Below are 72,089 nucleotides of genomic sequence, written 5' to 3'. Positions count from 1 at the left end.
GGGATCCGGAAAGTTTAAACCTTGTTTGTGGTATTCCAAGTAGGATCCAGGATCCGGAAAGTCTAAACCTTGTCTGTGGTATTCTGTGTAGGATCTGGGAAGGGATGACTGTGACGAGCTTCAAACCTGTGAATGTGGGGCACAAGTGACAGTGTGCAAAAGGACAATGGTCCTATTCCGACGCTAGCGGGAACCGACAGATGATTAGTCGTGCGGTGACAGCGCATATGGATTTGTTTTCATCCGAGAGGATCATACAGCTTGCCATGGAAGGAAGTAACGCATGGTTGGAAGAAAGCAGTAGGAAAGCAAAAGTTCAGAAGCAACAAAGCATCTCCAGACCCTTATCTGAAATTCCCACCAATGAATTACATAAGTATCTTTATTTTATTTTCTATTTTATTTATATTTTAATTATCAAAACCAAATAAACATTTGAATCCGCCTGACTGAGATTTACAAGGATGACCATAGCTTACTTCAATCCGACAATCTCCGTGGGAACAACCACCCAATGTACTTGCTGGTTAGTTGTGCGGAGTTGTGAAAAAGAATTGAGATTACGATCGTGCGTACCAAGCTGTTGGCGCAGTTGAGATCACAATTTCGTGCACCAAGTTTTTGGTGCCGTTGCCGGGGATTGTTCAAGTTTGGACAACTGACGGTTCATCTTGTTGCTCAGATTAGGTAATTTTATTTTATTTTTAAAGCTTTTTTTATTTTCGAAAAAAATTTTCAAAAAAAAATTACTCTATGTTCTTCAGAATTTTTAAGAATGAATTCTAGAGTTTCAGATGATGCTTTTTCATGCACACCAAGTGTTTGATAAAATGCTTGGCTTCGTTTTCACTTAGTTTTTCTACACTCTGGGCTTGGAATTGTTGACTTTGGTAATTCTTGAGTTATTGATGTCCATTCTTTCTTGATACATTAGAGTAGTTAGTTGATTTGGTCTTCCTTGACTCTATGTGACCCCTAGTGTTGACATAGGACTTAGGGATTGGAATCAACTATGCCTATTTGACTTATCTTCGATGTAAGGTTGACTAAGTAGGATTAACTCTTCATAATCATCATATGTTTGTGGTCAATGACTAGGATAGGTAGCCTTAGCCTTCAATTACTTGCCAAGAGGTTTCTTGCATTTTAAGTTTCATTTACTTGCATTTAATTGCTTTGACTTTATTATGTTGACTTTTATTTGCTTTGATGTTTAATTTCTTGCATGTTTAATTTTCACACTCTTGGTTGAGAAATTTGATGTTTGGGTGGAATTGAGTTGTGGATGTCCATTCCGCATTGTGTGAGAATGGTTAATTAATCTGGTTTCTATTGACGCTAGTCTTTCACTAAGTAATTAGTGAATTGACTAGGACTTATGGATTGAGATCAATTACACCTTTTGATTAATTCTCAAGGAGGATTGACTAGTTTGTATTGCTTCCACACAATTGCCATGTTTGTAGTCCACAACTAGGATAGGAAGCCTAGATTATCCAATTCTTACCAAGAGTTGCCATTTACATTCCTTGGATGTTCATTTACTTTCTTGCTATTTACATTTCTTGCTCTCTTGCTTTCATTCCCAATTCCCCATGCTCTCCTTCATAGCCAATAAATACTCTCAGTTTATATTTGTTGTGATTTGAATTTAACATTTGATTTGGGAATTAATTGTCGGTTTAGACTATACTTTCAACGATGGAATTTTATATTTTGAAACATTTTCTTTAATAACTTGGAATGCTTGTTTGCAGTCATCAGTCCAACGGAAAGCTTTTTTCTTTTTTAAAGTTTGGAAAAAATATAAAGATTTAGAAGCTGGGCAGGGTAAAAATCTAGAGAGTGTAGTAAGTCTCCCTGTTAATCATTGGACTTCTTTGATGGTTTGTGGGCTTGTCATGTCTAAAACAGCTCGGCATTTTTCTGGATTCGCCTTGATACCTCGGCTTGTGAGCATGAAGCCGAGGAATTCGCCGCTCTGGACGCTAAATACGCACTTCTCGGGATTTAACCGCATGTTGTATTTTCTTAGTTGACCGAAGATTTCTGCGAGGTCGTCAAGGTGATTGTTGCCGATCTTTGTCTTAGCAACTGATGTAACAACCCTGCTTTTCGAGTACATGAGATCTTTTCTAAAAGTACAGATTTCTCCAGAAGATCAGTAAAGGGAACAACTCTGCTATATCATCAAGTATCTCAATCCTCATTATCATTATGTCATCCTTAATCTAGAACCTCCTTTGAGGCAAGCTCGATAATGCAATCGCGAAGAACCTAGTTTTTGAACCGTATCGGTTGGCAGTTTTGATTCTGATTTTCGTAAATAGTCTCTGTTTGACGAACCAGACTCGATTCATGAGAGGAGAGAGATAATAGTATAATATTATCATTATATTAGTATTAGAAAATGCTTGAATGACATTATAGGGTTACCTGGTCTGTTTTTGTTAAAAACAGAAAATCGGTTTAACCGGGTTTACGGTTTACTGGTGCAGCTTAGCACCAGCACTCTCTGATGAATTTAGCAATTCTAAGGCCTCATTATAAATGTTCTATTCTCATAATAAATATGTTACTAGTGTCATTTATGCTAGTAGCTCAGAAAATAATTTTTAGAGATGTTTTTACGAGTGTTCCAGTACACCTAGTTTTAGTAGTTGTACACCAGAGATATTTTAATATTATTTTAATCCACCTCCAAGCCAACCAATCACAACTCACCTTACACCCCCAAGACCTCCAAGGCTGTCTCATTTCATCATTTTGGCCGAAAATAACAAGAGAGAAAAGAGAGAAACTTTCATGAACACTTAATCTTCAAAGCTTGATTTCTTCTGAACTAAAACTCAAATCAAAACTCTGATTTCACCAAAATGATCCTCTCTTCTTCCTCTACATAACCATGTAACTTATCAAGGATGGAAATAAGGTGAGATGACTGTCTCCCTCCCATTTCAATTCGGTTTTCAAGGAAAACCATGCAAAACATGTGTTTTCTTGATGTTCTTCCTTAGAAATCATGCTTAACTTGACTTGAGGGCCAAGAAACGTGAATTTCCAGCAAGTCTAAGGTGAGATATCTCTTCCTAACATACTGAGTGAGATTTGGTCAGTTGAGAGTTTTTGGATTTAAAGTTGTTCTTGATGTGATTTAGGAGGAAAAAGTGCTTAAGGACCACCTGAAAGTTTAACCGAATTAGGAGCTGCAAAACCAGGTAGGGTGTCACGAAATTAATCTTGATTATTTGTGTTTGAGTTGTGTGAATGTTGTATAAATTGTCTGTGCTAAAAATTGGTTGCATATATGATTGATTCTTGGTGAAAATTTGGTGAAATTTTAATGAAATTTGATGAAATTCAAGCTTTAAAGTTCATGTTCTTGGGCAGCTGGAAAAACGAAACCCTAAGCTTAAATTGAGGTTCAATTTGTGTTGAAATCATGTAGAAAAGATGGGGTTTTAGTGGCTGCTAATTTATTATGAACTATAGTAAAAATCGGTTGCTGAAAAGACTGAAAAACGGGTAAAAACAGAGAAAGAATCTGAAGAATTTATGAAGAACACGAAGAACACTTTGAGTGTGGTGAAGAACAATGAAGAACACCTTTTAGATCTTAGAAAGGGCAAGGAAGTAATTATTTTGGTGTTTGAGGGGTTATTTGGTAATTTCTGAAAGTTAGGGTGGTAAAAGTAGAAATATTAAAAGTTACGGGTGGTAAAAAGTGAATTTTAAAGGTTAAAAGTAAAATTAAGTTAATTTTCGAAAATTTAATGATAAAATAATAAAAAATAATAAAATATTAAATAATAATATTTAATTAAAAATAATATTTTAATAAAAATAATAAAATAATACGGAAAAGGCAATTTTCTGTAAAAGCTTTAGAAAGACAACTTTAAGCGTAGAATCCCATAATTACCTCCATAAAACACTTAGGGAGTGGTAAAAATATATTAGTGAGGCAAAGATAAATAAAAGATAAAAATTTGAAGAAAAGATAAAAATCAAAAGAAAAGTCTGTAAAGTTTTAATAACAGAAAAATAGACAGAAATTAGTGAACGAACTAGGGCAACATAGTTAGTCCTTGAGTTGCGACTAGGGTTAGGTATTATATGAAAAGTTAAACTGTTTCAGTATAGACTTAATGAACCTATACTTGGGACAGGCGAACTATTCATACCAAAATTTACATAAACTTTAAATACATACGTTAAGCAGAGAAATCAGAGCAGAGTAGAGAAACACAGAAAACAGAGTAACCAGAGTAAAGTAAAGAGATAAAGAGAAAAAGATTAATACAGATACAGATGAAAAGAGTAATCAGAGAAGAGAAAAGAGATACAGAGAACAGAGTAATTAAAACAGAGTAAAGAGATACAGAGAAAAGAGAAACCAGAACAGAGTAAAGAGATATAAAGAGAAGAGTAATATAATATAAAGAGCTATATTTATATATATATATTAGTTGCTTAATGCAACCCAGAGCTATATATATATATATATATATATATATATATATATATATATATATATATATATATATATATATTAGTTGCTTGATGCAACCCAGAGCTATATTTATATATATATTAGTTGCTTCATGCAACCCAGAGCTTCTGTAGGGAAACTAAGTTACTTACAGCTATTTTCCGCTTCCCCAGAGCAGAGCAGAGTATATATATATTTTCCTGCAGTAAGCAGAGGCTGTCTCAAATGAGCGGCTATTATTATATGCGCATTTATTTAGGAACGGAAAATCGTATTCGGGAAATCGGGATTACTCGTGACCGGATAAACGTCGGGATTGCGGGCAGCCAACCGACACATGAGCTCATGGCCTGCGCTAGGGCTAGACATGCATCATTCTTGTCTGCGCATCATTCTCTGTTGCATTCCTTTCTGTGTGTGATCTACTTCTTTATGTTTGTCTACTCGTATGTTATTTCTGTGTTTTATTTTCTTGTATTCTTTTGTTTGTGTTCTGCTTTTTGTTGTCTCTACTTTCTCTTTCTATCTTTATCTTCTATTTACTGCTTCGCTATACTATGTTACTCGTCTACTAATCGACCCCAAATAAATGAACGTAACTAATAACCCCGACCCTACTAAGAACTCCCCAGTTCTTACCCCTTCTCTCTCCCTTCCCCCTTCAGATGGAAGTAAGAGTACCTTACCATAGTTCGCTAATGACCGTTCGCAAGAAGAGGATTCTGCTCTAGGTAGTCTTCTGAGTCTAGGGTGAATATCGTTCTCAGATTATATGTATATACTGTGAGACCAGCCAACGTCTGCACCCTGTTCGTATGCGCACTTTAACCTAAATCCTATGTACGAGATTCCTATTGTGTGGCTACTTCATGAGGTACCAGAGAGACGTCCTGTGGAAAAGTCTGATCGTGCAGAGGAGTAGCAGATGATGTTCTATCTTTTGATGACGTTCCACCTGACTTGAGTTGTGAAGACTTAGAACGTACTTTCCCTCGCTTTAGTAGTTTAAAGGGACTAGGTGAGTATAGAGTCTAGGCTAGCCTAGGTGTCAGCTTAGGGACCTTTTGAACAGGTGAGGACCTGGGATGTTGTGTATATATATATGTACATAGATATTATTTAGCTATATCTAGGGGTGTTCTAACTAACAGTCTATATGCTAATAAAGGCTGAATCACCGAATGTTGTCAACTACTTGTGACGTATTTTTGTGTGGTTATTTATAACTGCTTTATCTGTTATTACTTGTGAATTGATTATAAATGATTCTGTCTATTAATCCAAACGTTTTCAAAAAAAAATATACACCACGCAAATTAACTACGCGTTTAACAACGAATCAGGCTCATATGATAAATAATAGATAATAATTAGGAAGACAAATTGGTAGCGCTCAATTTCCGGTATGATCTAGACATATTGAAAATTGGGTCGTTACAACTGATAGAGGAGAATTTATGCCAATTCGAAAAACTAGATAAAGTAATTTCATTGTGAGTATAGTCCAAACCGGCAATGGATCCTCTCAATCAAAATTCAATTCAAGATATTGTCACAATTCAAAGCAAATATGTAAACCGAGAGTATTTAAACTCCCGGATCGTTCTCCCTTGGAACTAATGCCAATGAGTGCACACAATTTTGGTTGTGAGAATCAAAAGGGTTTTCAATGATAAGGAAGCAAACAAATAAAGAGATAAAAGAACAAGGCAAAATTGCAACTAATAAAGTAATGAAAGAACAAAAGAACTATGCATGTAATATAAACAAGTAAAACTATAAAATGATTGAAAAATGGTTCAAAACATAAATGAAACCTTGACTTGGGATGAGTTATGGGATCCTTTCCTTGCCATAACCACAACTATGATAATTATCATGAGTTAATCTCGCCTAGTTAACCCCAAACATCGAGGAGTAAGTCAAGCAAGCATAATTGACCTTAATCCATAAGTTCTAACCAACTTACCAAACTAGTTGATAAAAGGCTAGCTTTAATGGAAATAAGAATCAACTAACTTCCCAAGAATTATCACTAAATGTTGGACATTATGGCTCTAGTAATTCATAGACTCATTTTTCCCAAGCCAATGGGTGGAAATTTACCCTATAGCTAGGGTTGACATTTCATCAAACACTTAGTATGCATATTCACAAAACATGGCAAAATTGGTAATAAATTAAGGAAAGCTATGAACCATAAATGCTCAAAGTCAATAAAGGCAACTCAAACAAACATATAAAAGCCATCAAATATCAAATTAAACAACTAGAAATCCAAAATTGCAAAGCAAAGTAAATATTGACAAAGAAAATTAAAGTGTAAGGAAATGTAGAACAAGTAATGTAATAAAAGAGGAATTAAAGAAATACTTACAATGAAATAGCAAAATTCAAGAGCAAAACTTGAAGTATAAAATGCTACAAACCCTAATTAAACCTAACAGAGAATTTCCTAATCTACACTACTCCTATTCCTACTGTGTGTTTTTCCTACTCTAAGATGGCTCCCCTTTGTTATGTGTTGTTGCTCCTTCATATAGCCCTTCATTTCAGCCTCCAAGCCTTCAGAAATGGGCCAAAAGAGCCCCAAAATCGCAAGTCATGTGCATTTTTAATGAAGGCACGTACTGGTACCTATGCAGACGCACAGACGTGTGCGTCTGCACACCTCGCTGAATTTCCACTTGTGCGTACGCACAGAGGGTTGTGCGCACGCACACTTCGCGATGCTCTGGATCCGCTCTGCTTGGGTTCTTGTGCGTACGCACAGGTGGTTGTGCGCACGCACGCATGCTGATTTCCTTCTTATGCGTACGCACGCATCCTTGTGCGCACGCACGCATGGCTAAGCTCTTCTCCTTTGTTTTCTTCATGCTTTCTCCCTTTTTGCATGCTTTCTTCCACTTCTACCAACCCATTCTTGCCTCTAGGATCTGAAATCACTCAACAAGCATATCACGACATCGAATTGAATAAATGTGAGATTAAATTGCTTAATTTAAGCACAAAAATGCATGTTTTCATATTTAGGCTCAATTTAGGGATCAAACACAAAAGTATGCTATTTTGGTGATGAATAAGTATGAGTTTATGTGATGAAATCCATCCAATTATAGCCAAATATATCATCAAATATGGATTCATCAATTCTTCCATACTTAAACAATAGCATGTCCTCATGCTAAACACATAAGGAGAATGATCAAAAGGGAAATAACTTATTGAATGCAACTACCTATGTGCATGCAAGTATGAATATACTATATCTATCTATCTATCTATAATGTCCTATTGATTTGGTGAAAGCAACAATCAAATACCAAGCAAGTATATAGACATATAGGGCTAGGCAAAGAAATAACTCAATGCAATAAAAAATCTAAAGAATTGATTTACTCATAAAAAATGAAGCAACTTGCAAGAATACATGATAAGAGTATGGAAACATAGAGTTGAGTGATCGAACCCTCACTAGGTGTGTATACACTCTAAGCACTCAGTGTTTAAGGTTTAATCACTCAAGTCTCCTCTAATCATGCTTTCAAGGGATTGCTTTTCATCTAACAATCAACAAGTATTTGATGCATGTATGCAAGTATCATGAGGTCTTTAGAAGGTTGTAATGGGGTTGGGGTAAGGTATGATAAATATGGCTAAGTGGACTAAAAGATTGAATCTTTGATTAGCTTAAGTATCTAACTCAACCTATATCAATCAAATCACAACAATGCATCATTGCCACCCATTACTTCTTTTCACACACACATTCATGCCTTAGTTCTATTTAAAACACATATGCATTTCTCATTCATATTTTTTTTCTTGGGATAACTTTTGTCCCATCTTATTACTATATTTTTCTTTCATTTCATTTTTTTTTATTTTTTTTCTTTTTCTATGACAAATGCATATGGTTAAAGCAAATTGATACATGAATGTGCACCCATTTTTTCTAAATTTTCAATAATTAACCCAAAACAAAATGTTTCTCTACCAATGCTTCCCAAAATTTCCTCCATACTTAAATGACACACACTCCTCAACCTAAGCTAATCAAAGAAGCAATTCAAGGTTATTCATGGTTTTTCCGCTTAAGGTTGTGATGTGCTAACAATTAGAACAAAGGGGATTAAAATGCTCAAAAGGGATTAACAAAGGTAGATGCAAGGGTAGGTCCATATGGGTGAGTGAGTTTAATTCAAAAATGGCCTCAATCATGCTAAATGCATTCAAAATATCAAACATCGGAAATAAAGAATCAAGCAAAACCAAGATCACAATCATAGAAGAGATGTAGCACACAACGAACAAAAATTGTGGTTATAATGTGCAACCACTCATTAAAGTTCAAAGACTCGCATGGTATTTTGTTCTTTCCTCTTCTATGCTCCATAAAATATCATTCAAGCAAGTTTTAAAAATAATTTTCTAAATCAATTCTATAGAATACCCTAAAAATAAAAATCTTGAAAATCTTTGTTGTTTTTCACCAAAATTATTTCCTATATGTATGTATGATGTGATGGATGCAATTTCAAAAACTTCCCTAGTTCTATTCCTAATTTTCAACATCCAAAATTTAACATGAACAATTAGGACAAGATTGAACTAGGTGCTATACTATTCACATCATCTAATCACAACTTCTATCTATAAAATATATACTAAGAAAAAGATGCAAAAATGCAACATGCAATAACTAGAAATAAACTATGCATAAGCTAAGATATATATACTAGAAGAAAATGCAATGAAACAATCAAAAGCACTCTAAATATCTACAAAAAATATAATAAAAAGAAACAAAAATAAAGTGCAAAGTGTTCAGAAAAGTAAGTTTACGCCCCAAAATGACGAATCCTCCCCCACACTTAAGCGTTGCACGGTCCTCCGTGCATGAACAAAATCTGGTGGTGAGGAGCTATGAAGCTCCACCTTCAGCTGGTGGGCTCAGGGGTTCCAGTTGCTGAGTAAAAAAATAAACACAATTGAGGAAAAGTGAGATATGTGTGGTATGACAATGTGTGTGTTCTAAGTGTGCACGGTTTAGAACAACGCACATTGGCCGGGTAAATGGGGATCACACAATCAAAAGAATTAGCATATGTCCCTCAATTAGGTAACCTAGGTTGCAAGTGGAGAATGAGCAAAACTTAAGACACAAGCAACCTTAGGTAACTATGAAAGTGAATTCAGTGATTAAGATATTGGCTATTGTAATTGTGCAAGTTAAAGCACAAGATTACTATAAAATAGCACAATAAACAACAACCAATTCAATAATGAACAAAAACTCTCTACTCATCATGAAGCATAATGAAAAAGTCACATGGAAGGGTATTGTTACAAAAAGTGATAAGCGTGATAAGAATCCAGCTAAGTCACTCAAACAAATGCAAAGCATTAACAAGGAGCAAGTACTGGTCACGTGATGAATTTAATATGGAAATCATGGTGACAAGTAAGTTTCAACTCAATTCACTTAACTCAGTGCACTTATATAATTTGTCCTAGTGGTACAATCAAAACACAAGTTATCAAACCCACTAGATACTAGTAATCCAAGGCAAAGTATAAATGCATTGGTTTAAACTTCAAGTGACAAGAAACCTATTTAACATAAAGTGACACTTGCAATTTATTCAATACCAACTAGAGTAAAACTAATGTAATTACTAAAACAAAGAAACGATGCAATAAGAATGAAGTAAAACAAGTAGAGAAACATGCAAAAAGCAAGAAAAGGAAGGGATGGAAGGGGTGGGAGTGCTTTAGGGCTTAATTGGAAGAGAAATAAAAACTTTGCCCAAAATAGCATTTATGCGTACGCACAGACATGTGTGCGTACACACACTAGGTGAAAAGGGGAGGGGTGCGGCCGCACAAGTCATGCGAACGCTCTAGACAGAAGGGGGTGTAATAAGTGTGCGCACGCATATCCTGTGCGTGCGCACAGAAGATTTTTTTAAGGAGGGATCATGTGTGCGTGCGCACACAAGTCCGTGCACTCGCACAGAGGGAAAGATAGGGGGTTGTGTTCACGTGCATAAGCCATGCCAACGCTCCCACCAGAGGGGCTGCCAGCTTGCGTGCGGACGCGCAGGCCTGTGCGGCCGCACAGAGTGTGCGAAACAGGGGTCGTGTGCATACGCACGAGTGGGTGCACATGCACAGGGTGCAAAAGACAGGGGAATGCGTGCACACAAAGCATGCGAGTGCTGCCAGCAGAGGCTTTGCAAGGGGGTGTGTGTATGCACAGCTGGGTGTATACGCACAGGACGCTAGATGTAGAGGTTTTGTACGCACGCACAGATGTCCTATTTTTTTCAAAAAAAATTCTTCAATTTATGGGGCACTCTACCTTAGCTCAACACATATTTCAACCCCAAACATTCAAAACATCACAAGATCATGATCCATATGCAAATTAACATATCTAAACTAGAAATTAAACTAATCCTAAGCTAACTAAGACAAGCAATTATGCAATAACTAAGACTATAAACAAAGAGAAGGGTAAGAAAGATGTTACCATGGTGGGGTGTCTCCCATCTAGCAGTTTGGTTTATAGTCCTAAGTTGGACTTTTTATGGAGATTCTTGCTAGGGTGGCTTGTGTTTCCACTCCTCCTTGAACCTCCAACCAAGCTTGCACTTAGAGGCTCCTCTGGGATCCCATATTCTAGTCTCCCGTTCTCCATGTTTCTGATCTTCATGCTTCAAGCCGGATGGAAAAGCTCTCAAACGACCTTTGTAGCAACCCAACATTCTCCAGAAATCACCCAATTGTGCTCTATATACCACTTGAACTCTGATTCTTGGATTAACCTTCTTGATGATCCTTGGAGTCCTTTGGCTACCAACACTCCTTTTTCCACCATGCACCAACCCAAGAAGGACCATGAGTTGGTAGTCCGTCTCCAAGATAGCATATTGATGCGGGCTAATGAAGCTCATAGATGAAATTGCCACCTACTCAATATGTTCTTGGTTGACAACTCTTTCCTTACCAACCTCTTCCTCCTCTTCCCCATCACTCACATCATAACAAGGAGGTTGTGAGAAGTCTACCTCCATGTCTTTCTCAAACTCAAGGGGAAGAGGTTCATTAGGATCCTTAAGGGGATTGATCAAAGAGGACAAAAAACCATGAATGATGGAATCCTCATCTTGATCAATCTCCTTCAATTCTCCCCTTCTCTCTTCCAGTTCACATACTCCACCTTCTCCCTCTTGTTGCATGTCATGACCTAACTCTTCTTATTTCCCTTGGGGCTCCACCTTCCCCTCTTCTCTACGCCCTTCAATTGTTTCCTTACATCCTCTAAGAGAAATATCTTGATCGGATGAGCGTAGAAGAACCAAGCAGTTCACTGCTTCGGCTATGGTAGCCATGAATTGCCCTTGAGTCTTTTGGAATCCTTCTTGCACTTGGAGAAAGGCTTGAAGGTCTTGATGGTCTTGGGCCAAGGGTGGAAAAGCTTTACATTGGGATAAGAGGGAAGGTTTATTGGTTGGGAAGAAGGTTGGATATATGGGAGGTGATTCATGTTGGTGAGTATCATGAGGTGGCATGTGAGAAGGTATATGGTGGTGGTGGTGTGGTGTTTGAAAATGTCGTGATTGAGAGTTATGTTGAGGGTATGGGTCATAGGCATAAGGTGGTGGAGGTGCATAACCATAGTGAAATCCACCATATCCTTGGTTTAGATATGCATATTGGGGATGGTTTGGTTCATTGTAATATGGAGAAGGTTGCTCCTCCCAAAATTGGTGCTCCAATCCCATAATGCAATCCAAAATTGAGGTTATCAAGCCCTACAAAATAAGCACAACCAAACTACAAACCAAGAGGGTGATGACTCATAGAGGAAATAGAAAATAAAAACTAAAGACATCAAGTAACAAAAGAAACAAAATCCTAATAACCAACAAAAGCAAACAAGCAACCAAAAAGTATCTATTCACACTATGGACATATTTACAACAACCAAAATATAGCACTCATGACGCTAGCTCCCCGGCAACGGCGGCAATTTGATAGAGGAGAATTTATGCCAATTCGGAAAACTAGACAAAGTAATTCCGTTGTGAGTATAGTCCAAACCGGCAATGGATCCTCTCAATCAAAATTCAATCCAAGATATTGTCACAATTCAAAGCAAATATGTAAACCGAGAGTATTTAAACTCCCGGGTCGTTCTCCCTTGGAACTAATGCCAATGAGTGCACACAATTTTGGTTGTGAGAATCAAAAGGATTTTCAATGATAAGGAAGCAAACAAATAAAGAGATAAAAGAACAAGGCAAAATTGCAACTAATAAAGTAATGAAAGAACAAAAGAACTATGCATGTAATATAAACAAGTAAAACTATAAAATGATTGAAAAATGGTTCAAAACATAAATGAAACCTTGACTTGGGATGAGTTATGGGATCCCTTCCTTGCCATAACCACAACTATGATAATTATCATGAGTTAATCTCGCCTAGTTAACCCCAAACATCGAGGAGTAAGTCAAGCAAGCATAATTGACCTTAATCCATAAGTTCTAACCAACTTACCAAACCAGTTGATAAAAGGCTAGCTTTAATGGAAACAAGAATCAACTAACTTCCCAAGAATTATCACTAAATATTGGACATTATGGCTCTAGTAATCCATAGACTCATTTTTCCCAAGCCAATGGGTGGAAATTTACCCCATAGCTAGGGTTGACATTTCATCAAACACTTAGTGTGCATATTCACAAAATAAGGCAAAATTTGTAATTAAGGAAAGCTATGAACCATAAATGCTCAAAGTCAATAAAGGCAACTCAAACAAACATATAAAAGCCATCAAACATCAAATTAAACAACTAGAAATCCAAAATTGCAAAGCAAAGTAAATATTGACAAAGAAAATTAAAGTGTAAGGAAATGTAGAACAAGTAATGTAATAAAAGAGGAATTAAAGAAATACTTACAATGAAATAGCAAAATCCAAGAACAAAACTTGAAGTATAAAATGCTACAAACCTTAATTAAACCTTAGGGAGAAATTCCTAATCTACACTACTCCTACTCCTACTATGTGTTTTTCCTACTCTAAGATGGCTCCCCTTTGTTATGTGTTGTTGCTCCTTCATATAGCCCCTTATTTCAGCCTCCAAGCCTTCAGAAATGGGCCAAAAGAGCCCCAAAATCGCGAGTCACGTGCATTTTTAATGAAGGCACGCACTGGTACTTGTGCGGACACACAGACGTGTGCGTCCGCACACCTCGCTGAATTTTCACTTGTGCGTACGCACAGAGGGTTGTGCACACGCACGCATGCTGATTCCTTTCTTGTGTATACGCACGCATCCTTGTGCGCACACACGCATGGCTAAGCTCTCCTCCTTTGTTTTCTTTATGCTTTCTCCCTTTTTGTATGCTTTCTTCCACTTCCACCAACCCATTCTTGCCTCTAGGACCTAAAATCACTCAACAACCATATCACGGCATCGAATGGAATAAAAGTGGGATTAAATTGCTCAATTTAAGCATAAAAATACATGTTTTTACATTTAGGCTCAATTTAGGGATCAAACACAAAAGTATGCTATTTTGGTGAATAAGTGTGAGTTTATGTGATGAAATCCATCCAATTATAGCCAAAATATATCATCAAATATGGATTCATCAGTGACCATATCGTCAAGGTAGACCTCAATGTTCCTGCCGATCTGTTTGAAGAAAACTTTGTCCATTAGACGTTGATATGTTGCACCTGCATTCTTAAGGCCAAATGGCATGACTTTATAACAATAGTTTCTATATTCAGTAATAAAGGCTGTCTTATTTTTATCTGATGGATGCATTTGGATCTGGTTATAGCCAGAATATGCACCTATAAAGCTGAGTTTTTCATAACCAGAGGCATTATCGACTAAGCAATCAATAGAAGGCAAAGGATAGGAATCTTTGGGGCATGCTTTGTTGAGATCGGTGAAATCAACACACATGCGCCATTTACCATTATGTTTTTTACCATGACGACATTTGCCAGCCATGTTGTGAATCTGATTTCTTAGATGAAGCCCGCATTGATCATCTTCTTGGTTTCTTCCAGGGAAGCTTGTTTTCGGTCATGGCCGAGGATTCTCTTTTTCTGTGATACTGGTCGGACAGATTGATCTAATGCCAACTTGTGGGATATGATGGATGGATCGATGCCTGGCATATCAGTTGGGGTCCAAGCAAACAGGTTGGCATTTTACTGTAAGAATGCTCGAAATGACGATTTCTCTTCTAAAGATAATGTTGAGCCGACGTATGTGAACTTGTCCGTGCTTTCTATGAAATAGATTTTATGCAGGTCTTCTGTTGGGGTTGGTCTTTCAGGGTCAAGGTCGGCCAGAGCTGGTAGGTCGTCCAGGCTGTCGATGTTATGAACATGGGCTTTTGTGTTTGAGTTAGGTGTTTTGAGACTGTTGTTGTAGCATTCCCTGGCTTCTCGGGCATCACTGTGAATGGTTACAATTGTGTTATCCTACAAAGGGAACTTAACACAGAGATAAATTGTATATACTATAGCACCGAACCTATTTAAGAAAGGTCAGCCAAGTATTAAATTGTAAGGACTAAAACAGTCAACCACTAAGTATTGAATATCTGAAGTTTTTGACGAGGGAAACTCACCAAGTGTGGTTTGTAACCACACAAAGCACATAACTGGGACTCTCTCACCTGAAAAACCTACCAGGTCACCAGTGGAAGGTTGGAGGACGTTATTGCTCAGTTTTATTTTCTGGAATGTGGAGTAAAAGAGAACGTCGGCACTACTCCCTGGGTCCAGCAACACCTTTTTTACTAGGAGATCTCCGAGTTGTAGGGAGATTACGACCGGGTCATCTAGATTTGCTACACTATTGTTATGATCGGTTGTTTGGAATTTTATATGCGGAGAGTGTGGTAGTGTCTGCTGTTGAGTTTGATAGGTGATAAACCACTATTTTATGGTTTATCTTGTGCTGATTTGAATGGTTTTTATCAAGTCTTTGCACACTTATTCATACAAATTGCATGATTTTACAATTCCTTCCTAATTTTGTTCTATAATTGAAAACTTACTTCCTAAACCTTTAAATTATGTATTTTAATTCCCCTTTTATACCATTCGATACTGTGATCTGTGTGTTCAGTGTTTTTAGGCTTTATAGGGCAGGAATGGCTTAGAGAATAGAGAGGAAGCTTAAAAAATGGAAGGAACACAAGAAATAAAGGAGACAACCAGCGAGCATCAACGCACACGCATGGCTCACGCGTGCGCGTGATTTGGAGATTTGCACATCGATGCGTGCGTGTACCTGACGCGTACGCGTGAATTGGAGTTTGCACAGCGATGCGTGCGCGTACCTGACGCGTACGCGTGACACGCGAGGATGACCAGCGACGCATACGCATGACTGACGCGTACGGGTGACATGCGCTACCTGCAGAAATCGCAAAAAATGCTGGGGGCGATTTTGGGCCGAGTTCGGACCCAGTTTCGGCCCAGAAATACAGACTAGAGCCAGGGGACAAGCAGAGACTCAACAGACATTCTCATTAGCATAGTTTTTAGATTTTAGATTGGAATCTTAGAGAAAAATTACTACTTCCTCTAGGTTTCCTTCACACTCATAGATTTCTAGTTTTTATGCTTTTGATGCTTTTGTTTTGGATATTGAGAAGAGTCACTACCTCCGTTGAAGTTGCTATTCTAGTTTGTTTTCTTATTCCTTTACTCTTTTGATTTCCTATTAACCCTATTCAGATAAGTATGTTTATGATTTTGGGATTTATTAATGCAAAGAACTATTTTTAGCTTTAATTAATTTTCAGTTATTATTTAATTTATCATGTTTTCTCTTTATTCTCTTTATATGCCTATGAACGTTGTATTCATGTCAATGGAGTAGACTCCCAACTTGACTTGGGAGTTGATTAAAAGGAAACCCTTGAGTTGGAATACTCAAGTGTTAGTTTTGATTGGAAGTTGTTGACTAGCTCTCTAGTCTCTGACTCTAATCATTTCTTAGGAGAGGATTAGGACTTGGGTTTCAGAGTTGGTTAGTTAGTTGCTTGACTTTCCTTTATTCAGTAAAGGATAACTAAGTAGAACAATAACCTTTTACTATTACACTTGGGAAAATCCAACATGGATAGAACTTCCGATAAATCTTCTTCCGATCAAGGCTTTTATTTTAATCAAATAAATTCTCTTGCTAATTTTCGTTACTTTAATTTACAATCATTTATTTTTCTGTTCTCCAACTCTTAAAATTTCTCGAAAAACTTCTTATCAATAAAATAGCACTCTTTTGTCAACTCGTTGGGAGACAACCTGGGATTTCTACTCCCAGTATTTTTATTCTAAAATTGTAACAACCCTTTCTAAATTGATAAGCGGAATTTTCGTCGGTTAAGAACTGTACTCGCAACGTTGCTTCTATATTAAATTCTTAATCGGCAATTTTTCGCCACGTCAATTTTTGGCGCCGTTACCGGGGAGTTGTAATAGCGTTCTAAATTATCAGTTGGTGTAAATATTTTTAATTTTACATATTTGCACATTTTTATTTTATTTTATTACCATGAGCTGTATGTTTCTTTCATTGAATGACGCGTTCACTGCCTGACTCGAGCTTAGCCACGTTTGATCCTGAAATTGAAAGAACTATTTCACGTATTAGGCGAGCTCGGCGTCGGTTAGCCTCTAAGGGTGGTGAAGTGGTTACTACCAATTCACCAGTCTTATCTGAGAGCGAATCTGAAGCGGCATTTGAGGAAGAAACAAGCTCCTCTACTACTGATTTTGTTGATTTACGTGTAGGTAATATGGCGCAGCCCAGACGGATTACTCTCTAGGAAGCAGGCACTCCAGACTTTACACTGCAACCGTATCAAGCACGTCGCCCAAATCTGGCTGCAGAATTTGAACTGAAGACTGCACTAATCAACCTAATACCTAAGTTTCATGGCTTACCTGCTCAGGAGCCTATCAAGTACCTTAGATACTTTCAGACTGTTAGGCGTCATGGTGCAGATGAGACCACTATTTTGCTGTCTGCCTTCCCGTTTTCTCTTGAGAAAAAGGCAAGAAAGTAGTTCTACACTCAACCTGAAGAGGTTGTCACTAATTGGGATCTGCTCAGAAGGGAGTTCCTGAAAAAATACTTCCCAGCTGAAGTTACAGATAGATTGAGGAAAGAGATTTTCTGCATTATCCAAGGTGAGTCAGATACCCTTTATGAATATTGGGAGCGCTTCAGGAATCTTCTAGATTCATGCCCCCCACCACAAGATTGATCAGATAGTGTTGATCAGCACAAGGCATGAAGCCTCAGGATAAGACTACACTAGATGCTGCAAGTAATGGTTCTCTGAAGAAATACAAGACGTCGGCAGAAGCTTGGCAACTAATCACTGATCTAGCAAAGTCTACTCAGAATGTCAGGTATAGGAACAACCATCCCAAGACCGTTGCGGAGGTTTCCTCTAGCAGTGAGACTGCTGTACTCACTCAGACTCTGGGAGAGATGACCAACATACAGAAATAGCTACAGCTGAATCAACAACAACCTCAGCCTCCCCCACAACAACATAGTCAATAGCTGGTTCCTCAAAGAGTATGCGAAAATGTGCTGATTATACTCATTACACTGATGAGTGTCCGCAGCTCCAACAAGAAGACAACACCTTGGCAGCTACTCATAACTTCTATGACTGCCCGAATCAAGGATACTATCAACAAGGCGGCAATTATAACCAAGGTGAAAACTATAACCAAAGTTGGCAAGACAACTCCAACCAGGGGTGGAGGGATAACTCCAACCAAGGATGGAGGGACAACTATAACAGAGGAGGCAGAGACAACCAAAGAAATCAGAGGTGGAATAATAATAACAATCAGCAAAACCGGTATCAGTAGAATCCTCCCTATCAACACCAGAAGCAAAACTAGCCTTATAGAGCACCTCACCAAAGGCATTCCCAAGCACCTCAGAACAACCAACAGCAGGCCCCTCAAATCACTTACCCCCCCTTCTTCTTCGAATGATGAGATGCTTCGCACTATGATGCAAGGACACCAAGACATTCAGAATTCAATTAACTCTTCCATAAATGGTCTTAACTCCACCATACAAGCTCTCATCTCCCGGATGGATTCACTAATTACCTCCAACAATCAACCTTCAAGCTCCAGTGCAATTCCTTCTCAACCTTTACCCAACCCCAAAGGTGGAATCAATGCCATCACTTTGAGGTTCGGAACCACACTACAAGAGAGGAATCATGAGGAGCCAAGCTCAAGGGAGAAAATTCAAGTTGAAGATATTATTGAGGTGGAGGATGCTGAAGAAGAGGATGAAGTACAAGACATGGTTGAAGAAGAAGCAGCTCAACCAGAGAAGAGCACGCCAAAGGAAGCTGAAGCTGCAAGAGACGCCGTCCCTATCCCCTTTCCACATCTTGCTAGGAAGTCCAGAAAGCAGATGAAGCTCGACCCAAAGATGGTGGAGATCTTTAAAAAGGTTGAGGTAACCATTCTCCTTTTTTATGCCATTCACCAGGTACCTAAATATGCAAAATTTTTAAAGGATTTATGCATGCATAAGGATAGAATATAGGATTTAGAAACCATTCCCTTAGGTAGCTCAATATAATGTGGGGATCCGGGTCTGTGCATGGTTAGTTGTGCCATTGAGGGTGTAACATTTTCTGACTGTATGTGTGACTTAGGAGCGTGTGTTAGCATAATTCCATTGTCTGTATATGATGCTTTGAGGCTCCCTCCCTTAAAAAGGTCGGCAGCTCGTTTTGTTTTGGCAGATAAAAGCATAATCACAGTGGTTGAAATTGTTGAAGACATGCTGGTGAGCATTAAGGGGCTCACATTTTCTATTGACTTCTATATTTTGGAGATGCCCCCTAATGACTCAGGAAGACCATCATCCATCCTGCTTGGAAGGCCATTCCTGAAGACTTCAAAGTTTAAACTAGATGCCTTCTCAGGAACTTACTCCTTTGAGATAGATGGCATAGCAGTGAGCTTTAACTTGGATGAAGCCATGAAGCATCCTCCGGAAGATCATTCCATCTTCCAGTGCGACATCATAGATGAAACTGTAGCTGCAGTTCACCAGGAGGAAGTAGAAGAGCAGCACATAGAGCATGGTCCAAGTGTGGGGAAACCCTCTGAACACAATGAGAATACTTTGCCATCATCACTAGCTCCAGATGATCAAGTGCCTAGCCATGAGCAGAATATGGAATTAAAGCCCCTTCCACCCCACCTCAAGTATGCTTACCTTGAGGATAATCAGAAGCTTCCAGTTATCATTGCAAGGGAACTCACTTCCCAACAGGAGGAGCAGCTGCTTAGTATGCTGAGAAGACACAAGAAAGCAATTTGGTGGAGCTTAGCGGATATAGTAGGCATCAGCCCTCAAGTTTATGAGCATAGGATATTTTTAGAAGAGGGAGCAAGGCCTGTCCGTCAACCTCAAAGAAGACTGAACCCCACCATCTTAGAAGTTGTCAAGAAGGAAGTGACCAGACTGCTTGAAGCTGACATCATCTACCCCATCTCAGATAGTGAATGGGTTAGCCCAATACAAGTGGTGCCCAAGAAGTCTGGAGTCACAACAGTGAAGAATAAGCATGGAGAGCTCATAGCAACTAGAGTGCCAAATTCATAGAGAGTTTGCATTGATTACATGCGCCTCAACCAGGCCACTCGCAAGGATCACTACCCCCTGCCATTTATCGATCAGATGCTTGATCGCTTGTCAGGTAAATCACACTACTGCTTTTTAGATGGTTACACAGGATATTTTCAAATTCATATAGCTCTTGAGGATCAGGAGAAAAATACTTTTACATGTCCCTTTGGAACGTATGCATATAAGAGGATGCCTTTTGGCTTATGTAATGCACCGGCTACTTTCCAAAGATGCATGATGAGTATTTTTCTCATATCTTATTGAGAGCTGTTGGTGTACGAAAATTACTTCACACTATGTAATTCCGCACAACTAACCAGCAAGTGCACTGGGTCGTCCAAGTAATACCTTACGTGAGTAAGGGTTGAATCCCACAGAGATTGTTGGCTTGAAGCAATCTATGGTTATCTTGTAACTCTTAGTCAGGAAAACAATTCACTTATCAAATTGAATTACGAAAAATAAGAGAGTATGAAATAAATACTTATTATGCAGTAATGGAGAATATGTTGGGGTTTTGGAGATGCTTTGTCTTCTGAATTTCAGCTTTTCTCTTGTATTCCTCTTCCCTCATGCATGCAAAAGTGCAAAATTCCTTCCATGGCAAGCTCTATGTAAGGTGTCACCGTTGTCAATGGCTACTTCCCATCTCCTCAGTGAAAATGGTCCAAATGCTCTGTCACAGCACGGCTAATCATCTAGAGGTTCTCGATCATACTGAAATAGGATTTACTATCCTTTTGCGTCTGTCACTACGCCCAGCACTCACGAGTTTGAATCCCGTCACAGTCATCCAATCCCAGAATCCTACTCGGAATACCACAGACAAGGTTTAGACTTTCCGGATTCTCCTGAATGACGCCATCAATTCTAGCTTATACCACGAAGATTCTAACTATGGAATCTAAGAGATACTCATTAAATCTAATATAGAACGGAAGTGGTTGTCATGCACACGTTCATGGGTTGAGGAAGATGATGAGTGTCACGGATCATCACCTTCTCCATAATTAAGCGCGAATGAATATCTTAGATAGGAACACACATGTTTGAATGGAAAATAGAAGTACTTGCATTAATTCATCGAGACGCTGCAGAGCTCCTCACCCCAACAATGGGGTTTAGAGACTCATGCTGCCAAAAGGTACAAATTTCAGATCTAAAATGTCATGAGATACAAAATAAATCTCTAAAAGTTGTTTAAATACTAAACTAGTAACCTAGGTTTACAGAAAATGAGTAAACTATGATAGATAGTACAGAAATCCACTTCTGGGGCCCACTTGGTGTGTGCTGGGGCTGAAACTAAAGCTTCTCACGTGCCTGGGCTGTTTTGGTGTTCAACGCCAGGTTGTAACCTATTTCTGGCGTTGAACTCCAACTTGTAACCTGTTTCTGGTGCTGGACGCCAGACTACAACATGAAACTGGCGTTGAACGCCAGTTTACATCGTCTATCCTTGAGCAAAGTATGAATTATTATATATTTCCGGAAAGCCCTGGATGTCTACTTTCCAACGCAATTGGAAGCGCGCCAATTGGACTTCTGTAGCTCCATAAAATCCATTCCGAGTGCAGAGAGGTCAGAATCCAACAGCATCAGCAATCCTTTTTCAGCCCGAATCAGATTTTTGCTCAGCTCCCTCAATTTCAGCCAGAAAATACCTGAAATTACAGAAAAGCACACAAACTCATAGTAAAGTCCAGAAATATGAATTTTTCCTAGAAACTAATGAAAATATACTAAAAACTTAACTAAAACATCCTAAAAACTACATGAAATTAACCCCAAAAAGCGTATAAAATATCCGCTCATCAGCTGTATGAAAGTTTTCGTGGATGACTTTAGTGTGTATGGTGATTCTTTTAACCTTTGCTTGGATAGTTTAGCTAGAGTATTAGACAGGTGTCTTAGTTCAAACCTTGTATTAAATTTTGAAAAATGTCATTTTATGGTAAAACAAAGTATTGTTCTAAGACATGTTGTTTCAATACTGGTATTTCTGTAGATCCAGCAAAGGTAGATGTCATTGCTAGTTTACCTTATCCCTCCTCCGTGAGGGAAGTCTGTTCGTTCCTTGGTCAAGCAGGTTTCTACCGGATATTTATTAAAAACTTCAGTAAGGTAGCATTACCTTTATCCAGACTGCTGCAGAAAAATGTCGAGTTCGAGCTGAGTGAGGACTGTATGGAAGCGTTTGATAAGCTGAAGATCGTCTTGACTCAAGCTCCGATTGTGAGAGGACCAGACTGGAGCCAGCCTTTTGAGATTATGTGTGATGCCTCCAACCATGCAGTAGGAGCGGCGCTGGCTCACCGTGAAGGTAAGGATCCTTTCGTAATTGCTTATGCCTCTAAGACCTTAGACGCTGCTCAGTCTAATTATACTACCACTGAAAAAGAGCTTCTGGCTATTGTTTTTGCTCTGGATAAATTCTGAGCCTACTTACTTGGTACTAAGGTGGTAGTATACTCAGACCATGCAGCTCTAAAATATTTATTAGCTAAAAAAGAGTCCAAACCAAGGTTAATACGTTGGATATTGCTGCTGCAAGAATTTGATTTAGAAATCAAAGATAGGAGTGGTTCCCAGAATTTAGTGGCGGACCACTTAAGTTGCCTAGAGCACATTAAGACTAACTCCACTCCTATCAATGATGCTTTTCCATTTGATATCTTACATGCAATATCTGAAGTAGTTCCTTGGTATGCGCCTATAACTAATTATCTAGTTATTCATACATTCCCTCCCAATTTTACTAAGCATCAAAAGGACAAGCTGAAAAGTGAGTCCAAATATTATATATGGGATGGCCCATATTTATGGATGTATGGTGCTGACCAGATAATTAGAAGGTGTGTGCCTCAATCAGAATTCTAGTCAATTTTAGAGGCCTGCCACTCTTCTGAGAGTGGTGGCCATTTTGGTCCTCAAAGAACAGCTAGGAAAATTTTAGACTGTGGATTCTGGTGGCCCACTCTTTTTAAGGATGCTAATGCCTTTTGTAAATCATATTCTCCATGCCAAAGGTTTGAAAATATATCCAAGAGGGATGAGATGCCCCAACAGCTTATGCTATTCTGTGAAATATTTGATGTTTGGGGCATTGACTTCATGGGTCCATTCCCAAACTCTAGTGGTTTCCTATATATACTGTTAGCTGTAGATTATATTTCTAAATGGGTCAAAGCTATTCATACCCGTAGTGATGATGCTAACACTGTTATCTCTTTTGTTAGAAAGCATATTATCTGTCACTTTGGATCACCACGAGCAATCATGAGTGATCAAGGCACCCATTTTTGTAACAGGAGATTGACAGGCCTATTAAAGAAACATGGCATTATCCTCAAGGTAGCCACAGCTTACCATCGCCAGACCAATGGACAAGCAGAGGTGTCTAACAGAGAGATAAAGCGTATACTGGAGAAGATAGTCAAGCCTCATAGGAATGACCGGAGCACCAGGCTTGTAGACGCGCTTTGGGCTTATCGGACAGCGTACAAAACACCCATAGGAATGAGTCCCTTCCGCCTAGTATACGAAAAGGCTTGTCACCTCCCAGTGGAGGTGGAACACAAGGCTTTCTGGGCTGTGAGGGAATGCAACATGGGATTTGAGAAGGCCGGTGCTGAAAGGAAGCTGCAACTGACAGAACTCGAGAACCTTCGACTCGAGGCTTATGACAACTCCAGGCTATACAAAGAGAGGGTGAAGGTTGTGCATGACAAGCACATCAAAAGAAGACATTTCAGACCTGGGGAGCTAGTTCTCCTTTACAACTAAAGGTTGAGACTCATGCCAGGCAAGCTGCGATCAAGATGGGAAGGCCCCTATAGAGTAGAGAAGATAGAGCCATACGGAGTCTTCCACGTGAGTCATCCCTCAAGTTCCAAATTCATCAAGGTCAATGGACATCGCTTAAAGCTGTATCATGGTGAGAAGATGAAGAACAACAAGGAGTTGGAGATCTTCCTCTTGGAAGATCCACCAACAACAGAAGCAGACTGAGCTTATGGACCGTCCAACTTAAGGACGCAAAAGCAAAGTGCTGGGTGGGAGACAACTCACCATGGTATGATCGTCCCTCTTCATTCTTAGTTTTATTTCATTTTGTTTTTCACAGTACTCTTTATAATTTCTGCATATTCATCTGCATGCTGTATTTTGCATTCTGGATATATAAAAAATTAAAAAAATAAAAAAAAGTGGCACACGATGCGCAAGCGTCGCTGACGCATACGCGTCATATGTGTGTGCGTGCGATAGAGGAATTGAACAGAAAGTTGGGCAGGAGTGGTGCTGGACACATGCCTGGCACACAAGCAAGTCCACGGGTACGCGTCACTCACGCACACGCATCGCTTGAGATTTCAGCCCACCACGCATACGCGTCCCTAACACAAGCAAGTGTGGTTTGTAACCACACAGAGCCCATAACTGGGACTCTATCGCCTAAAAAACCTACTAGGTCACCAGTGGAAGGTTGGAGGATCTTATTGCTCAGTTTTATTTTCTGGAATGTGGAGTAAAAGAGAACGTCGGCACTACTCCCTGGGTCCAGCAACACCTTTTTTACTAGGAGATCTCCGAGTTGTAGGGAGATTACGACCGGGTCATCTAGATTTGCTACACTCTTATTATGATCGACTGTCTGGAATGTTATATGCGGAGAGTGTGGTAGTGTCTGCTGTTGAGTTTGATAGGTGATAAACCACTATTTTATGGTTTATCTTGTGCTAATTTGAATGGTTTTTATCAAGTCTTTGCACACTTATTCATACAAATTGCATGATTTTACAATTCCTTCCTAGTTTTGTTCTATAATTGAAAACTTGCTTCCTAAACCTTTAAATTATGTATTTTAATTCTCCTTTTATACCATTCGATGCTGTGATCTGTGTGTTCAGTGTTTTTAGGCTTTATAGGGCGGGAATGGCTTAGAGAATGGAGAGGAAGCTTAAAAAAATGGAAGGAACACAAGAAATAAAGGAGACAACCAGCGAGCATCGACGCACACGCATGGCTCACGCGTGCGCGTGATTTGGAGATTTGCACATCAATGCGTGCGTGTACCTGACGCGTACGCGTGAATTGGAGTTTGCACAGCGATGCGTGCGCGTACCTGATGCGTACGCATGACACGTGAGGATGACCAGCGACGCGTATGCATGACTGACGCATACGGGTGACATGCGCTACCTGCAGAAATCGCAGAAAATGCTGGGGGCGATTTTGGGCCGAGTTCCGACCCAGTTTTGGCCCAGAAATACAGACTAGAGCAGAGGGACAAGCAGAGACTCAATAGAGCTTCTCATTAGCATAGTTTTTAGATTTTAGATTGGAATCTTAGAGAAAAATTACTACTTCCTCTAGGTTTCCTTCACACTCATAGATTTCTAGTTTTTATTCTTTTGATGCTTTTGCTTTGGATATTGAGAAGAGACACTACCTCCGTTGAAGTTTCTATTCTAGTTTGTTTTCTTATTCCTTTACTCTTTTGATTACCTATTAACCCTATTCAGATAAGTATGTTTATGATTTTGGGATTTATTAATGCAAAGAACTATTTTTACCTTTATATGCTTGTGAACGTTGTATTCATGTCAATAGAGTAGACTCCCAACTTGACTTGGGAGTTGATTAAAAGGAAACCCTTGAGTTGGAATACTCAAGTGTTAATTTTGATTAGAAGTTGTTGACTAGCTCTCTAGTCTCTGACTCTAATCCTTCCTTAGAAGAGGATTAGGACTTAAGATTCAGAGTTGGTTAGTTAGTTGCTTGACTTTCCTTTATTCAGTAAAGGATAACTAAGTAGAACAATAACCTTTATTCAAATAAATTCTCTTGCTAATTTTCATTGCTTTAATTTACAATCATTTATTTTTATGTTCTCCAACTCTTAAAATTTCTCGGAAAACTTCTTATCAATAAAATAGCACTCTTTTGTCAACTCGTTGGGAGACGACTTGGAATTTCTACTCCCAGTATTTTTATTCTAAAATTGTGACAATCCTTTCTAAATTGATAAGCGGAATTTTCGTCGATTAAGAACTGTACTTGCAACGTTACTTCTATATTAAATTCTTAATTGGAAATTTTTCGCCACGTCAATAGGCGTTGATGTAAAGCATAGCTCGGTAAGATCACTTTCTTGCTGAGCTTGTGGCTCCTCCACCTGCAAAACCTCCGGAAATACAGTTAATTATACATATTGGTTGTTCGGGATGTTTGTTGTTCGGTCGGTCTTTATCTCGGTCATGCTGTATGGCCGAGCTTTGGTCGCCAGAAGGGGGTGCTCGCCACTGTATGTGGCCGCCAATGTATTTGTCCACATGACCTTGCCGAACTAATCGCTCTAGAAGGTCTTTTAGTGGAAAGAGCAGTAGTTTGATCGGTCCGCGCCTTTTGAATCTGGGTAACTGCCAGCTTTTCTTGGTGGTTTGATTAATTTGGAATTCAAGATCTCCTTGATGATGTTGTCACGCTTGGTGTTGAATTTAGTGTAGGACTCATATCGTGGAGTTGGTTTGAAATTCTTTTGTTGTCTCACGCTTTGTCGTCATCTCTGTAGTGAGGCTTTTCAGTTTTCCGAGCTTGTCGGAGTTCCTCGATGTCGATCTGACCTTTAGCCTTTTCACGGAACTCGGCCATAGTCTTAGGTTTGGCTACAGCAATAGTTTTCTGGAATTCTCCTGGTCGGAGTCCGCTTTTTATTGCGTGCAATTCTACCTCGGGGTGGAGGTCAAGTATACTCATGGCTATCTTTGTGAAGCGTGTCATGTAGTCCCTAAGGCTTTCGTGCTGGCCTTGCTTGATTGTATTTAGGTAATCGGAGTCATGTAGGTAAATGGCTAATCCAGCAAAGTGCTCCTCAAAGGGCTTTGATAGGTCTCGAAAGCGAGAAATAGAACCTGTAGGCAAAGAACAAAACCAATCAAGTGCAGGACCGTAAAAGTAAGATGGAAAGCAATGACATAAAACTTTATCAAATGCACTATTTACTGGTGCACAAAATTACAATCACACTTTTGCAACTCCGCACAACTAACCAGCAAGTGCACTGGGTCGTCCAAGTAATACCTTACGTGTGTAAGGGTCGATCCCACGGAGATTGTCGACTTGAAGCAAGATATGGTTATCTTGTAACTCTTAGTCAGGATATCAATAATTCTCAGATTTAATTGTAAAAAGTAAAAGAACATGAAATAAATACTTGTTATGCAGTAATGAAGAACAGGTTGAGGCTTTGGAGGCTTTGTCTTCTGAATCTCTGCTTTCCTACTATCTTCTTCTTCATGCACACAAGGCTCCTTCCATGGCAAGCTTTATGTTGGGCATCACCGTTGTCAATGGCTACTTCCCTTCCTCTCAGTGAAAACGTTCCAAATGCGCTGTCACCGCACGGCTAATCATCTGTCGGTTCTCGATCATGCTGGAATAGGATCCATTGATCCTTTTCCGTCTGTCACACGCCCAACAATCGCGAGTTTGAAGCTCGTCACAGCCATCCCTTCCCAGATCCTACTCAGAATACCACAGACAAGGTTTAGACGTTCCGGATCTCAGGAATGGCCGCCAATAATTCTAGCTTATACCACGAAGACTCTGATCTGAATCATGAGGCTAAGAGATATGCATTCAATCTAAGGTAGAACGGAGGTGGTTGTCAGGCACGTGTTTATAGGTGAGAATGATGATGAGTGTCACAGATCATCACATTCATCAGGTTGAGGTGCGAATGAATATCTTAGAATAGAAGCAAGCGTGATAGAATGGAAAACAGTAGTAATTGCATTAATTCATGAAGAACAGCAGAGCTCCTCACCCCCAACAATGGGGTTTAGAGACTCATGCCATAGAGAATACAACAAGAAACGTGTAAAGTGTCATGAGGTACAAGATGAATCACTAAAAGTAGTTTTTATAGTGAACTGGTGACCCTAGGGTTACAGAAAATGAGTAAGCTAAGGTGTTTAGTGTAAAAATCCACTTCCGGAGCCCACTTGGTGTGTGCTTGGGCTGAGCATTGAAGCTTTCATGTGTAGAGACTTTTCTTGGAGTTAAACGCCAGCTTTTGTGCCAGTTTGGGCGTTTAACTCCAGTTTTTATGCCAGTTCCGGCGTTAAACGCCAGAATTCTTAAGCTGACTTGGAACACCTGTTTGGGCAACCAAATCTCGGGCAAAGTATGAACTATTATATTGCTGGAAAGCCCAAGATGTCTACTTTCCAACGCAATTAAGAGCGTGCCAATTGGGCTTCTGTAGCTCCAGAAAATCCACTTTGAGTGCAGGGAGATCAGAATCCAACAGCATCTGCAGTCCTTTTTCAGCCTCTAAATCAGATTTTTGCTCAGGTCCCTCAATTTAAGCCAGAAAATACCTGAAATCATAGAAAAACACACAAACTCATAGTAAGGTCCATAAAAGTGAATTTTAAATAAAAACTAATTAAAATATACTAAAAACATACTAAAAATAATGCCAAAAAGCGTATAAATTATCCGCTCATCACAACACCAAACTTAAATTGTTGCTTGTCCCCAAGCAACTGAAAATCAAATAGGATAAAAAGAAGAGAATATACAATGAATTCCAAAAACATCCATGAAGATCAGTATTAATTAGATGAGCGGGGCTTTTAGCTTTTTGCTTCTGAACAGTTTTGGCATCTCACTTTATTCCTTGAAGTTCAGAATGATTGGCATCTATAGGAGCTCAGAATCCAGATAGTGTTATTGATTCTCCTAGTTAAGTATGTTGATTCTTGAACACAGCTACTTTATGAGTCTTGGATGTAGTCCTAAGCACTTTGTTTTCCAGTATTACCACCGGATACATAAATGTCACAGACACATAACTGGGTGAACCTTTTCAGATTGTGACTCAACTTTGCTAGAGTCCCCAATTAGAGGTGTCCAGGGTTCTTAAGCACACTCTTCTTTTTGCTTGGACCTCGACTTTAACCGCTCAGGCTCAAGTTTTCACTTGACACCTTCACGCCACAAGCACATGGTTAGGGACAGCTTGGTTTAGCCGCTTAGGCCAGGATTTTATTCCTGTGGGCCATCCTATCCACTGATGCTCAAAGCCTTGGATCCTTTTTATCACCCTTGCCTTTTGGTTTAAAGGGGTATTGGCTTTTTCTGCTTGCTTTTCTTTTTCTTTCTTTTTCTTTTCTCTTTTTTTTTTCGCCTCTTCTTTTTTTTTCTGCAAGCTTTTCACTGCTTTTTCTTGCTTCAAGAATCAATTTTATGATTTTTCAAATCATCAGATAACATTTCTCCTTTTTCCATCATTCTTTCAAGAGCCAACAATTTTAACATTCATAAACAATCAAATTCAAAAATATGCACTATTCAAGCATTCATTCAGAAAAACAAAAGTATTGCCACCACATCAAAATAATTAATCTGTTTTAAAATTTGAAATTCATGCACTTCTTTTTTTTCAATTAAAAACATTTTTTATTTAAGAGAGGTGATGGATTCATTTTCATAGCTTTAAGGCATAGACATTTAGATACTAATAATCATGTAATAAGACACAAACATAAATAAATATAAAGCATAAAAATTCGAAAAACAGAAAATAAAGAACAAGGAAATTAAAGAACGGGTCCACCTTAGTGATGGCGGCTAGTTCTTCCTTTTGAAGATCTTATGGAGTGCTTGAGCTCCTCAATGTCTCTTCCTTGCCTTTGTTGCTCCTCTCTCATAACTCTTTGGTCTTCTTCTAATTTCATGGAGGAGGATGGAATGCTCTTGGTGCTCCACCCTTAGTTGTCCTATATTGGAACTTAATTCTCCTAGGGAGGTGTTGATTCGCTCCCAATAATTTTGTGGAGGAAAATGCATCCCTTGAGGCATCTCAGGGATTTCATGATGAGGAATTTTCTCATGCTCTTGTTGAGGTCCATGAGTGGGCTCTCTTCTTTGCTCCATTCTTTTCTTAGTGATGGGCTTGTTCTCTTCAATGAGGAGTCTTGGCCACAACTTCATAGAAGTGGTCTTGATGGACCTTTGAGATGAATCTCTCCATCTTCCATGACTCGAAGGTGGAAGCAATTGCCTTTCCTTTCCTCTTTCTAGAGGTTTCTCCGGTCTTAGGTGCCATAAATGGTTATGGAAAAACAAAAAAAAAGCTGAGCTTTTCCACACCAAACTTAAAAGGTTTGCTCGTCCTCGAGCAAAAGAATAAAGAAAAGAGGAAAAGAAGAAGAGATTGAGGAGATGGAGGTGTGTGAATTGTACGGCCAAGGGGGGTTTTAGGTGGTTATGATGTGAAAAAGTAAGGAGTGATGGTAGTTTGTATGATAGTTTTGGAGAAGTAATGGAGGTGATTGGTAGAGGTTATTTTGGGAAGAGTATTATGAAAAGGTGTGAAGAAGTGAGAGAGAGTGAGTTGAGGTTGGTGGAGGTCCTGTGGGGTCCACAGATCTTGAGGTGTCAAGGATTTCTCATCCCTGCACCAATTAGGCGTGCAAAACGCCCTCTACTGCCAATCCTGGCGTTAAATGCCAGGTTGCTGCTCATTTCTGGCATTTAACGCCAGCTTCTTGCCCTTTTCTGGCGTTAAACGCCAGTCTGGTGCCCATTTCTGGCGTTAAACGCCCAGAATTGTGCCAAACTGGGCGTTTAATGCCCATTCTGCTGCCTTTACTGGCGTTTAAATGCCAGTAGGCTTCTCCTCCAGGGTGTGCTATTTTTCATTCTATTTTTCATTTTGTTTTTGCTTTTTCAATTATTTTTGTGACTTCACATGATCATCAACCTACAGAAAACATAAAATAACAATGGAAAATAGAAATTAACATAGGTAAGTAAAATTGGGTTGCCTCCCAACAAGCGCTTCTTTAATGTCAGTAGCTTGATAGTGGGCTCTCATGGAGCCTCACAGATACTCAGAGCATGATGATGGCCTCTTAACACCAAACTTAGAGTTTGGTTGTGGCCTCCCAACACCAAACTTAGAGTTTGAATGTGGGGGTTTCATTTTACTCTGTATTGAGAGAAGCCTTTCATGCTTCTTCCTTTTCCTGTCTGCAAACCATGGTGCTTCCTGAATGGCAAAGAGTTGCTCATCCAGAAAGGTTTCAGAGATCTCAGTAGGAGGGTGGGACGCCCCTGCTACTGGTTCTATCCGGGACAGGTGATCAGCTACCTGGTTCTCTTTCCCTTTTCTGTCTCTTATTTCTATATCAAACTCTTGCAAAAGTAACACCCATCTTATGAGTCTGGGCTTTGAATCTTGCTTTGTGAGTAGGTATTTAAGAGCAGCATGGTCAGTATACACAATCACTTTTGAACCTACTAAATAGGATCTAAACTTGTCAATCGCATAAACCACTGCAAGTAACTCCTTTTCTGTGGTTGTGTAATTCTTCTGTGCGTCATTTAGAACACGGCTAGTATAGTAAATGACGTGCAGAAGCTTGTTATACCTCTGTCCCAATACTGCACCAATGGCATGGTCACTGGCATCACACATTAGTTCGAATGGTAATGTCCAGTCAGGTGCAGAGATGACTGGTGCTGTGACCAGCTTGGCTTTCAGGGTTTCAAACGCCTGCAGACACTCTGTGTCAAACACAAATGGCGTGTCAGCAGCTAGCAGGTTGCTTAGAGGTTTTGCAATTTTTGAAAAATCCTTTATGAACCTCCTATAGAATCTTGCATGTCCCAGAAAGCTTCTGATTGCCTTTACATTGGCAGGTGGTGGCAATTTTTCAATTACTTCCACTTTAGCTTGATCCACCTCTATTCCCTTGTTTGAAATTTTATGCCCAAGGACAATTCCTTCAGTCACCATGAAGTGACATTTTTTCCAATTTAAAACTAGGTTGGTCTCTTGGCATCTTTTCAAAACAAGTGCTAAATGGTCAAGACAGGAGCTGAATGAGTCTCCAAATACTGAAAAGTCATCCATGAAGACCTCCAGAAATTTTTCCACCATATCAAAGAAAATAAAGAGCATGCATCTCTGAAAGGTCACAGGTGCATTGCACAGACCAAAAGGCATCCTTCTGTAGGCAAATACTCCAGAAGGACATGTGAATGCTGTTTTCTCTTGGTCTTGAGGATCCACTGCAATTTGGTTGTAACCTGAATAGCCGTCCAAAAAGCAGTAATATTCATGACCTGCTAGTCTCTCTAGCATCTGGTCTATGAATGGTAAAGGAAAGTGATCCTTTCAGGTGGCTGTATTGAGCCTTCTGTAGTCAATACACATACGCCACCCTGTAACTGTTCTTGTAGGAACCAGTTCATTCTTTTCATTATGAACCACTGTCATGCCTCCCTTCTTGGGGACAACATGGACAGGGCTCACCCAGGGGCTATCAGAAATAGGATAAATAATCCCAGCCTCTAGTAACTTAGTGACCTCTTTCTGCACCACTTCCTTCATGGCTGGATTTAGCCACCTCTGTGGTTGAACTACTGGCTTAGCATCATCCTCCAATATGATCTTGTGCATGCATCTTGCTGGGCTAATGCCCTTAAGATCACTTATGGACCACCCAAGAGCTGTCTTGTGTGTCCTCAGCACCTGAATTAGTGCTTTGTCTTCCTGAAGATTTAAAGCAGAGCTTATGATCACCGGAAAAGTGCCACCTTCTCCCAGAAATGCATATTTCAGGGATGGTGGTAGTGGCTTGAGCTCGGGTTTAGGAGGCTTATCCTCTTCCTGAGGAATTTTCAGAGGTTCTTTTATTTCCTCTGGTTCCTCCAGATTAGGCTGAACATCTTTAAAGATGTCCTCTAGCTCTGATTCAAGACTTTCAGTCATATTGACCTCTTCCACCAGGGAGTCAATAATATCAATGCTCATGTAGTCATTTGACGTGTCTGGATGCTGCATAGCTTTGACAACATTTAACTTGAACTCATCCTCATTGACTCTCAGAGTCACCTCCCCTTTTTGGACATCAATGAGAGTTCGTCCAGTTGCCAGGAAAGGTCTTCCTAGAATCAGAGTTGCACTCTTGTACTCCTCCATTTCCAGTACTATAAAGTCAGTGGGAAAGGCAAATGGCCCAACCTTGACAATCATATCCTCCATTATGCCTGATGGGTATTTAATGGAGCCATCAGCAAGTTGAAGACATATCCGGGTTGGTTTGACCTCTTCAGTCAAGCCAAGCTTTCTGATGGTGGATGCAGGTATTAGATTGATACTTGCTCCAAGGTCACATAGAGCTGTCTTAGTACAAGCACCCTCTATTGTGCATGGTATCATAAAGCTCCCTGGATCTTGAAGCTTCTCTAGTAAGCTTTTCAGAATGACTGCACTGCATTCTTCAGTGAGAAACACTTTTTTAGTTTCTCTCCAATCCTTCTTATGACTTAAGATCTCTTTCATGAACTTAGCATAAGAAGGTATTTGCTCAAGTGCCTATGCAAACGGGATCTTTATTTCAAGAGTCCTGAGATAGTCTGCAAAGTGGGTAAAATTGTTTATCCTGTTCCGCTTGGCGGAGCTTTTGAGGATAAGGCATCTTGGCTTTATATTCTTCAACCTTAGTTGCTGTAGGTTTATTCCCTACAGAAGTGGTTGGAGAAGCCTTCTTAGAGGGTTTACTATCAGCACTTGCAGGTGTCTGATTCCTCATAGAACGCCAGGGTCGGGTGCTGGATGGGCGTTTAACGCCAGCTTTTCCCCTTTTTCTGGCGTTTAAACGCCAGATTTATTCCTCTCTGGGCTCTTGATGTCCTCAGAGGGATCTTGGGTAGTGGTTTGGTCATCCTCTGTCATTTTTTCCTTTCTTGACTTTTTGCTACTTTGAGCTGAGTTATTCAATGTCTTCCCGCTCCTTAGTTGGACAGTTTGGCATTCTTCTGTTATCTGTTTAGATAGCTGCTGTCTTGTCTGATTCAATTGTGCTTCTATATTCTTGTTAGCATTTTTAGTGTCTTGGAGCATCTCTTTGAATTTTGCTAATTGTTTTGTCATAAGGAGTAATTGCTGATTATGTTCAACAATCTGTTCTTGAGGATTAGGATCAGTAGTTACTGCCATAGCCTCTTCTTTTATGGAGGACTCACTGTTTGAGTACAGATGTTGATTTCTAGCAACTATATCTATGAGTTCTTGAGCCTCTTCATTTGTTTTTCTCATGTGTATAGATCCACCAGCTGAGTGGTCTAGGGACATCTGAGCTTTTTCTGTAAGCCCATAGTAGAAGATGTCTAACTGTACCCACTCTGAAAACATTTTAGAGGGCCATTTTCTTAGCATCCCTCTGTACCTCTTCCAGACATTATAAAGGGATTCATGATCCTCTTGTTTAAAGCCTTGGATGTCCAGCCTTAGCTATGTCATCCTTTTTGGAGGGTAAAATTGATTCAAGAATTTGTCTGATAACTGTCTCCATGTTTTTATGCTTGCTGTGGGTTGGTTATTTAACCACCTCTTAGCTTGATCTTTTACAGCAAATGGAAACAGTAATAATCTGTAGACATCCTGATCCACTTCTTTATCACGTACTGTGTCAGCAATTTGTAAGAACTGTGCCAGAAACTCAGTAGGTTCTTCTTGTGGAAGACCGGAATACTGGTAATTTTGCTGCACCATGATAATGAGCTGAGGATTTAGCTCAAAGTTGCTTGCTTTGATGGGAGGTATACAGATGCTACTCCCATATGCAGCTGTAATGGGGTTAGCATAGGACTCCAGAGTCCTTCTAGACTGTTCACTTCCACTTATGTCCATGATGGAGAAAAGGGAATTGATATGAATTATATTTTTTTAAAAAGTAACCGAAAATAATAAGTAAAATAAATGGAAAATAAAATAAAATTTCGAAAACAAAAAGAAAATAAAATAAAATAAAAGTAAATTGAAAACTAAATTAATTAATTAATTAAAAAGATTTTGAAATTAGCAATTAAAAAGATATGATTAAAAATTATTTTGAAAAAGATATGATTTAGAAGCTATGATTGCAAATTAAAAAAAAGATATGATTGAGAATTATTTTGAAAAAGATATGATTGAGAAGATATGATTGCAAATTAAAAAAAAAGATATGATTGAAAAGATATGATTGAAGAAATTAAAAAGATTTGATTTTTGAAAAAGATTTGAAAAGATCAATTTTTGAAATTAGAATATTGACTTGACTAAAAAAAAGATATGATTTTGAAAATCTTTGACTAAATTAATGCAAAATTTCGAAATTTATGAGTAAAATAAGGAAAGGATATTTCTTGATTTTTGAATTTTAATGCAGAAAGAGAAAAACAACAAAATGACACTAAACTTAGAAATTTTAGATCAAAACACAGAGAACAAACAAGAAAACTTTGAATGTCAAGATGAACACCAAGAACACTTTGAAGATCAAGATGAACACCAAGAACAAATTTTTGAAAAATTTTTAAGTAAATAAAAGCACAAAAACACACCAAACTTAAAATTTTTAGAGAATCAAACAAAAATTTTCGAAAAATTAAAGGAAAACACAAAGAAGACACCAAACTTAGAATTTTTTTTAAAAATCAAGAAAGAACTGAGGACATGCAATTTCGAAAAATTAAAAGAAAATAAAAGCATGCAATTGACACCAAACTTAAAATATAAAACTAAACTCAAATAAAAGACTCTAAACCAACAAAAATAAAATATTCCTAATCTAAGCAACAAGATAAACCGTCAGTTGTCCAAACTCGAACAATCCCCGGCAACGGCGCCAAAAACTTGGTACACGAAATCACAATCACACTTTTGCAATTCCGCACAACTAACCAGCAAGTGCACTGGGTCGTCCAAGTAATACCTTACGTGAGTAAGGGTCGATCCCACGGAGATTGTCGGCTTGAAGCAAGCTATGGTTATCTTGTAACTCTTAGTCAGGTTATCAATAATTCTCATATTTAATTGTAAAAAGTAAAAGAACATGAAATAAATACTTGTTATGCAGTAATGAAGAACAGGTTGAGGCTTTGGAGATGCTTTGTCTTCTGAATCTCTGCTTTCCTACTGATGCACGGAAAACTTGTCTCATAACAAATCTCCCTTCGGCAAGTGTACCGAATTTGTCATCAAGTAAAAAAACTCACAATAGAGTGAGGTCGAATCCCACAGGGATTGATTGATCAAGCAACTTTAATTAGAAGAATGTTCTAGTTGAGCGAATCCAGAATTTGGGTTGAGAGTTGCAGAAAATAAAATGGCGGGAATGTAAATAACAGAAAAGTAAATGCTAGAATTAAAGGACTGGAAGCAAATGACTGAAAATAAATTGCAGAATTGTAAATGGGAATGGGGGATTTGCTCATAAAAGTAAATGGCAGAAGTTAAAGAGAATGGGTAAGATCAGAGATGGGGAGTTCATTGGGCTTAGGAGATGTTGCAATTCTCCGGATCAAGTTCATTTTCATCTCTTCCTCAATCAATGCACTCATTGATCTCCTTGGCAATCTTAAGTGATTGAATTACAATTTCTTGCAATTCAATCTCTCAAATCTTGATCAATAGCCAATTCCTTGGTCAATTTCTCATGAGAAGAGATGAAGTATGGTCACTGATTATACCACATGCATTTCCCAAATCAAGTATTGAGAGGGTTATAGTCACATACCCATCCAAACCCAATTTGGTCCAGCATGAGAAAGCATTTCTAGCTTGATCTCTTCATTCCTCTTTCAAGGTTCAAAAGAGATCCAAGTTTGAATAGCTTCTCTTCCAAGATAACTACTCAAGTGGATGAAGATCGAAAGCTTTCAAGTAAAATCAAGAGAAAAGATAGAAGAAGAATAATAAAAATTAGTATTGATCCATCAAATTACAATAGAGCTCCCTAACCCAATGAAAGGGGTTTAGTTGTTCATAGCTCTAGAAAAATGAAAACAAAGATGGAGAATACATCATAAAACTAGAAAATGCAGAGAAAGTAAAATACAGAGAGTAGTTCCCTTTTTCCAGCCTCCAGAACTCCTTTTTACAATTCAAAGCTACTCCTATATATACTACTCTTCTCAGCTTCTAGTTTACTCTTCAAGTCTTGGGCCTTTGGATCTTGAGTTTGAAGCAGTTCTTTTCTTCATTTGGGCTTGGCTTTACTTGCAGAGAGAAAGTGCTAAGTGGGCGGAGACTTCAGCTCAGGGCGTTAAGGGTGTTAACATTTAGTGAAAGTATAAGTTCGAGAACGTTAGTGACACTTAACATTTTCACTAACGTTCCAATGTACCCCTTTGCCTCACGTTAGAGCCCACGTTAACTATGTTAACGTGGCTTCTAACGTGGCCTTGCCAAACTTCGAGAACATTATTGACACTCAACATTGTCACTAACGTTCCAATGTGCCCCTAGATCTCACGTTAGAGTCCACGTTAACTAGGTTAACGTGGCTTCTAACGTGGCCATTCTTAGCTATCCCAACGTTAGTGACAATGTTGAGTGTCACTAACGTTGGTTCATCATTCATTCCTCATTGTTAGCTTCCATGTTAACTAAGTTAACGTGGAAGTTAACGTAGCTCCTTGGGGGGTTGTGTAGTTGCTTCCAACGTTAGTGACAATGTTGAGTGTCACTAACGTTGGCGACAACTCTCACTTCTTACGTTAGCTCCCACGTTAACCAAGTTAACGTGGGAGTTAACGTGGTGTGTTGCATCCTTAGGCCAACGTTAGTGACAATGTTGAATGTCACTAACGTTGGCTTCTCTTCCCCCTTTAACGTTAGAGGCCACGTTAACTAGGTTAAGTGGGCTCTAACGTGGCCACTCATGAGTGTTTGCCAACGTTAGTGACAATGTTAAGTGTCACTAACGTTGGCTCAACTTCCCTTTTCCACGTTAGAGTTCACGTTAACTTAGTTAACGTGACTCTTAACGTGGGCAATGATGGCTATGAGAGTGTCATTGGCAATCACTTTTCTCATTAACCTTGCAAGTTTCCTCCCTTTCCTTGCTTCCTTTGGTCCTGAAATCAAGCAATAGAGTGCATCAAAGTTCTAGTCCAAGTCATGGGCAATGCAACATACAATTTGTCACTAAACTTATGCAAAATCCTCATGAAATAATGTAAAATGCATAATGTATGCTTGAGTCAAGGTGTAAGTGAATATCTACCCAAAACTAGCTTATTTCCTAAGGAAATGCATGAAACTATCCTAAAAACAGTAAAGAAAAGGTCAGTGAAACTGGCCAAGATGCCCTGGCATCACAACACCAAACTTAAAGCTTGCTTGTCCCTAAGCAAGTACTGGAACAAGAGAATGATGAATGGAATATCCAGAGGAGTGAGTCATTCTTGTGGAAGTCATGTTACTGATTTTATGGTGGTTTCATGCATAGCAACTTAGGTTCATTCCATTACTGGCTTTTAGACCTTTATCATGTCCCTAAACACTTACTTTGTTTATATCCCATGAGACTTTTATTCATTGATCCTTTTATTGTTATTTCAAGGGTTATTTGTGTTATTTAGGCTAAGTGCTCTGTAAGGGGGCAACTCTTTAAGATAAGTTTTCAGCCAACACTCCCGAACCAGTTGGTTCAAGGTGCTAGGTGTTGAAGCACCCCTAAGAACTTACTCCCTCAAGTCTCTCCCCCATACATACACACCACAAGCATATAGTTTGTTTATTTTCTTTTCTTGAGACCTTGGTGTCCAGCACCTCTTTGGGTTACTAAATGCTCTGTAGTGAGGGTTACTCTTGATAGTGGATTTTTAGCTGATAATCCCGGGTTAGTTAACCCAAGTTACCAAGTGATAAAGCACCCCTGAGAGCTTATTCATCCAAGTAGATCCCTCACACAGGAGCACCACAGACACTTGTCTCAAGGTCCAAACCATTGGTGCCTAGCCTTATTGCTTACTCTTTTTCTCTTGTTTTTCACTTCCATTATTCTTTCCCTTTTCTCTTATTAGGATCTTGTCATATGCTCAGTCTCATGGGTATATCCAAAGTCAAGTATTCAGGATAGATAGTTGTCCTCCTAACCTTGTGGTTGAACCAACTTAGCTAACTTATGACTACCCCAAAGATTCATGAATGCACTTCCACAATATGAACTCCACTCTGGTCTTTTAAAAACAATCATTCTCTCTTCATTTAATTCAAAATGGACAAGCTTACAAGTAAATAAGGGAAAGATGCAGTGACATTTAAACCAGAAATCATGGACCTATTCAGAAAGAAAACTTAAAAGACAGAATTTAAAAAGTTTAAACATAACATGGAAGCAGGTTCTATTTCATACAAGATCTTCCTTATTTAAAGCATAGAAAACGATGGACTAAAAGGAACTCCACCACCTTTCATTCATGTGGATGCCCATCCTCCCCTCCTTGCTTGTCCTCATTGTGTCTCTCTTGAGTGCTTGTGCTCCCACTTCCTTTGCCTTTTCCAAGCAGCTTCTTCCAGAAACCACCATCTTCCATCTTCTTCTTGAGTGTCTTCTTTTGTTGTTTTACCTTCCTCTCTTCTTGTTCTACAAAATCTTTTTGGACCTCATCATATGTAGGGATGACATAGTGCAGCTGATGCATGTTACTAGTCATGTAGTTCAACTTGGCTTGAGTGTTCACATAGAACTCTTCCCTATGTAGTTGCCTTCATTCATTGAGTACACTGAACTCATTGAAAGTTTTCATTTGGGCTATCTGCCGCTGGTTGAGTTCTTGCAAGTGCTTCTCTTGGAGCTCTTGCCTCTCGTTCACTTGGTTGATGGCTTGAGTGAGCCTGGAGTAGTGTTCCTGCTGCTGCTCCATTTGTTGTTTTTGCCATGCTTCCTGTTGGCTCAGCCAGTTGGTTTGAAGGTTCAGTATTTGCTCTTGTCCTTTTATATGCCTCTGTCCCAAATCTTCAATGGCTCTTAGAAGGTAAGTCATATTCAAGTTGTCTGGGTCATGATGCTCTTCTTGATGGTATTCTTCCTGATGATGTTCCTCTTGGTGAACTTTTTCTTTTGCTTTTGGTTTCCCTATTTGTGGCCTTCTTTGTTGCTGAGCAGGTGTAGTATAAACCAATCGTTCGAGTGTAACTGACCTCCCTGGGTTCACCCAGTCTGGGTTGTTGTCCTCAAATACTACCTTGGCCTTGTTGTATAAGCGGAGAATGGTGCTGGGGTACCAAAGCCTGGCACCTGAATCAACCTTCTCAGCCGAATCTTGAATCCCCTCGGCGATGAGCTCATTCACGTTGATTTTCCCACCTTGTATTAAGCAATGCACCATAGTAGCTCGATTGATGTTTACCTCTGAATTATTTGTAGCTGGTAGAATGGACCTCCTCACAAGTTCAAACCACCCCTTGGCTTCAGGGCTCAGGTCTCCTCTCGATGAACTTGGGTCTCCCATCTGTGTACCTCTCCCAGTCAGCTGTTATAACACAGATGTCTGCCACTATCTCTGAGAGCTCATTATTATCAGGGCTTCTACTTATCCTTGCTTGATAACTTTCCTCATCAAAACGAGGTGATTTCAGGTGAAGAACTCTTGTTATGGTATTTGGGCTGAAGTCCACCTCTTTTCCTCTTACGTAACTTTTGAAGGTTGGGGCCTTGGTTTTATCCTCTCTTACTACATTCGCATAAAATTCTTTGATGAGGTTTCCATTAATCTTCCCCTCTGGACTTGTGAGCAATTGCCACCCCCTCTGTTCGATTTTCTCCAGAATTTGTGGTGACTCATCTGCATTGATTTGGAAGATTAACTCTGGCAATATCTTTCTCACCCTTATCCGTTCGAATTCACGTTCATGAAAGGCAGTTTTGAATTTCTTCTCATCGAAAGGAACACTCTCCATGGGTTCCTTCCTCTTTTGCCTCTTTGAGCTTGATGATGCCATGAATTGAGTTGCTGTTTTGAAGTGGAGGTTGGAAGATACGGAGAGATGAGGAATAGGTTGGCTAGGACAGAGTGTGATGAAGGGGTTTGAGCAAGCCGAAAGTATGAAGTGTGGAGAGTGGGAATTTGAGTGTGAGGAATGATCATGCACTGAGGTTTACTTATATAGGGGGTCATGAGTGGATGAAAGGTGTGGATTGCAAGGATTGTTACTTGATGGATGGTTGGGGGTTGTGTATGAAGGAAAGACAAGGATCATCACTTAATGAGAGTGATTGGTTCGATCTTCAAGGGTCTTCTTTTTCCAATGTTGCATGGCAACGTTTCCCCATGCGTTCCCTCTTGGGACATGTGTGTAGTGCTCTTCATTAAGTGGAGAAATCTCCCCCATTTAATTGTCCAATCAATCCCTTTTCATGCTTCTTTTCCTTTCCTATAAAGATTTAAAATAAGGAAATTAATATAAAAAAAATTCAAACTCTACGGCTAGAATACAAGGGAAGAAAGAGAGTTTGATTGTTTATTTATGAATTTCAACTAACTAACTAACTACTAGTGGGTCCTTATATGCATTTCGGTGGCACCATGGGGTGACACCAAACTTAGTTTGAAGCAATGTGATGAAAAGTTTTGTTCAAAGCTCCCAAGACTAGCATGCATCTTGGTTTGCTTTGAACACCAAACTTGTTCTTCACTATATACTGCATGATAAATATTTCACCAAATGTTTGTCAAGTTTGGGTTAAAATTCATAAACATTGATTTATTCATTATTTTAAAAACATATAAAACATGGGTTGCCTCCCATGAAGCGCTTCTTTAGCGTCACTAGCTTGACGTTTTTCCTTCATCAGGGTGGTTGGTAGTGCTTAAAGTCCTCCCCTCTTGCTGTGGACTTGTATCCATTGGTTGAATCAATGATCTCCACATGTTCCAGGAAAAGAACTCTGTTAATAGTGAAGACCTTAGATAACTGAGATGGTACAGTAGGGAGATTAGGGGGAATATCTGGGAAGTAAGCTGAGACAACTCTATCCCCTGGAGAGAAGCCTTTCATAGGGATCTTCTTGTTCCTCCATTTCCTTGGTACCTTCTTCTTTGTTTCTTTTAAGGTTGCCTTCCCCTTGGTGACCTTTTTTTTCCAAGGAGTTGTGATGTTGTCTTCACATGCCTCTAGAGGTTTAGGTTCCTCCAACTTTTCCTTGAGCTGTGGCAATTGCTGTTTTCCTTGTTTATCAATTGAGGGGGTTTCAGAATGGACTTGCTGTGCTTCAGTGCTTGTCTCCTCCTTCAGTGTCTCTTTATCATTTGTGCTTAGTTCCTTGTCCTCTTGATCTGTTTCTTGTGAGAGTTTGAAGACATTGAAGCTGAGTCGTTCATCATGGATTCTCAATATTAGCTCCCCTTTCTCTACATCGATAAGTGCTCTGGCCGTAGCTAGGAATGGTCTTCCCAATATGATTGGGTGAGTGTGACTCTCTTCCATGTCCAAAATGACAAAGTCTGTTGGGAGAAAGTATTTCCCAACCTTTAGCAACACATTTTCCACCACTCCTATTGCTTGCTTTTGAGTTTTGTCAGCCAGTCTGATGATTACATCTGTGGGCATTATCTCATTAATCTGCAGCCTCTTCACCAGGGATAAAGGCAGTAAATTGATGCTGGCCCCCAAATCACATAGTGCTCTATCGAACATAGTTTCACCTATGGCACAAGGGATGTGAAAACTCCCTGGGTCTCTTCTTTTTGTAGGCAGCTCAGGTTGAATAAGGGCACTACATTCCTTGTTCATCACTATAGTCTGGCCTCCTTTGAGTGAGCTTTTCCTGGGAAGAAGTTCCTTCATATACTTGATGAATGCAGGCATTTGTTGAATTGCCTTGATGAATGGTATGTTTACATGCAAAGATGTAAACAAGTCTAGGAACCTTGAGTATATTCTCTTTCCCACAGCACCATTGAGCAGTTGAGGGAAGGGAGCATAGAGCTTCAGCAGCTCTTGTTGTGAAATTTCTGGTCCTTGGTGATTTCTATCCTCCTCCTTTGTTGAGTTGTCTTCAGGTTGTTTGCAAAGTTTGCCTTGCTTGTCTTCAGTCTCTTGATCACTCGTAGTGACCATTTTGTAATCTTCCCATCTTACTTTCTTTGCTTCTCCCTTGGGGTTTTTCTCCGTGTCACTTGGGAAGCTATCGATGGGTTTGGAAATTTTCTCAGCTAAATATCCCACCTGGAATTCCAACTTCCTAATGGTCTCTCCCTGGTTCTTAATATTGGCTCGCACTTCCTCTTTGAACACCTTATTTTCTTGAATCTCTTGGCATATTCCTTCAAGTAGGGCTTCAATCTTAGAGAGCTTGTCATCAATTGATGGGTGATTCGGAGCAAATGTGTTATTTTGGTTTTGAAAAGCATATAAAAAAGTGTTGTTGTGGGGGTGTTGAAACGTCCTCTGTGTGAATTGCTGGTGAGCTGCATTGTTGTTGGAGTTGTAACGTCTCTGGTCTTGGTTTTGATCTTGCTCACCTCCCCACCCAAAGTTTGGGTGGTTTCTCCATCCAGGGTTGTAGGTCTTGGAGTATGGATCATAGTTTTTCCTTGGTGAACTCCCAATGTAGTTGGCTTGCTCCTGACTCCCCTCTGCTTCTTCATTCACTCCTTCTTGGATTGTTGATGAAGTGGAGATTGCTGCTACTTAGTTCATCTCCATCTTCTTGGTGAGGTCAGCTAGCTGCTGGGTAATGAGCTTGTTTTGGGCCAACAGAGCATCTACATTGTTTAGCTCCATTACTCCTCTTGTGTTCCCTCTTTCGGAAGCATAGAAGTAGTCATTCTCTGCTACTGTTTCAATAACATCTATGGCTTCCTCAATGGTCTTCTTCTTGTTCAAAGATCCTCCAGATGAATGGTCTACGGCCTTCTTTGACTCATAAGAGAGCCCTTCATAGAAAATGTGCAGCTGCACCCATTCGTTGAACATGTCAGGTGGACACCTCCTTGTTAAGTCCTTGAACCTCTCCTATGCTTCATATAGAGTCTCACCATCTTGTTGCCTGAAAGTTTGGACCTCAGCTCTCAGCCTATTGATTCGTTGAGGAGGGTAAAATATTGCTAAGAATTTGTTCACCACGTCTTCCCAAGTTGTCAAGCTTTCCCTTGGGAAAGATTCCAGCCATTTGGCTGCCTTGTCCCTGAGTGAGAATGGAAATAAGAGTAGTCTATAGGCGTCAGGATGAACACCATTAGACTTCACTGTGTCACATATTCTCAGGAAGGTGGTTAAATGTTGATTGGGGTCTTATTGAACACTTCCTCCAAACGAACAATTGTTCTGAACAAGGGTGATGAGCTGTGGTTTAAGTTCGAAGTTGTTGGCATGGATTATTGGCTTTTGGATGCTACTTCCACAATTGCCTGGGTTTGGATTGATGTAAGAGCCCAAAACTCTTCTATCCTCCCCAGCATGATTTGCTCTACCTTCTCTCCCATGGTTGTGATCTTCTTCTTCATGATGGTTTTCCATGTTGTCTTCCATGTGTGTTTCAAAGAATTCCTCTTCTTCCTCAGCACCAACCACTTTCTTTCCTCTTGCCTCCCTCCTTAATCTAAGGAAGGTCCTCTCAGGTTCAGAATCGAAGGAAGTTGAAGCCCCGTTTCTTCTCCCTGTCATACAACCATCAAGTGCAAGCAAGAAAAGATAGGTGCAGAAAGTATTTGTGTCAGAATTACTATTAGTTGTGGGTGATGCAATATATCAAACAGTTAGTGGGTTAGCAAACAGAATTGAAAAAAACAAAGAAGAACAAAAGAGTAGACGGAGAAGGGAAGAAGTTTAACTACAACAAAAAGTAAATCACTCAAACAGAAAATGAAATTCACAAAATAAAAATGCTCAATCTAGTGATCTTCCAATTTAATCATTGTTGATGCACAATCAATCCCCGACAATGGCGCCATAAACTTGATGCACGGAAAACTTGTCTCACAACAAATCTCCCTTCGGCAAGTGTACCGAATTTGTGGTCAAGTAAAAACTCACAATAGAGTGAGGTCGAATCCCATAGGGATTGATTGATCAAGCAACTTTAATTAGAATAATGTTCTAGTTGAGCGAATCCAGAATTTGGGTTGAGAGTTGCAGAAAATAAAATGGCGGGAATGTAAATAACAGAAAAGTAAATGCTAGAATTAAAGGACTGGAAGCAAATGACTGAAAATAAATTGCAGAATTGTAAATGGGAATGGGAGATTTGCTCATAAAAGTAAATGGCAGAAGTTAAAGAGAATGGGTAAGATCAGAGATGGGGAGTTCATTAGGCTTAGGAGATGTTGCAATTCTCCGGATCAAGTTCATTTTCATCTCTTCCTCAATCAATGCACTCATTGATCTCCTTGGCAATCTTAAGTGATTGAATTACAATTTCTTGCAATTCAATCTCTCAAATCTTGATCAATAGCCAATTCCTTGGTCAATTGCTCATGAGAAGAGATGAAGTATGGTCACTGATTATACCACATGCATTTCCCAAATCAACTATTGAGAGGGTTATAGTCACATACCCATCCAAACCCAATTTGGTCCAGCATGAGAAAGCATTTCTAGCTTGATCTCTTCATTCCTCTTTCAAGGTTCAAAAGAGATCCAAGTTTGAATAGCTTCTCTTCCAAGATAACTACTCAATTGGATGAAGATCGAAAGCTTTCAAGTAAAATCAAGAGAAAAGATAGAAGAAGAATAATGAAAATTAGTATTGATCCATCAAATTACAACAGAGCTCCCTAACCCAATGAAAGGGGTTTAGTTGTTCATAGCTCTAGAAAAATGAAAACAAAGATGGAGAATACATCATAAAACTAGAAAATGCAGAGAAAGTAAAATACAGAGAGTAGTTCCCTTTTTCCAGCCTCCAGAACTCCTTTTTACAATTCAAAGATACTCCTATATATACTACTATTCTCAGCTTCTAGTTTACTCTTCAAGTCTTGGGCCTTTGGATCTTGAGTTTGAAGCAGTTCTTTTCTTTATTTGGGCTTGGCTTTACTTGCAGAGAGAAAGTGCTAAGTGGGCGGAGACTTCAGCTCAGGGCGTTAGGGGTGTTAACATTTAGTGAAAGTATAAGTTCGAGAACGTTAGTGACACTTAACATTTTCACTAACGTTCCAATGTACCCCTTTGCCTCACGTTAGAGCCCACGTTAACTATGTTAACGTGGCTTCTAACGTGGCCTTGCCAAACTTCGAGAACGTTAGTGACACTCAACATTGTCACTAACGTTCCAATGTGCCCCTAGATCTCACGTTAGAGTCCACGTTAACTAGGTTAACGTGGCTTCTAACATGGCCATTCTTAGCCATCCCAACGTTAGTGACAATGTTGAGTGTCACTAACGTTGGTTCATCATTCATTCCTCATCGTTAGCTTCCACGTTAACTTAGTTAACGTGGAAGTTAACGTGGCTCCTTGGGGGGTTGTGTGGTTGCTTCCAACGTTAGTGACAATGTTGAGTGTCACTAACGTTGGCGACAACTCTCACTTCTTACGTTAGCTCCCACGTTAACCAAGTTAACGTGGGAGTTAACGTGGTGTGTTGCATCCTTAGGCCAACGTTAGTGACAATGTTGAATGTCACTAACGTTGGCTTCTCTTCCCCCTTTAACGTTAGAGGCCACGTTAACTAGGTTAACGTGGGCTCTAACGTGGCCACTCATGAGTGTTTGCCAACGTTAGTGACAATGTTAAGTGTCACTAACGTTGGCTCAACTTCCCTTTTCCACGTTAGAGTTCACGTTAACTTAGTTAACGTGACTCTTAACGTGGGCAATGATGGCTATGAGAGTGTCATTGGCAATCACTTTTCTCATTAACCTTGCAAGTTTCCTCCCTTTCCTTGCTTCCTTTGGTCCTGAAATCAAGCAATAGAGTGCATCAAAGTTCTAGTCCAAGTCATGGGCAATGCAACATACAATTTATCACTAAACTTATGCAAAATCCTCATGAAATAATGTAAAATGCACAATGTATGCTTGAGTCAAGGTGTAAGTGAATATCTACCCAAAACTAGCTTATTTTCTAAGGAAATGCATGAAACTATCCTAAAACAGTAAAGAAAAGGTTAGTGAAACTGGCCAAGATGCCCTGGCATCACCTACTATCTTCTTCTTCATGAACGCAAGGCTCCTTCCATGGCAAGCTTTATGTTGGGCATCACCGTTGTCAATGGCTACTTCCCTTCCTCTCAGTGAAAAAGTTCCAAATGCGCTGTCACCGCACGGCTAATCATCTGTCGGTTCTCGATCATGCTGGAATAGGATCCATTGATCCTTTTGCGTCTGTCACACGCCCAACAATCGCGAGTTTGAAGCTCGTCACAGCCATCCCTTCCCAGATCCTACTCAGAATACCACATACAAGGTTTAGACATTCCGGATCTCAGGAATGGCCGCCAATAATTCTAGCTTATACCACGAAGACTCTGATCTGAATCATGAGGCTAAGAGATATGCATTCAATCTAAGGTAGAACGGAGGTGGTTGTCAGGCACACGTTTATAGGTGAGAATGATGATGAGTGTCACGGATCATCACATTCATCAGGTTGAGGTGCGAATGAATATCTTAGAATAGAAGCAAGCGTGATAGAATGGAAAACAGTAGTAATTGCATTAATTCATGAAGAACAGCAGAGCTCCTCACCGCCAACAATGGGGTTTAGAGACTCATGCCGTAGAGAATACAACAAGAAACGTGTAAAGTGTCATGAGGTACAAGATGAATCACTAAAAGTAGTTTTTATAGTGAACTGATGACCCTAGGGTTACAGAAAATGAGTAAGCTAGGGTGTTTAGTGTAAAAATCCACTTCCGGGGCCCACTTGGTGTGTGCTTGGGCTGAGCATTGAAGTTTTCATGTGTAGAGACTTTTCTTGGAGTTAAACGCCAGCTTTTGTGCCAGTTTGGGCGTTTAACTCCAGTTTTTATGCCAGTTCCAGCGTTAAACGCCAGAATTCTTGAGCTGACTTGAAACGCCTGTTTGGGCCATCAAATCTCGGGCAAAGTATGGACTATTATATATTTCTGGAAAGCCGAGGATGTCTACTTTCCAACTCAATTGAGATCGCGCCAATTGGGCTTCTGTAGCTCCCAAAAATCCACTTTGAGTGTAGGGAGGTCAGAATCCAACAGCATCTGCAGTCCTTTTTCAGCCTCTGAATCAGATTTTTGCTCAGGTCCCTCAATTTCAGCCAGAAAATACCTGAAATCACAGAAAAATACACAAACTCATAGTAAAGTCTAGAAAAGTGATTTTTAAATAAAAACTAATAAAAATATAATAAAAACTAATTAAAATATACTAAAAACATACTAAAAACAATGCCAAAAAGCGTATAAATTATCCGCTCATCATTTACTATCATTATGGAGGTGAACTTTTTGATGTATTTCTTCGGATCACCTAATTCATCATAGGGAGTTAGGGTAGTCGACTGAGTAAACCTCCTGGGTAACACGAAATTCATCACCTCAGTCGTGAATGGCCCAAGGGAACTTTCCTGATTGTCATCCTTGCTGTCTGACCGAGCTTCCTCATTATGCTCGGGTTGCTTCTTGATGAGTCCATATTTGATGGTATATTTTGACTCAATTTGGATGGATTCTAGCACATGAACTCACACTTAAGCACCAAAATAGCATACTTTTGTGTTTTATCCCTGATTTGATCCTAAATGTGAAAACATGCAATTTTATGCTTGAATTGAGCAATTTAATTCTACTTTTATTCCATTTAATGCCATGACATGTTTGCTGAGTGATTTCAGGCCTTGGAAGCAAGAATGGATAGCCAAAAGTGGAAGAAAGCATGTACAAAGGAGAAAACATGAAGAAAACAAGGAAAAGTACACACAGCGAAGTGTGCGTGCGCACAAGAAAGAATTTCCATGTGTGCATGCGCACGACCACCTGTGCGGACGCACAGGTCCCTGCACGTGATTTCATTAATGAAACATGTGCTGCACAAATTTTGGGGGCTTTTGGCCCATTTTGGAAGGCTGAATTGCTGAATTAAAGTTCTATATAAGGGGAGAATCAACACATATGAAGGGAGGAGGTTTTAGAGCTCACTTAGATAGTTTTAGAGAGTAATTAGGAATTGGAGTAGGAGTAGTGTAGCATTGCTCTCTTAGTGTTTATCGATTTCTATTGTAGCATTTTATAGCAAGCTTTGATTTTGGATTTTACTCTTTAATTGTAAATACTCTCAATTTCCTCTTCAATTATAGCAATTTTACTTTCACTTTCTTTGGTTCAAGTTACTTGTTCATAATTGCAATTTTTTGTTTCTTGAAATTTTGATCAATGAATTTTATGTTTCTTGCTTCCTTCATGTTTGATTGCTTGTTTATATTTGGTTTTGTTGGTAGTTGGTTATAGCTTTCCATTTTACCTTAATTGCAATTCTCCATATTTTACTTTCATGCACACAAGGTGTTTGTGAAAATGCCAACCTTAGAATTTGAGTAGATTTTCACACCTTGACTTGTGGTTTGAGTTCCTAGGATACTAGAGTCATAATGTCTGACATTTAGTGGTAATTCTTGGGTAGTTAGTTGACTCTTGTTTCCATTGACGCTAGCTTTTTATCAACTAGTTTGGTAAGTTAGTTAGGACTTATGGATTAAAGTCAATTATGCTTGCTTGACTTGCTCCTCGATGGTTGGGGTTGACTAGGCAAGATTGACTCATCATAATTACCATAGTTGTGGTTATGGCGATGATAGGATTCCTTGGATCCTCATTCCCAAGTCAAGGCTCTTTATTGCATTTATAGCATTTTCACTAGTTTTGATCTTGCTTTCTCTATACTTGCATTAATTCACAATTTTGCTCATTGCTTAGTTTTTTTATTTCTTGGTTCTTTTAATATTTTGTTCTTTGATTGCAAAACCCCTTTTGTCCCCTTAACAACCGAAAGAGAAACACTTCGATTGCATCCTAGGGAGAATGACCCGAGGTTTAGCTACTCTCGGTTACTTTAATTTGAATTTAACATTTGATCTTGAGAGTTCATTGTTGATTTAGACTATACTACTAACGAATTGATTTTTGATTCTGAACCGGCCAAAACTCTCTTATCAAATTTTGGCGCCGTTGCCGGGGAATACAAACGGTGTTATATCTTTTGGTTGTTGTGAATATGTTAATAGTGTAAATAGCACTTTTTGGTTGTTTGTTTGCTTTTGTTAGTAAGTTTTTGTTTATACTCTCTTTATGACTTTTTCACACCATTACCACAATGCACCTCAACAAAACCCAAACACTTACCTCTCTAATCACCAATTCTATACACCATCACCTCACTACATACAAAACCCTTACCTTTATGAGCTTGATTGTCAACCTTCATCACCTCAATCTTCATATTCACATATGGATCAAGCCACACAAGACATACTTTTCATGCTCATTCAAGAACAATAAGAGTTTCGGAAGAAACAAGAGCAAGTCATGTCTATAGTAGCGGAAACTCTTGACCGGTTAGCTTTATTGCATTCATGCCATGACCAATAAGTTCTAATGGATGAATGTGTAGAACCAAATGAAATAGTTGGTAGGAAGTGATCAAGAGGATTCCATCATTCAAGATTTTTTGTCCAACTTGGTCAACCCTGCCAATGACCTTCATGAGCCTCTCTTATTGGATTTAGAAGGAGATGTTGATGTGGATTTCACACAACCTCCAATTTTTGACTTGAGTGATGATGAGGAAGGTTTAGAGGAGGTTGAGGAATATTCTATTCACCAAGAAGTAAAGATAGTTGTGAAAGAACGAATTGAGCGGGTGAAGACTCCTTCAACAAGCTTCTTAGGCCCATATCAATATGCCGTCTTAGAGACGGATTGTCAACTTCAAACCCTTCTTGGAGTAGTGGATGGTGGAGAGAAGAATGTTAATTGGCAAAGAAATGGAAAGTCCATCAAAGAAGCCAATTCAACATTTGGAGATCAATTTTGGTGCAAAAGTCAATTTAGTGGTTTCCGGGGAGTGCACAAGCATGTTAATGGTGATAGAGGAACTCAAGTATGGGATTCGGGCATTAATTTCAAGGATCAACACTTAAGGATCCTAATTGCTAGCTTGAAGTCTCTTAGGAGTTTGATGCAATTCATTTGGGACCCCGGAGGTCAAATCAAGAGCAAACCTAGTTGGAGATTCAAGGAGGAGTGAAAACACAAGCCACCCTAACAAGGATCTCCTCACCAAGTCCAACTTAAGGACTTTAAACCAAAGTACTAGGTAGGAGACATCCCACCATGGTAATATCCTTCTAACTTTCTCTCTTTTAGCTTTTATTTCATGAATAAATTCGTTATTTTGCTTGGTTGGTTGGTTTTATTTTAAATTTTGTTGGGTAATTTTAGTAAAATAATGTGTTTTGGGGAGTTTTATGATGTTCTGGAACTTGAAAACCTGTTTTGGATGTCAAGTTTGGTGCCCTAGAGCTAAAATTTTTGTTGCAGGAACAGATTCCTGTGCGACCGCACAGCCTTGTGCGTGCGCACAGCTCCCCTGTTTTCACGATCTTGTGCGTCCGCACAGCAGTGTGCGCTCGCACACCCCTCAATACTCCCTCTGTTCACGGCACGTGCACGGCTTGTGCGTGTGTATACCACCCTTCTTTTCTCCCTGTGCGACCGCACACGTCACCCTGTTCTTTCCAAAAAAAGACACTTGTGCGAGCGCATAGCCGTGTGCACCCACACAGACCTTAGCAACCCCTCTGGTCGCGGCGGACGCATCTCTTGTGCATCTGAACGCAACCTCTTTTCCCCTTTTGTGCGTTCGCACTACCCCTTGTGCATCCGCATAGGCTGCGATTCACCTTCTGTCCACAGCGCCCGCACGCCTCTGTGCGCGTACATAACCCCCCCCCCCCTCTCTTCCTTGTGTGCGTCCACACACGACCTTGTGCATCCGCACAGGTCACTTTTTGAACGTTAATTCGAAATGGGGACTCGCGCTTCAGTTTCCACAAACCCCACCCCAACCTTTTCATTCATCTTCTTCTTTTCTCTGAACCCAACCCCAGCCTCTCAGCCCACTAACCCAACCTTCAACCACCCTTCATCTCCGTCCGACCGTTCACTGCCGGTGATCACCATCTTCCCCTTTCTCTCTCTCTCTTCCATTCTTCTTCTTCTTCTCTCTCTTCTCATACATTCTCCCATTTCCCCTATTCCTGCGCTACCTCTTGTCCGCAACAGTAGCCCTAGTTAGCGCCCAGTCTCCAGTCGCGTCCTCCCAGTCCGGCGAACACGACCAGCGCGGTGTGCCTCTGTGCCACCGCGACCGCGACACCCGCCACCACCCTCACTTCCCCATCCCTTCTTCTTCCTTCTGCATTCCAGGTTCCATTTCCTTCCCTACTCCCTGCCCAGTTCCATTTTCTACTGCTTTATTTTGCTTGCTTTCTACTTCTGTTTATAATTCCGTTTTAGTGATTAGATGATATTATGTTAGATGACTTCTGTTCTTTGGATTGAATGTTGTTGATACTGGCTGATTAATTCTGGATTTCTGGGTTGGATGACTGTAATATTGAACTGTGAATGCTTTTTTTGACTGATGCACATACCATGCTCGAGATATTGCCTGAATGAAGTTTTTTGTCTGATCAGCATAGATCTTGGATTTTGCTTTCATTTGGCATTTAATTTTTGTATAGTGCATTTTTTTGTTGATTTTTGAATCCTGCCTGAGACGAAATCGTATATGCACTCTGTCTTATTTATGCTTAAACACCAATTTGAGCTTGAATTTTATACATGTGTTTCCTTTGTTTGGTGTTAATTATTCCTGTGCATATCATACTTCAGTTGATAAATTTCTTAGTTGAGCACTTAGTTATTCATTGTGCTGGGATATCAAACTGAACTTGAATTTGCAGCTGTGTAGAAAATCAAATTGACATCATTTTGTTTGATGCATTTGAGAGTGAATAACATACTAAGTTGCTACTTTATGCATATCATACTCTGTCTTTTCTTTTTGCTCAGACACCAAACAAGTCTTAGACTTGTACATTTTGAATTCTATTTGGTGCCAATTGCAGCAGTACATATATTGATTTTTGAGTGAATTAATTGAATGCTTATTCATGTATTTTTAACATCAATGACCACATACATAGTAACTTGTTCCCTTATGTTTTTTAGCAATGCATTTTGTTCTTCACCAGAGTATTGCTTTGGACAAGAAATTATGTGTATGTGATCATTTCTTATCCTTTCAACGTGAATAAGTGCATACTTTTATTGTCGCTTTGACTATTGCCTTTTGTGCCAAGTTTTGCAAACTCTTCCAATTTTTAAGGCACAATTGCAATAATCAATCTCTTTCAACTCAATTCACATGCATTGTACACTTAAGTCATATATATGCTTCAATTATTGTTCATTCTCTTTTATGTTTCTTAGGTCACTTGATTTTGGGAGAATACACTTCTTTTTGGGCAATTAACTGTTTTGTACATGTTTTCCCTTAATTAAGTGTCTGTTTATCTTAGTGGCTCTTAGTTAAATTATTTGATTATATCCTTCTTCATTCTGTGGTATTTATCTGTTTCTCCTGAGTTGTGCTCTGTTTTTTATCTTTTTCAGGATGGCCCGCAAAGGGAAGGAGAAAGCCAATCCTTTGGCTCGTCCTCCTCCTGTGCCTCCGAGTAACAACCAAACACATTCATTAATGCTAAAACCCAAGAACAATATAAGAAAATGGAAAAGCGAGACTTTCACTATGAGAGAAAGCTAAACCTGCCCGAGAAATATGCGGATCAGATTCTTAACAGATTAAACTTTTACCATTGGAAATTTGTAGAATTCAATCCGGTGGAAGTTAATGACCACCAGGTCAAGGAATTCTATGCAAATTTCCTAAAGAGGGATGCCCCAACTGTTTTTCTAAGAGGTGTCACACTGGACACCTCTGATATTGCTTTAGAGGCCCTCTTGGATATTCCGCATATTCCTTCGGCTCGTGACGCTTACACTCAAATAATGAAGGATGTGACAACGGGCAAGCTTTCTTTAGATGTGGTTCTGGATAAGATTGGCCTACCTGAGGCTAGATGGGAGTACAGCAAAGGGGACAATGTAGTTCCGTTGAGCATTGCGTGCACTGACCTCAATCCAGAGGCAAGGATCTAGCAGCAGATCATTGCCGACTACATTCTTCCGAGCACGCATGCCATACATATCAGAGTCCATGTGGCAGTTTTGCTGTAGGCTATTCTGGAGGGGAAGAGGATCTCTGTTCTTTCCCTTATCAGAGAGTCGATGTGGAAGGTGAACCAACAACAGAAATACAACATTTCCTTCCCATTGTTGATCACCAAATTAGCCGCTTTATCTGGAGTGGAGAGGCGCCCAACAGACCGGACGTCTGTCTACATCAATAAACAGCCATTTCTTCCATACGGCGACTATGACGGACCGCCACAGAAGAAGAGAAAGACGACTGAGCCACCATCAGCAGCAGAGCCCTCAGCACCTCCTACAGCTCCCGCACCCACACCCTGACCTCAGACACCATATGAGCTGGGTCGGGAGATCATTTAGCTCCTCTACCATTTTGAGCGCCGCAATGCTCGCCGCTTCCAGTGGATAGTGACGAAGTTTGAGGGTAAAGACCCTGGGCCACCTCCTCTAGATACACCAGAGCCTGAGACTGAGGAGCCGGCACCGGAGGAGCCAACAGCTGAAGCTGGCCAGACAGTCGATCCCCCTAAGCAGAGACTAGCGGAGCCCGCGGTTGAGGAGGTAGTAGACCAAAGAGTTGAGGAGTTGATAGTTGGATCCGAGCAGATAGTAGAGATGGCGGCAGAGCCAGCTAGCCAGACAGTTGAGGAACCGGCAGTTGAGACCACCCCAGAGACATCCCGAGCCATCATTGTTTATCAGCGTCACCACCACCCACCACCATCTGACGGTGGAGCTTCTCATGGTTGATCCCCCCGATTGATTATTTTGAGCACGAAGGACCGTGCATGATTTAAGTATGGGGGAGGATCTACGATATTTTGGGTCTTAACATTCTATCCTTAACACTTGTCATTTAGTTTATTTTCAGTTTTATTATGCCTTTTGTAGATATTTTTTATATTTCGTCTTATGCACTACAGTTTAGTACTTTTTGTATATATATATTAGTTTGCTTCTAGTTATCTTTAGTATTGCATTTTAATTATGGTATATATACGTTTTGAGCTTGTTTTGTTGGTATATAGTATAGATATGGATAGTGATTGGATGATGTGAATAGCATATGTCTAGTTTATTTTGATCCTAATTGTTCATATTACTTTTTGCTTGTTAAAAATTAGGAAAGAACTAGGAAATTTTGAAAAAAAAATTTGCATCCATCACAACATACATACATATAGGAAATAAGTTTTGGTGAAAAACAACACAAATTTTCAAGAATTTTGTCTCAAGGGCATTCTATTGAATTGATTGAAAAAAATAAAAAATAAAAAAATAATTTTTTTCAAACTTGCTTGAATGATTTCTTTATGGAACATAGAAGAGTAAAGAATAAATACCTTGTGAGTTTTTGGGCTATAATGAGTGGTTACACATTTTAACCACTAATTTTGTTCATTGTGCGATATATCTCTTCTATGATTGTAATCTTGGTTTTGCTTAATTCTTTATTTCCAATGATTAATGTTTTGAATTGCTTTGAGTATGATTGAGGCCATCTTTGATAAAAGCTTACTTTACCCATATAGCCTACCCTTTGCATCTACCTTTGTTAACCCCTTTTGAGCCTTAATTAACCCCATTATTTGTGAAATTACCACATTACAACCTTAAGCAGAAAACCATGAATTTGCCTAGGATTGTATCCTTGATTAGCTTAGGTTGAAAAGTGTGTTTCATTGAAGTGTGGGAGAAATTTTGGGAGACATTGGTAGTTATTGAAAATGTTATTTTTGGGTATTCAGTGAAAAATTTTGGAAATGGGTGCATTCATGTATGAACTAGAGAATCATATGCATTTACTTTGTCACTTAAAAAAAACAAAACATCATCATCATAAAAAGGGGACAAAAGTCACCCCAAAGTAAAAAAGAAAAGAATAAGAAATGCATATGTGGTATAAATGAAAGAGCATACATGAACATGCGGAAAAGTGATAATAGGAAGGTTAGGATTGCATTTTATTTTGATTTGGTTGATATAGGTTGGGTTGGATACTTAAACTAATCAAGGATTCAATCATTTCAGTCCACATGGCCATATCTACCCTACCTTAACCTTAATCTCATTACAACCATATGAAGTCCTCATGATATTGCATTCATGCATCACTTGTTGTTGATTGTTAGATGAGAAGCAAAACCTTAAAAGCAGGATTAGGAAGAGATTTGAGTGAATTGACCCTAGACACCGAGTTATTAGAGTATATACACACCTAGTGAGGGTTCAATTACTCAACTCTATGTTTCCATATCTCTTATCATGAATTCTTGCAAGTTGCTTCATTTTGATGAATTGAATCAATTCTTTAGATTTTTGGATGCAATGGATTAATTCTTTGCTTCGCCCCATATGTCTATTTACTTGCTTGAAATTTGTTTGTTTGTTTTCACCAATTTTATAGGATACATAGATAGATATATATAGATAGTATATAATATACTTGCATACATATAGATAGTTACATTTAATAAGTTGGACCCCTCTTGATTGTTCTCCTTGTTGGTTTAGCATGAGGACATACTATTATTTAAGTGTGGAAAAATTGATGAGTCCATATTTGATGGTATATTTTGACTCAATTTAGATGGATTCTAGCACATGAACTCACACTTAAGCACCAAAATAGCATACTTTTGTGTGTTGTCCCCGATTTGATCCTAAATGTGAAAATATGCAATTTTGTACTTAAATTGAGCAATTTAATTCCACTTTTATTCCATTTGATGCCATGACATGTTTGCTAAGTGATTTCAGGCATTGGAAGCAAGAATGGATAGCCAAAAGTGGAAGAAAGCATGTACAAGGGAGAAAACATGAAGAAAACAAGAAAAATCACACACAGCAAAGTGTGCGTGTGCACAAGAAAGAAATTCCATGTGTACGTGCGCACGACCACCTGTGTGTACGCACAGGTCGACATTCAGCCAAGTGTGCAGACGCACAGACCGCACATGTCTGTGCATCCACACAGGTCCCTGCACGTGATTTCAGTAATGAAACATGTGCTGCACGAATTTTGGGGGCTTTTGGCCCATTTTGGAAGGCTGAATTGCTGAATTGAAGTGCTATATAAGGGGAGAATCAACACATATGAAGGGAGGAGGTTTTAGAGCTCACTTAGATAGTTTTAGAGAGTAATTAGGAGTAGGAGTAGGAGTAGTGTAGCATTGCTCTCTTAGGGTTTATCAATTTCCATTGTAGCATTTATAGCAAGCTTTGATTTTGGATTTTACTCTTTAATTGTAAGTACTCTCAATTTCCTCTTCAATTATAGCAATTTTACTTTCACTTTCTTTGGTTCAAGTTACTTGTTCATAATTGTAATTTTGTGTTTCTTGAAGTTTTGATCAATGAATTTTATGTTTCTTGCTTCCTTCATGTTTGATTGCTTGTTTATATTTGGTTTTGTTGGTAGTTAGTTATAGCTTTCCATTTTACCTTGCAATTCTCCATGTTTTACTTTCATGCACACAAGGTGTTTGTGAAAATGCCAACCTTAGAATTTGAGTAGATTTTCACACCTTGACTTGTGGTTTGAGTTCCTAGAATACTAGAGTCATAATATCCGACATTTAGTAGTAATTCTTGGGTAGTTAGTTGACTATTGTTTCTATTGACGCTAGTGATGAGCGGATAATTTATACGCTTTTTGACATTGTTTGTAGTATGTTTTTAGTAGGATCTAGTTACTTTTAGGGATGTTTTCATTAGTTTTTATGTTAAATTCACAATTCTGGACTTTACTATGAGTTTGTGTGTTTTTCTGTGATTTCAGGTATTTTCTGGCTGAAATTGAGGGACTTGAGCAGAAATCAGATTCAGAGGTTGAAAAAGGACTGCTGATGCTGTTGGATTCTGACCTCCCTGCACTCAAAGTGGATTTTCTGGAGCTACAGAACTCGAAATGGCGTGCTTCCAATTGAGTTGGAAAGTAGACATCCAGGGCTTTCAAGCAATATATAATAGTCCATACTTTGGCCAAGAATTGATGACGTAAACTGGCGTTCAACGCCAGCCTTCTGCCCAAATCTGGCATCCAGCGCCAGAAAAGGATCCAAAACCAGAGTTGAACGCCCAAACTGGCACAGAAACTGGCGTTCAACTCCACAAATGGCCTCTGCATGTGTAACACTCAAGCCCAAGCCCAAGCACACACCAAGTGGGCCCCAGAAGTGGATTTATGCATCAATTACTTACTCATGTAAACCCTAGTGATTAGTTTATTATAAATAGGACCTCTTACTATTGTATTAGGCATCTTTGGATTACCTTATGATCCTTTGATCACGTTTTAGGGGGCTGGCCATCTCGGCCATGCCTGGACCTTCACTTATGTATTTTTAACGGTAGAGTTTCTACACTCCATAGATTAAGGTGTGGAGCTCTGCTGTTCCTCAAAGATTAATGCAAAGTACTACTGTTTTCTATTCAATTCTTCTTATTTCGCTTCTAAGATATCCATTCGCACCCAAGAACGTGATGAAGGTGATGATTATATGTGACGCTCATCATCCTTCTCCCTTATGAACGCGTGCCTGACAAACACTTCCGTTCTACATGAATTAAGCTAGAATGAATATCTCTTAGATCTCCTAACCAGAATCTTCGTGGCGTAAGCTAGAATGATGGCGGCATTCAAGAGAATCCGGAAGGTCTAAACCTTGTCTGTGGTATTCCGAGTAGGATTCAATGATTGAATGACTGTGACGAGCTCCTAACTCGCGATTGCAGGGCGTTAGTGACAGACGCAAAAGGATAGTAAATCCTATTCCAGCATGATCGAGAACCGACAGATGAATAGCCGTGCCGTGACAGGGTGCGTGAGCATATTATTCACTGAGAGGATAAGATGAAGCCATTGACAAGGGTGATGCCTCCAGACGATTAGCCGTGCCGTGACAGGGCATTGGATCATTTTCCCGTGAGATGACCGAAAGTAGCCATTGACAGTGGTGATGTATCACATAAAGCCAGCCATGGAAAGGAGTAAGACTGATTGGATGAAGATAGCAGGAAAGCAGAGGTTCAGAGGAACGAAAAGCATCTCCATTCGCTTATCTGAAATTCCTACCAATGATTTACATAAGTATCTCTATCCATATTCTATTATTTATTATTCGAAAACACCATTATCACTTTATATCCGCCTGACTGAGATTTACAAGGTGACCATAGCTTGCTTCATACCAACAATCTCCGTGGGATTCGACCCTTACTCACGTAAGGTATTACTTGGACGACCCAGTGCACTTGCTGGTTAGTTGTATCGAAGTTGTGACAAATCATGAATTGAGATTAGAGCACCAAGCCTTTGAAGCCATGGATATGTATCACAATTTCGTGCACCAAGTTTTTGGTGCCGTTGCCGGGGATTGTTCGAGCCTGGACATCACAATTTCGTGCACCAAGTTTTTGGCGCCGTTGCCGGGGATTGTTCGAGTTTGGACAACTAACGGTTCATCTTGTTGCTCAGATTAGGTAATTTTCTTTTTGTTTTCTTTTCAAAAAAAATTTTTCAAAAACCTTTCAAAAATTCCTCACTTGTTTTCAGAAAAAAAAGAAAAAAAATATGTTTTCAAAAATAAATTATTCTATGGTTTCAGAATTTTTAAGAATGAATTCTAGCGTTTCATGAAGCATGTTGAAGCCTGGCTGGCTGTAAAGCCATGTCTCAATCCTTATACCCAAGAGAAGAGCTTCTTTATCTTTCTTAGCCAATTGGCTATTGAATGTAAGGAATGTCAGGCGTGTCATGTCTGAATTACATACTAAAGCTTGGCTGGCTATTAAGCCATGCCTGACCCTTTGATTGGAGCTTTAGAGCATAAGATTCCTGGAATTCATATTAAAAATTTTGGAATCCTTTTTTTCTTTTTCAAAAGAATTTTTCGAAAAATATAAAATAAAAATCCAAAAAAATTAGAAAATCATAAAAATAAAAAATATTTCATGTTTCTTGTTTGAGTCTTGAGTCATATCATAAGTTTGGTGTCAATTGCATATGCATCTTGCATTTTTTCGAAAATATCATGCATTCATAGTGTTCTTCATGATCTTCAAGTTGTTCTTGGTAAGTCTTCTTGTTTGATCTTGATGATTTTTTGTTTTGTGTCTTTTCATGTTTATCATATGCATTCTTGAATTCTTAGTGCGTAAGCATTAAAGAATTCTAAGTTTGGTGTCTTGCATGTTTTCTTTGCATTAAAAATTTTTCAAAATTGTGTCTATGATGTTCATCATGATCTTCATAGTGTTCTTGGTGTTCATCTTGACATTCATAGCATTCTTGCATGCATCACATGTTTTGATCTAAAAATTTCATGCATTGCATTTTTTTTTGTGTTTTTCTCTCTCATCATAAAAATTAAAAAATCAAAAAAAAAATATCTTTCCCTTTTTCTCTCATCAAATTCGAAAATTTGGATTGACTTTTTCAAAAATTTTTAAAATCAAATTGTTTTTCATGAGTCAAATCAAATTTTCAATTTAAAAATCTTATCTTTTTCAAAATCTTTTTCAAAAATCAAATCTTTTTCAAAATTATTAGTTATTTTCGAAAATTTCAAAAATATTTTTCAAAAATCTTTTTCTTATTTTTATATAAAATTTTCGAAAATAACTAATCAATTAATGTTTTGATTCAAAAATTTGAAGTTTGTTACTTGCTTGTTAAGAAAGATTCAAACTTTAAGTTCTAGAATCATATCTTGTGATTTCTTATGAATCAAGTCATTAATTGAGATTTTAAAAATCAAATCTTTTTCAAAACTAACTTCTATCATATCTTTTCAAAAATATCTTCTCATCTTATCTTTTTCAAAAATATCTTTTCAAAATATCTTTTCTAACTTCCTAACTTCCTATCTTTTCAAAATTTGTTTCAACTAACTAACTAACTTTTTGTTTGTTTCTTATCTTTTTCAAAACCACCTAACTAACTTTCTCTCTCTCATTTTCGAAAATATCTCTTCCCTTTTTCAAAATTTCTTTTTAATTTATTAATTATTTTAATTTTTAAAACTTAATTTTCAAAAATTACTAACAATTTTTCAAAAACCATTTTTCAAAAATCACTAACTCCTTTTCAAAATTAATTTTCGAAAATTCCCTCCTTCTCTCCCATCCTATTCTATTTATTCATTCATTAACTAACATTACTTCCTCACATCATCACCAAATTCGAACCCCATCCTCTATCTGTGTTCGAATTTCTTCTTCTTTTCTTCTACTAACAAAAAGGATCCTCTTTACTATGACATAGAGGATTCCTCTTCTTTTCTTTTTCTCTCCTCTTTCTTATGAGCAGGGACAGAGAAAAAGGCATTCTTGTTGAAGCTGATCCAGAACCTGAAAGGACTCTGAAGAGAAAATTAAAAGAAGCTAAATTACAACAATCCAGAGACAACTTGATTGAAAATTTCGAACAAGTAAAGGAGATGGCAGCCGAACCCAACAACAATGCAAGGAGAATGCTTGGTGACTTTACTGCACCTAATTCCAATTTACATGGAAGAAGCATCTCCATTCCTGCCATTGGAGCAAACAACTTTGAGCTGAAACCTCAATTAGTTTCTCTGATGCAGCAGAACTGCAAGTTTCATGGACTTCCATCTGAAGATCCTTTTCAGTTCTTAACTGAATTCTTGCAGATATGTGATACTGTTAAGACTAATGGAGTAGATCCTGAAGTCTACAGGCTCATGCTTTTCCCTTTTGCTGTAAGAGACAGAGCTAGATTATGGTTGGATTCTCAACCTAAAGACAGCCTGAACTCTTGGGATAAGCTGGTCACGGCTTTCTTAGCCAAGTACTTTCCTCCTCAAAAGCTGAGCAAGCTTAGAGCTGATGTTCAAACCTTCAGACAGAAAGAAGGTGAATCCCTCTATGAAGCTTGGGAAAGATACAAACAGTTGACCAAAAAGTGTCCTTCTGACATGCTTTCAGAATGGACCATCCTAGATATATTCTATGATGGTTTATCTGAGCTATCAAAGATGTCACTGGACACTTCTGCAGGTGGATCCATTCACCTAAAGAAAACGCCTGCAGAAGCTCAAGAACTCATTGACATGGTTGCTAATAACCAGTTCATGTACACTTCTGAAAGGAATCCTGTAAGCAATGGGACGCCTATGAAGAAGGGAGTTCTTGAGGTTGATACTCTGAATGCCATATTGGCTCAGAATAAAATATTGACTCAGCAAGTCAATATGATTTCTCAGAGTCTGCATGGAATGCAAGCTGCATCCAACAGTACTCAAGAGGCATCTTCTGAAGAAGAAGCTTATGATCCTGAGAACCCTGCAATAGCAGAGGTAAATTACTTAGGTGAACCTTATGGAAACACCTATAACTCATCATGGAGAAATCATCCAAATTTCTCATGGAAGGATCAAAAGCCCCAACAAGGCTTTAATAATGGTGGAAGAAACAGGTTTAGCAATAGCAAGTCTTTTCCATCATCAACTCAGCAACGGACAGAGAACTCTGAACAAAATGCTTCTAAATTAGCAAATCTAGTCTCTGATCTATCTAAGGCCACTGTAAGTTTCATGAATGAAACAAGGTCTTCCATTAGAAATCTGGAAGCACAAGTGGGCCAGCTGAGTAAAAGGATCACTGAAATCCCTCCTAGTACTCTCCCAAGCAATACAGAAGAGAACCCAAAAGGAGAGTGCAAGGCCATTGACATAAGCGCCATGGCCGAACCTGTGAGGAGAGGAGAGGACGTGAATCCCAAGGAGGAAGACCTCCTGGGACGTCCAGTGATCAACAAGGAGCTTCCCTCTGGGGAATCAAAGGACTCTGAGGCTCATCTATAGACCATAGAGATTCCATTGAACCTCCTTATGCCCTTCATGAGCTCTGATGAGTATTCCTCTTCTGAAGAGAATGAGGATGTTACTGAAGAGCAAACTGCCAAGTTTCTTGGTGCAATCATGAAGCTGAATGCCAAATTGTTTGGCATTGATGCTTGGGAAGTTGAACCTCCCTTGTTCATCAATGAACTAAGTGATCTGGATCAACTGACATTGCCTCAGAAGAGACAGGATCCTGGAAAGTTCATAATACCCTGTACCATAGGCACCATGATCTTTAAGGCTCTGTGTGACCTTGGTTCAGGAATAAACCTCATGCCCCTCTCTGTAATAGAGAAACTGGGAATCTATGGGGTGCAAGCTGCTAAAATCTCACTAGAGATGGCAGACAGCTCAAGAAGACAGGCTTATGGACAAGTAGAAGATGTATTAGTAAAGGTTGAGGGCCTTTACATACCTACTGATTTCATAGTCCTGGATACTGGAAAGGCAGAGGATGAATCCATCATCCTAGGAAGACCTTTCCTGGCCACAGCAAGAGCTGTGATTGATGTTGACAGAGGTAAAATAGTCCTTCAATGGAATGAGAACTCCCTTGTATTCAAAACTCAAGGATCTCCCTCTGCAACCATGGAGAGGAAGCTTGAAAAGCTTCTCTCAAAGCAGAGTCAACCAGAGCCCCCACGGTCAAACTCTAAGTTTGGTGTTAGGAGGCCATAACCAAACTCTAAGTTTGGTGTTGAACTCCCATATCCAAACTCTAAGTTTGGTGTTGGAGAGTTTCAACAAAGCTCTGCACATCTGTGAGGCTCCATGAGAGCCCACTGTCAAGCTATTGACATTAAAGAAGCGCTTGTTGGGAGGCAACCCAATGTTTATCTAATTCTTATTTTTATTGTTTTTCATGTTTTCTTAGGTTCATGATCATGTGGAGTCACAAAATAAATATAAAAATTAAAAATGGAATCAAAAACAGCAGAAGAAAAATCACACCCTGGAGGAGCATCTGTCTGGCGTTCAAACGCCAGAACAGAGCATAGTTCTGGCGCTGAACGCCCAGAATGGGGGCATCCTGGCGCTGAACGCCCAGAACAAGCATGGTTCTGGCGTTCAATGCCAGAAAAGGCAGCAAGGGGGCGTTGAACGCCCAAAATAGGCACCAACCTGGTGCTGAACGCCCAGAGTTGTGTGCAAGGGCATTTTACATGCCTAAATTGGTGCAGGGATGTAAATGCCTTGACACCTCAGGATCTGTGGACCCCACAGTATCCCCACCTACCTCATCATCTCTCTTCCCATTCATGATCATCCCCTCTACTTTCCATTTACCACTCACATCCATACACCCACTACCTTCAAAATTCAACATCTCTCTCCCACCCAATCCCACCCATATGGCCGAATACACATTCCCATCCATCTCCTCCATATATCCTTCTTATTCTTCTTTTCTTTCTTCTTTTGCTCGAGGGCGAGCAACATTCTAAGTTTGGTGTGGTAAAAGCATAGCTTTTTTTTTTTTCATAACCATTGATGGCACCTAAGGCCAGAGAAACCTCTAGAAAGAGGAAAGGGAAGACAAAAGCTTCCATCAAGGGTTTATAGCTCAGTGGTAGAACATTTGACTGCAAATCAAGAGATCCCTGAGATACCTCAGGGGATACATTTTCTTCCACACAATTATTGGAAGCAACTAAGGGTGGAACATCAAGAGCACTCCATCATCCTTCATGAAATCAAAGAAGATCTAAAAGCAATGAAGGAGGAGCAGCAAAGACAAGGAAGAGACATAGAAGAGCTCAAGGACATCACTAAGGTGGATTCATTCCTTGTTCTTATTTTCTCTGTTTTTCGTTTTCTATGATATGTGCTTATCTATGTTTGTGCCTCCATTACATGATCATTAGTAGTTAGTAACTTTGTCTTAAAGATATGAATGTCCTATGAATCCATCACCTCTCTTAAATGAAAAATGTTTTAATTCAAAAGAACAAGAATTACATGAGTTTCGAATTTATCCTTGAACTTAGTTTAATTATATTGATGTGGTGACAATGCTTCTTGTTTTCTGAATGTATGCTTGAACAGTGCATATGTCTTATGAAGTTGTTGTTTAAGAATGTTAAATATGTTGGCTCTTGAAAGAATGATGACTAGGAGACATGTTATTTGATAATCTGAAAAATCATAAAAATGATTCTTGAAGCAAGAAAAAGCAGCAAAGAACAAAGCTTGCAGAAAAAAAAAAGGCGAAAAAAAATAGAAAAAAAAAAGAAGAAAGAAAAAGAAAAAGCAAGCAGAAAAAGCCAATAACCCTTAAAACCAAAAGGCAAGGGCAAATAAAAAAGGATCCCAAGGCTTTGAGCATCAGTGGATAGGAGGGCCTAAAGGAATAAAATCCTGGTCTAAGCGGCTAAACCAAGCTGTCCCTAATCATGTGCTTGTGGCGTGTAGGTGTCAAGTGAAAACTTGAGACTGAGCGGTTAAAGTCAAGGTCCAAAGCAAAAAAAGAGTGTGCTTAAGAACCCTGGACACCTCTAATTGGGGACTTTAGCAAAGCTGAGTCACAATCTGAAAAGGTTCACCCAATTATGTGTCTGTGGCATTTATGTATCCGGTGGTAATACTGGAAAACAAAGTGCTTAGGGCCACGGCCAAGACTCATAAAATAGCTGTGTTCAAGAATCATCATACTGAACTAGGAGAATCAATAACACTATCTGAACTCTGAGTTCCTATAGATGCCAATCATTCTGAACCTCAATGGATAAAGTGAGATGCCAAAACTATTCAAGAGGCAAAAAGCTATAAGTCCCGCTCATATGATTGAAGCTCTGTTTCATTGATAGTTTGGACTTTATAGTATATTCTATTCTTTTTATCCTATTTTAATTTTCAGTTGCTTGGGGACAAGCAACAATTTAAGTTTGGTGTTGTGATGAGCGGATAATTTATACACTTTTTGACATTGTTTGTAGTATGTTTTTAGTAGGATCTAGTTACTTTTAGGGATGTTTTCATTAGTTTTTATGTTAAATTCACAATTCTGGACTTTACTATGAGTTTGTGTGTTTTTCTGTGATTTCAGGTATTTTCTGGCTGAAATTGAGGGACTTGAGCAGAAATCAGATTCAGAGGTTGAAAAAGGACTGCTGATGCTGTTGGATTCTGACCTCCCTGCACTCAAAGTGGATTTTCTGGAGCTACAGAACTCGAAATGGCGCGCTTCCAATTGAGTTGGAAAGTAGACATCCAGGGCTTTCCAGCAATATATAATAGTCCATACTTTGGCCAAGAATTGACGACGTAAACTGGCGTTCAACGCCAGCCTTCTGCCCAAATCTGGCATCCAGCGCTAGAAAAGGATCCAAAACCAGAGTTGAACGCCCAAACTGACACAGAAACTGGCGTTCAACTCCACAAATGGCCTCTGCACGTGTAACACTCAAGCCCAAGCCCAAGCACACACCAAGTGGGCCCCAGAAGTGGATTTATGCATCAATTACTTACTCATGTAAACCCTAGTGACTAGTTTATTATAAATAGGACCTCTTACTATTGTATTAGGCATCTTTGGATTACCTTATGATCCTTTGATCACGTTTTAGGGGGCTGGCCATCTCGGCCATGCCTGGACCTTCACTTATGTATTTTTAACGGTAGAGTTTCTACACTCCATAGATTAAGGTGTGGAGCTCTGCTGTTCCTCAAAGATTAATGCAAAGTACTACTGTTTTCTATTCAATTCTTCTTATTTCGCTTCTAAGATATCCATTCGCACCCAAGAACGTGATGAAGGTGATGATTATGTGTGACGCTCATCATCCTTCTCCCTTATGAACGCGTGCCTGACAAACACTTCCGTTCTACATGAATTAAGCTAGAATGAATATCTCTTAGATCTCCTAACCAGAATCTTTGTGGCGTAAGCTAGAATGATGGTGGCATTCAAGAGAATCCGGAAGGTCTAAACCTTGTCTGTGGTATTCCGAGTAGGATTCAATGATTGAATGACTGTGACGAGCTCCTAACTCGCGATTGCAGGGCGTTAGTGACAGACGCAAAAGGATAGTAAATCCTATTCCAGCATGATCGAGAACCGACAGATGAATAGCCGTGCCGTGACAGGGTGCGTGAGCATATTATTCACTAAGAGGATAAGATGAAGCCATTGACAAGGGTGATGCCTCCAGACGATTAGCCGTGCCGTGACAGGGCATTGGATCATTTTCCCGTGAGATGACCGAAAGTAGCCATTGACAGTGGTGATGTATCACATAAAGCCAGCCATGGAAAGGAGTAAGACTGATTGGATGAAGATAGCAGGAAAGCAGAGGTTCAGAGGAACGAAAAGCATCTCCATTCGCTTATCTAAAATTCCTACCATAAGTATCTCTATCCCTATTCTATTATTTATTATTCGAAAACACCATTATCACTTTATATCCGCCTGACTGAGATTTACAAGGTGACCATAGCTTGCTTCATACCAACAATCTCCGTGGGATTCGACCCTTACTCACGTAAGGTATTACTTGGACGACCCAGTGCACTTGCTGGTTAGTTGTATCGAAGTTGTGACAAATCATGAATTGAGATTAGAGCACCAAGCCTTTGAAGCCATGGATATGTATCACAATTTCGTGCACCAGCTAGCTTTTTATCAACTAGTTTGGTAAGTTAGTTAGGACTTATGGATTAAAGTCGATTATGCTTGCTTGACTTACTCCTCGATGGTTGGGGTTGACTAGGCAAGATTGACTCATCATAATTACCACAGTTGTGGTTATGGCGATGATAGGATTCCTTGGATCCTCATTCCCAAGTCAAAGCTCTTTATTGCATTTATAGCATGTTCACTAGTTTTGATCTTGCTTTCTCTTTACTTGCATTAATTCACAATTTTTCTCATTTCTTAGTTCTTTTATTTCTTGGTTCTTTTAATATTTTGTTCTTTGATTGCAAAACCCCTTTTGTCCCCTTAACAACCGAAAGAGAAACACTTCGATTGCATCCTAGGGAGAATGACCCGAGGTTTAACTACTCTCGGTTATTTTAATTTGAATTTAACATTTGATCTTGAGAGTTCATTGTTGGTTTAGACTATACTACTAATGAATTGATTCTTGATTCTAAACCGGCCAAAACTCTCTTATCACTCCTCTTCGTGCCGAGCAGTTTTAGAGACGTGTGTTGGTCCTGACTGATGCTCGGTTTCTCCTGTCAGTTCTTGCCGATCGTTGTTGTTTTCGATCCGGGTGTTATTCAAGTTGGTAATTTGATTTGCCATTCTTTGGTTCTCTTCGGCCATGCGCTGGTTGGCTTGTCGCAACTCGGTCACCATCTGAAGGAGTTCGGATGGTGTGGGTGGAAGTTGTTCAGCCATGACTTCAAACGAGAACCTCGAAGCTGATGATATATGGAAGGGATTATATTCTCGGCCCAACGGTGGGAGCCAATTGTTCTTGTATGGATACCTGAAGGGAGAGCTCGGTCCCTGGGAGTCGATGTCGAGTTGTTATCTTCAGTGACGACCTTTAAACTTTTGTGCAAGTCCGAGCTTTTCTCTAAGAAGATGTCCAATTGCGCTAGGCGTGAGCAAGGAACAAGGGGAGAGTGTACCTACAAAGGCACTCCGAAACTTAAGTCGGTATTGAAAATTCAAATGTATCCTTGAGGGATAGAAGACTATACCTTTTATGGGTGAAGATAGGTCAGTTACATTTGTGTTTTAGTGTTTGAATTGAAGAGTAATAATTGGGTGATAAAATTCCATAGAACGTTTCTGTTTTAAGGTGTTCGTTGATATTATTTCGAACTGCCGAATTATAACGTTGGCTTGCTGAAAAATAAATGTATAATGCTGAATTATGATAGTTAATGCCGAATTATGATGCTGGATTTGTAACGACTGGATCAATTTGTTTCCTATAAATAAAGAATACTCTTTCACTATCCCAAAAAAAAAAAAAAGAATACTCTTGCAAAATAACGTGAGATAGTCGTGTTGTTAACTCGGTCATTCGCTTTATCATGGAAAAAAAATTATTTAAACATCTTTTAAACAAAGAAGCCTAATCCAATTGCTACTTGGTTTCCTTAAAAACATTTAAATTCGGGTTTCAAATTTCAAACCTAATGAAGTAATAATCATGCCAGCATAAAGACATTGAATAATTGTTGGTAGAGTCAAGCTACTTTATTGGTTCAATAAGGTCGGATTGTGTTAGGGTAAATTCCAAGTAATAAAAATCAAAATATTTTAGTGATGGAATTCTACAATCACTACTCGATGACGTCCAACAACTTTTTTTTGGAACTGTTTTGAGGGCAAAGAGGAGTTATCTCATGGGATAATCATTTCAAAAGCCATTACATGTATCCAATTTTGTAGTTATCACTCTGATTTTCTTTTTTCATTTTTAGTGTTTTATACTTTCGAAAATTTGTTAAGAAACGACTAAAATAACTATGTTATATATATATATAATATAACGATAATCTAGATGTACATAAATTCATAGTAGTATTCATAAAATATTTTTGAAATTGGACATAGTGAAAATATCAGAATTTTTGTTTTTACTATTTTCAGTTTGTTTAAAGAATTTTGAAAATAAAAATTATTGAAAAAAAATAAAAACCAACGAGGTCCTACGATTTTTTTTTTATTTTGTTATCTAAAATCTATAACTTAGTTGTGCCAATAAAAAATTTGGTTTTAGATAAACAGAAATCTAACACATCAGTCCTCGTATCTCATATTTAGATATACAAAAATATTATAAACATACTCAAAATCAGTGACCAAATTAATCGTTATGTATTTATATAAATACATATTTTTTATAACAAAAAATTGTCTTGTCAAAATTAATTTATAATTTATTTTAAAAATACATAAAAAAAATTGTACATAAATAATCAAATTTAAGATAAATATACTGAAAATATTAAAAATTAAAATTTATTAATTTAAAATAATTATATATAAATAATTTGAAAGAACTGTTTCGAAAGTTTTAAACTTTTTTTAAGAATTATTTTAAAATTTTTTAAAATTTTTTAGAGACATTTTATACTTCATTCTAGAGAGTGATTTGTTTAAATTGCACACATATAACGAACTATATGTGCGGATTAATGTTCTACGTCAGCTGTCACTCTTAGTGACTAATAAAGGAAGATTGTATTATTTAACAGAAATAAATATTGAGAATTATTTTGTGTATTTTAAAATCTGGAGAATTAAAATGTCTGATTTTAAAAATCTAAAGGCTAATTTAAATAATTATCACTCTAAAAATAATTTATAAGAAGTAATAGAAAATAAAAAATTTATCTTTTATACAATAATAAAAGATATACTAAAAATATAAATTTAATTTTTATGTATTTTTAGAATAAAAGTCTTTCTCACAAATAATTAATTGCATTAATTAATTTTTAAATTTATTATTTAAAAAATATTTAAAAATATATAATTTAATTAGATAATTATATAATTTTTTTTACGCTAATCAGTATATTAAATTAAGTTAAAAGCTATTTAAAAAATATAAATATCATTTTTCAAAGAAGAAAAATACCTGTAGAAGGTGAAGAATTACATCCTAAACATCTCAACAAAAATCACAACTTTTCTTATAAAAATATAAAAAACACACAGAGATATACGTGTGTGTATATATATATATATATATATATATATATATATATATATATATATATATATTCGATGGTAAGTTTGGTCAGCCCGAGACTCAGAATTATAGATAGGTAGGAATATAAATAAAAGACAACAATACAAAGAGAAAAAGCGATCACATAAAGGGCACTTTTCTCATGACCCATTGCCTTTGGGCCTTTAATTGATTCCTCGCGATTTTGGTGGGGGTGCTCTTTACGTGGCCCTTCACGGATGCTCATTCACCATGTCAGGCATCTCTTATTAATTTTCATGATTAGCAAAACACTATTTTCGGAATTCAGACTATATCAAAAATTTATTCATGTATTAAAAGATAATATATATATTGAGTTTAATTCAGATACGATGGGAAATTATAAATTTAGTTATTATTGATTAAATAGGAATAACATTCTATCATGCACAAATACAGATATCAATACATAATACAATACGATACGAGATATGAAGATAAACAAATTTTAATTTTATAAAACACAAGAACACGACATATATATAAAATATGAAGGAATTTTTAGATAAATTATTAAGAATGAACATGGATAGTGGATATCCGATTATCCGTCTGAATTTGAACCGAACTAATTAAATTGATTCTGGAATCAATGGATAATCGAGTCCAATTCGAACTAAACCAATGAATCTCTCTAGTATGGTTCGGGTAACGGTTTCGGAAGTGCGGAACCCGAACCAACCCGTAGATCCGACCATATATTAATTAAATAAAAAAATAAAAATTTAAAATATATATATATATATATATACTTTTTTTAATGATTTTGAGTTTTTCTCTATTACACTTTTGTATTTAGCTTTTAATGTATTTGGTGTTTAATATGTTTGGATTTTAATATATTTGATGTTTAATATATTTGGATTTTGATGTCTTTAGTGTTTAATGTGTTTAGTTTTTAATGTATTTGATGTTTAACATGTTTGGATTATTTCTATTGATTTTACATGTTTATTGTACTTACAGAATTTTTAAGATAAAAATTTCATTTTTTTTATGAATTTCTGTTTTATCGGGTACCCAATTACCCGAACCGAACCAATCTATTTTTAATCGATTTGGTTTGGTTCGGATATATACACAAAAAAACATAAATCCGAACCAAACTAAACCAATTACAATTAAGGTGGTTTGGTTCTAATTTTATCCTAAACCCGAACCAACTCGACCCGCGCTCACCCCTATAAATTGTAATGATATTTTGATATTTTATTGACATCAAAATATAAATTAATTTTTAATTATATAAATATTTAAAATATTTT

General features: G+C 38.6%; 2 non-coding genes across 2 annotated transcripts; one reads left to right on the top strand and one right to left on the bottom strand.

Moving 5' to 3' along the window:
• The first annotated feature begins 44,000 nt into the window (after positions 1–44,000).
• LOC148577324 (small nucleolar RNA R71) lies at positions 44,001–44,104 on the top strand. Its single transcript, XR_015904711.1, has one exon. It is a non-coding gene; the product is annotated as a small nucleolar RNA R71 (small nucleolar RNA).
• Positions 44,105–62,113: 18,009 nt separating this feature from the next.
• Positions 62,114–62,221, bottom strand: LOC148577323 (small nucleolar RNA R71). The gene has a single exon (XR_015903267.1). It is a non-coding gene; the product is annotated as a small nucleolar RNA R71 (small nucleolar RNA).
• Between the last annotated feature and the right edge of the window lie 9,868 nt (positions 62,222–72,089).

Source organism: Arachis ipaensis, chromosome B1 (assembly GCF_059453495.1).
Source record: "Arachis ipaensis isolate K30076 ecotype BB chromosome B1, ASM5945349v1, whole genome shotgun sequence".
NCBI lineage: Eukaryota > Viridiplantae > Streptophyta > Magnoliopsida > Fabales > Fabaceae > Arachis > Arachis ipaensis.
Note: the sequence above shows the minus strand (reverse complement) of the source record. Positions and strands in the feature narration are given on the sequence as shown.